The sequence below is a fragment of the Bactrocera dorsalis genome, chromosome 5, assembly GCF_023373825.1.
Source record: "Bactrocera dorsalis isolate Fly_Bdor chromosome 5, ASM2337382v1, whole genome shotgun sequence".
In the NCBI taxonomy this organism is placed as follows: Eukaryota; Metazoa; Arthropoda; class Insecta; order Diptera; family Tephritidae; genus Bactrocera; species Bactrocera dorsalis.
Window position 1 is genome coordinate 61,122,531 of NC_064307.1, and position 72,089 is coordinate 61,194,619.

At 34.2% G+C, this 72,089-nt stretch overlaps 2 protein-coding genes across 2 annotated transcripts; both read right to left on the minus strand.

Annotated features, from left to right (window-relative positions):
• Window positions 1-20,585: 20,585 nt before the first annotated feature.
• On the minus strand, window positions 20,586-22,306 carry LOC105222125 (gamma-glutamylcyclotransferase). The gene is made up of 4 exons (XM_049459396.1): window positions 21,944-22,306; window positions 21,314-21,481; window positions 21,117-21,250; window positions 20,586-21,060 (listed from the first exon to the last, which is right to left on the minus strand). The coding sequence occupies exons 2-4, from the start codon at window positions 21,416-21,418 to the stop codon at window positions 20,748-20,750; spliced, it is 552 nt and encodes a 183-aa protein (XP_049315353.1). The 5' UTR covers window positions 21,419-21,481; window positions 21,944-22,306; the 3' UTR covers window positions 20,586-20,747.
• Window positions 22,307-25,667: 3,361 nt separating this feature from the next.
• LOC115065834 (gamma-glutamylcyclotransferase) lies at window positions 25,668-26,915 on the minus strand. The gene is made up of 2 exons (XM_029548639.2): window positions 26,491-26,915; window positions 25,668-26,092 (listed from the first exon to the last, which is right to left on the minus strand). The coding sequence occupies exons 1-2, from the start codon at window positions 26,817-26,819 to the stop codon at window positions 25,774-25,776; spliced, it is 648 nt and encodes a 215-aa protein (XP_029404499.2). The 5' UTR covers window positions 26,820-26,915; the 3' UTR covers window positions 25,668-25,773.
• Between the last annotated feature and the right edge of the window lie 45,174 nt (window positions 26,916-72,089).

The following is a 72,089-nucleotide window of genomic DNA, read 5'->3' on the forward strand; positions in this document are numbered from 1 at the left end:
GAGAGCCAGTAGACACTTGTTGATTGGAAGCTACTTTTTGTTGTGGTTCTTATACACGCAGAAAATGTTTAACAGGATACTGCCAAGTTGACAATATATCTCATTCTGGGCTCACTCTTATATTTTCCGTTTAATGAGTAATGTTAAAGGTCGTTTCAAAAGCAAGTTTCCTCTCCGGATACAAAAAAGAGCAGTTATACGAAAATATGTAAGGAATATCTTCGAACTTACAAAAATAGGTTTGGAATTTATAAATGTCTCGGCTTTAACTAACTAAGCTATGAATTAGAACATATCATAATGATTAAAAAAAATATTACACAACATGTGTTAGCTGAAAGACAATCTTTCCTATTAGTGATTTGCTACCTCTACCTTTATAACTTACGACCGCTGTAATACTGCCTCCACCAATATCTCTAACTAAATAGTATCTTGCACCACTGTCACGCTATCATTACTTTTGGTTGCCGCTTGTAATTTGGCATAATCCCTAATAATAATCGTAAAATACTCAACTCAATGGCAGCTCTGCAGCACCATGAACTTACAAACCATACCTACACGTACATATATGAATCGGCTTTACCACAACATGCCACATGCCACATGTGACAGACAGGCCACAAGCGACAAGCATCGTTATGTTTACACTTTGTGCGCTAATTTCCGAAAGCAAACGAGTGAAATATTCGCCAATCTGTTATCATGACGATGAGAAGCAGTGGGCACGCGGAAAAATCTGGCTTTCACTTTGCTGGTCTGCCACTGCTACATGTACGCCACTGTTCGTCACCGCTATGATTGTCAATTTACTTTTGAGCATTTCCACGCCGTTGCCGTCGCCGGTGTCATCATAAAACTTTACGACTTTTAATACGCTTTCATCAAGCATTTCGTACTCACTCTTCTGTCTCTCACTTATTTCCTTTGCTTTTGCCACGTTGGTCGCTTCATTTAGTGGCCTCAGCTGCTTGTGCCGCATTTTGTGGCAAAAATTTAATTAAATGCGTGTTGCAACAGCAATCATTTCACTGCACTTTAGCAAATACCACACCCGCCCGCACTCTGCCTCAGCGCACTGCAGACCAGCAAATACTCTCACCCACATTATTAAGCTCTTACTCTGCTCTCCTTCGGTACTGTTATGCGCCTTGTGCCTTTTGCATACTTTTTCGGTAGCAGGCCGTTAGTTTCAATCAAAGTTTGCCCTTTCAACAGCAAATTGTATTGACAATAACAGCAACCAAAGCAATAAGTGTAGCTGTGCTGGCAGCAACAACAACTATGTAATTGAAACTCATTAGTGTGGCATGAACTGACTGCGTCTCTTTGCTGCCGACTGCCAACAACCCTTTTGCTGTCAGGAGCCTGCTTTGATACGAAAAAATACTTATGTTGTTGTTGCTATTCGCCGGATTCGCCAAGCATTGTGGCATGTTAACCCCTTCTTATCACTCGTGCTCTTCGCAACTCTCTAAGCGGTGATAAAATGTAAGATTTATGAGACAGCCGACAAACTCACGCACTCGGTGGACAGTCATTTTGGACGATACTGCTGTCAATCGCTGTGGCGTCATAAAAAGTATGAATTTTTTTTGGAAGACTGCAAGTTTTTGTTTCACTCATTCTTGGTTACAGTTATAGGATTTTAGTTGTCAGTCTATACATTTGTGCGTCTGCTCTGTTTAACTCAAGTGAAATTGATAATATTTCAAACGTCTTTGAAACATGTTCCCTGAATAATATGGCGTGAAACTTCTCTAGTTTACTTGTTAAGAGAGAAGATCTCGTAGTTGAAGTTGGCAGCAAAGCAATGTTATCTGCAATATAAGGCCATGTCATTGTCCGCTGACAGATAAAATGACGAACTATCTCTTAATCAGTTCGTCATTTATTCTATAACCTTGCTAGGTTATTGTTTGATGACCATTACAGAGGTCAGTGCTCCTTTTCCGATGTCAATAAGTCATAGTTAGCCAACAACTTTTTCCGAGTGAACTCACTCGAAGTCCCCTCAAGACTATTGACCACGGCAAGGACCAAAATTATCATATATACATTCAAATACTATCAGTTTTATTTCGGAGAACAAAAAACACCAAACAAGTTTTTGGCAAGCTTTTACTACGAGTATTGTGTTAATCATTTTAAAACTTAAAGCTTGTGCAATTTTGTTTGAATATTATAACTTCTAAATTCCGAGATTATCTTTTACGAATTCAGTGAACGTCGAAAAGTTAACAAACACCTTGCCTTATGCGGGTTTTTTATCTAACTCTGTTATTAACTAAAGGGCGATCAATTTCGAGGATCACAACTTTTTTATAGAAAAAAACACAGAAACTTAATGGAGAATGGTTATAATCATTGGAAAACCCATTTTTTGATATTCACTTTTATGGATTATTTCTTTCAAATGTCTCAGATAGTTTATCCGTTGAGTTCAATTTTCGTTGACTCGTTCGAGCATTTCGGCTGGTAACTGGCGAATGACATGAGTGATGTGTTGTTCCAACGTCTGAATCGAAGCGGAATTCTTCGCATAGACGTTAGGCTTTACATATCCCCACAGGGAAAAGTCTAACCAAAAGCGCAAACGACCGGCCCAAATCGTAAAATTATCTGCTCAACGAAGTGTTCTCTTAATAAATCGTTTGATTGATGCATAGTGTGGGAAGTGACGCCGTCTTATTGAAACCAAATGTAACAGAATTAAGAGCTTCAGGTTCAGGCATCAAATAGTCGATTATCATGGCGCGATAACGATCGCCATTGACGGTTACGTGCTCACCGGCATCATTTTTCAAGAAATATGGACCGATGTGCTCACCCGCTCACAAACCACACTAAACCGTTGGTGTTTCTGGATGAAATGAAAGGCCTTGAATATCTTCAAGTTGTTCGTCGTCACAAATGTGGTCATTTTGCAGGGTTGCACAGCCATTGAGCCAGAAACAGGCTTCATTGCTACAAAAATTTGGCGCGAAAACGTCGAAACTTCTTGGAACCTTTCAACAGCCCATAGATTTAAACGATGTCGCGTGTGCTGGGAACAGCGCCGAATTAACTTTCCGCGGTCTTCGTGTACACTGTCAGCTACGGCTGCTTTATTTTCTTCACTGCGTACTGGACGTTGGCTACTCGGTCGAATATTATCCAATAATATTGTAGATTAGAGGCTGGGTTTCGAGATGGACGATGGTGTTGGGAATAGTATTCTCAGTAGGCCGATTATGTTGACCATAAGTTTCGTAATAAAGTTGAACGATTTGTAAACATTGCTCAGGCGTAAGTAATTTCATGAGGCATTGATAATTTATAATACTAAACAAAAATGACATGACAGTTTGACAAGATTCACGAGTGGTCTGTAGAAAAACGGCTACTGAAAAATACCTCTAATTGGATCAACCGTTATATAACAAAAAATTAAAGAAACAGTACTTAAAATACATTTTACGATATCAGGGCGATAGCAGAATATCTTAACATCAAGTATGGACATTTTGTTTAATGTTTTGTATGGAATCAGACGTTGCTACACTCTGCCAAAAATTCCTGAATCTTTTGAAAAATGACTTCGAGTAGAGATCGCAAAAAATATGGTCGACAATGAATTCCCGAACTTACCATTACTGGAGACAAAAAGCTAGTTTTATGAATATAACTTTAAAACTGTTCAACAATCTACCGAATGGAAAATGAGCCAAAAGCGAAAGAACTGAAATTCGAGGCATAGTACAGAAAATCGGATTAAGCATTGGCAAGACTATTTTGAAGTCGACAACAAATATTTGTATTAAAATGCATGGAAATACTGAATCAAGAAGCCATTACGAAAATTAAGCTTAGAAAAATATAAATTGGTGTACAAAAATATAAATAAGACATATATGCTTTTTAGGAGTTCATGAAAATGAACAAATGTTAGGTTTTAAGTATTATAGTTGCCAATATTCAATAGAGACTTACACAAATTCTGAGTCAGATGATTAGTTCTCTGAACACTTATTGGGATCAAAAACTGCAGCGTATCAGCAAGTACTTTTGGATTAAATGCCAATTATTTTTTCTAGACAAGGTTTTTTAATATCTTCTTTAACTTATTTAGTTTATTGAGTTGTGATGTTAAATGACCAAAATGTTTATTTATTGTAAAATTAGTGATTTTATAATAAAATGAATATTGAAATATTTGCGATTTCAATATTTGGGATATTTGTTTACATTTTACTCAAAAACACTAATCTTATATCTTATCCAGAAATCGGAACTTTCCCAAAATGAAGTGAGATCTGCTTAGGTATTCAAATATCATTTGCAACGAGCCCCGAACCGACTTTAATTTATATATAGTCTAGATCAAAGCCTCTAATCATGTATAATTTTTTAATTGGAGTATTCTCGAATTATTCGTATGTATAAAAATTATAATTAAAATATAAATCAAATTCAATTAAAAACTAATTAAAAATCATGTGTTCGAATCTATGCCTAACACTACCAAAAACATTTGACGGTCGTGCAAATTAAATCTTTCTTCTTTCTTCTAGCCCACCTCGGCTCCACCTGACTGCTTTTGACAGCGCACTAAATAAATAAAATGCAAATTATGAATAATATTATTATTTTCCAACATTTTAACCTTAGGCTACAATTAATTTGGATTAAATAAAAAATGCAAAATTGCTAAAAATCCGATCTCAAAAATGCAAGTGGCATCCAAAGCATAAAAAATTAATGCGGCTGGCTTTAAAATAATAATTATGAATAAAAAAAACTAGTTACACAACATTTGTATGCAATTATAGAAATGTAAAAATGCATAAACGCCTTGGGCCAAATAAAATGGGGGCGGTGCTGTTGCAATGCCACATGTGCAGCATGCGGCATGCAATCGAATTATTATTACACGTTTGTGCCAATGAAAAAACCGCAAAGATAACCAAGGGCAAAAACAATGATTGTTTGCCTAAAAGTATACTACACACGCGTACATATATGAGTTATTAAGTAAACAGGAAATCGAACTGGCAGTAGCAAGCATCCGGTCGCACACATACACACATGCACACCAATCGCATTGCTAGCGGCATTAATTACACTTAAATGTTAACCACATGCCAGGATTTGAGTGCAACGCTGCAATGCTGCAGGAAAAAACTGGATAACTGACTGCGCCTGAAAGTATGCAGCGCAACAGGATGTGCGAAATTAAAATAAAATGCCCGCTGGGTGCAACGAAATGCTCAAGGATGAGAGACTTGCCGAATATATGCGTTGCATCAATGCAACAAATCAATAGCTTGTTGCCGCTATGCCTAGAGTATGGGCGTGGCACCCCTGAGGCATGCGACTGTCAACCCTTTGATTTCGCGGCTTTTGTCGCGAAAAATAAATATCTCATGAAAGTATGCGAATACATTGGGGAATTTTCTCAGTCGCATGCAACGTGCAACACGCAGCAAGCGTGAGTGCAATGTCAACACTTCAGCTGGTTGTTTTTGTAATTTCTGTGTATTTTTTCGGCTTACACACTTTTGTTGTTATTGTGCGACTGTCACCGCCTGCAATCGGCTTTTATCATTAAATCATTAAATTCATACGGCTGAGCGATTGCTCACTGCGCTGCAGCACAACTTCTCATCTGCCAACATTTGTTGGATATGTTGCAACATCAATGCTGCACATGCAATGTCAAGCCATTAACTGCGCACTGGTTGCTTTTTATCAAATTATTTTAAATATTTTCATTACTTTCTCTACTCTTTATTGTTGTCACACTGACCGCTTCGCTGGCCGCCGTCCATTTTGTACGCCTAACGGAGTTCGCGCTATTTTTAATTAAACCGGTCACGTGCAACATATTCTTGTATGCAAATTATCTGCATACACATAGCCGGTTGACAGTAAATATTTATTGTGTTGTTGGTTTTGTATTATGCCCAGCTGCATTTCATTTGGGCTGCTTCTAAAGTGAGAAGTCGCAAAAAAATCCGTTTATTAATAACGCAAATCCTCTAAAAACGCATCTACATATTCGCACTTAACTTAATTTGTATGCATGTTGCATAATTAATTTCATGCGCGCATGCCACATGCTCAGAAATGTGTGTATTGCCGCACCAGTTAGCCATTATGTCCTTTCAACTATAGCCAACATGCGAGCTGCATGCAACAAAGGCCCCGGAAATGTAATTTGCCACCACATAAAATTCAATAAAGCGGAGCCATTCAGCTTTGGCGTTATCGGTGTTGGATTTATGGTCAATCTATATACTCGCAAGTTGTTGCTGTAAGGTCGTATAAACGTTATACTCGATGAAATTGAAAATTATGCAATAATTTCAGTGTTCAAACAGCGCAAATAGAAATACTCAAAACACCTGCAAGTATGCAACCAAATTTTGGTGAAGATGGGTTTTAAGAGAGACCAAAATATCTCCTAAGTGCTTTTAAAATTAGGAAAAAAAATTCTTTTTGAGAATTGAATATTTTATTTGACTCATTTTATGAACTCTTCCATCTTATTCCAGCATAATAGGTATATTGAAAAGCCTTATATGACCGGGCACATAGATGGCGCTGCTAGAAGTAAATCCATATAAGTTTTAGCTAACCTAACCTTCAAAAGGAGTATATGTAAATTGATGAGCTTACGGATCATTAGTTTGTGAATTACTATATATCATTTAGAGAGAATCCACTTTTATTATTGTGAAAAAAAATTTATGAAAAGGAATTTCGCATGTTGATAAAATACTGCTTTTTGAAGGGAAGTCACACAAACTCTTGGCTAATAAAAAACGTTTTAAATTTGAATTATCTATATTTCGACATTGGAAACGTCAAATACCATTCGGAAAGTGACAGATATTCAGTAAAAAAAGACTAAAATTAACGAAATGGGTCGCTATTCACTATTCTACAGTTCGCAGATTGGGCAGAAGATCGTTTGACCGAGGATGGTCAATTTTACCGAAAAATCATCTTTTCGGACGAGGCTCATTTCCACCTCGATGGTTACGTTAACAAGCAGAATTGTCGCATTTGGGGCACAGAAAACCCGCACGTAATCGAAGCCAATGCACCCATCACGAATCACTGTATGGTGCCCACGGCAGTCGGGTCTACGTAACCGGAACGAACCCGAATTTTTTCATCGATATGTGACACTGAATGAAACATGGCTCCATCATTTCACTCCGAAATCCAATCGACAGTCGCCAAAGCATTGAGAAACACAATAGTCCATTAGCAAGATTATGACGTACTTCCGCATCCATAGTATTCTTCAGATCTGGTCACCAGCGGCTACTTCCTGTTCTCAAATCTTAAAAGAATGCTCTCTCCCGAAGCTACACAACTGCATAAAGAGCCATGATCTTAAAACAAAGGAAGGCATACAAACCAGTTTTATAATCATCAATCAATGAAAAGCACATTGAGGCAATTTGAGATCTGCTAGCTCAGTCTAAAACAGCAAACTTTTCTTCAATACATGTCAGTAGCAATCTAAAATTCTCAATTTACAAGCAATATAAAATTGAACTTTGGAAATTTGCTAGTTCCAAATAGATAAACTATATTTCCAAGGTGTCATTAACCTAAAATCTCTAGGCAAGTTACGTTCAATATAACATTTCGGGTGATCTAACTACATTTAGAAAATAACAAATCTCAATTTTATCAAATTATTAGCAACTTCAGCTTGACAGCTACTCAGAAGCAGAAGATGTTTCTCAGGCATATTTTTAACTTCACAGATAGCTAAGAAAATTTTATTTATATAGTGTGTTTTTTTTTCAAAGATTAAACAAATTTCTTCAAAATGAAGTAGGCCGCTAGTGCCTCGTTTATTCCATCTAAGACATATATTTCTTTGAGTTATGCAACTAAACTCAATATTCCTATTCATAAACACTCAAATAGTCCAACTTTGCACTCGCTCTTTTCTCTGGTCTCTCCCTACATCATAGTTTCTCGAAAGTTGGATATGAGAAAAATCTCAATCTATGCAATTCATTTACCGAAAATGAACAATATTGCCTAAGGAATGTAATAATGTGCATTAGGAGGAATTTCCTTGGGTCTCCGTATGCCGGAAGAGTATTTTATTAAAGATTAGGTCTGCTAGAAATCGATTTGTACTGATATAGTTACTAACAAGAGATAGCTAGCCACCAATTCAAACTACACTTTTGTAAAGATTAATATATGACAGGACATTTAGATAATTTCTGGTTATCTCATAATTATTTAGTTAATTTTTTTTTTTCTAAAACCGCTCGCTTTTTGAAAAGTAAATCTTCCTGCTATGAAAAATCTTTCGCTAAATGTTTTCCAATCGCTCAATATCTAAACTTAAAGGAAATTTTGTACTGCTCCAATTTGTGGCAAAACCTCGACCAAATATTTTACAATAACAATAATATAAATCAAAACTGCTACCTCCCTAAAGTTCACTTTTTCACCTTTTCCCCAATATTTATTAATAATCTATATCACTGTCAAACTGAAATGTTTGCTGGAAATTTATGCATAAGCAAATATTAAGTCAATTTTAATTAACCGCATTCGCCGTTCACATACACACACACATACGTGAATGGCAAAAGGACATGTAAACATGCAAATAACACAGCCTAAATGCATGCCAGAATGCATATACCATGAATACAGTTATGTGTGAGTATTTGCTTACTATTCTATAAGCGACTGATTGCAAATGCAGCAGGTTAATGCATTGATAAACATTATTGACCGCCATCCGCCGACCCAAGCAGCTACATATATATTTCGAGATAAACAGCAGCAATCTATAACCAACATCCTCGCACTTATGTACATATATGCGTTCACATACATACTTATACATATGCAATCATACAATAACGTTGCTCTCAAAAATGCGCTGCCATTTAGAACTGCTACTCACTATCAAACCCTTCAGCGCTGTTCGACTGATGTTATATGCTGCTGACTTTGTTGTTGTTGAGACTGTTGCACCTCATCAACGTTTAGTGATCTATAAACACGCAAAACAGTTTTTGTTGTATTCCTACAAAGGTGTGGTTGTTGCTGTTTCTATCGGTGTCGGCTAAATAACCTTGTTAGCGATTTTAATTAAAGGTGTAAATATTGATATGCACTGTGGCGGTGGCGCCATTGATGGCACTCAAACTAGTGATTTTGTATTACATATTAGGAGTGCTACTAAATTTTATACTACTGGTATAATTCAGGGTATTATCATGTTTTCAATTATCGATAATTTGTGGTGAAATAAAATTGTGAGAGTTTTGAAAAACTCAAAAAGTAGCCTTCAAATCTCTCAGAAGACTTAAATGAACTATAATTGTCTTACAACTTTTTCTATAGGACTCAAGAGTTTGACTAGGCAATCGACCACAGTGTTTGCCAGGTGCAATTGACATTTCCATCTGGAAAGCTTTGTCATTTTTTAGCATAACCCATCATGATTGTCAAATCGTGAATTGTTTTATTTACTAACTATGAGCCGTTTTCTGAAATTTTGGTTAGCCATAATCAATACCATACTAACTTCACCCATACTACTTCTTTCGGTAAATAACTTTTTTTTTAACCAAAACTTAACTGACAGATCTCTCTTATATTCTGAGGTAGTAGGATATTATTAGCTTTGGGATCACAATAGCGGCAAGAAATTCAGCACAAGCAATAAAAATCATTGCATACTTTTAGGTTTCTCACTAGGTGGTCTTATTATAATTTTACAACTTTTTCACCTTTACTGTAAGAAGTTAGATATAATACTGCAGTTTAGAAATTTTAGAAATGATCAACAGATTGAGCATACATTGTGCAAAAATCAATAAATTCCTCAGGTAAAGGATATTTCAAATATTTTTATAAATTGTTAGGACTGCCCTTAATTACTAAGCCAAATATGAGCGTGATTCGTAAATCAGTTTGTTTATAACAGCTGCTTAAGTCGGTACACCTCAGTAGAGCGTTGCGATTTTTACAATGGCTAAAAATATTTTACAAAGAATTTCGTCACAGGTGATTTCGAATCATGATCTATGCGTATGTGGAAAAAAACAGCAATTTCAACCGTGTCGCCAAGAGTTTACGATGATTCAAAAAAAAAACCCTACGAGTGGTACAAAGACTTCAAAGACGGTCAGGAGATCGGTGAAGACATGCCTCATTCTGGACGACCTTCAACTTCTTTAACTGGTGAAAATGATAACAAAAAGTGAAGGATATGGTGCTTGAAAGTCGTCAGGCAAGTGTTAGCGAAATGGAAAGAAAGCTCGACATTTCTCGCTAATCTGATCGAATAGTTTTGGGTATGAAACGTGTGCCCAACTCGTCCCGATAAAATTGAATTTTTTTCAGCAAGAGTGACATAAACAGGTCTCTTTGAAAATATATGATAGAGCGAATTCCGAACCCACATTTACGGAAAGCATTATAACTGCCGATGAGACATGTATTTATGAGTTATAATATGCGGTCCATAATGAGTTTTCTTTGGCCGTATTGAGACGATTGCGTGAGAACATTCGTGGAAAATGAACGGAATTGTGGAGGAAAAATTCATGGATTTTACACGATGATATGCACCATATGATTGAGACTGAATTTAAAGCCAAAAACGCAATGAGTACAATCGATCAACCACCCTATTCACCAGAATTGGTAAGTGGCAAATGTATTACATCTGTTAGGGACCACTGTGAGGGCGACTAAATAAATATTGATGAATAATGAATAACAGTGGTATTTTCAGGTCAATGCAAACATTCACGTTTTTTCGGTCGAGTCCAATAACGCTGTCTCGAATTTTTGTATCCTGGGCGTTATATTCATATGGGCGAGAATGTAAGAGAAGATCCATTCTTATCAAAAATTTTATCATCTCATCAATCCAAATTTTATAGCAGTTCAATATTCTCCTAACAATGATCGAATAAAAGAAATAAAAATATTTTAGACCACAATGTTTCCAACTTACGAGATTGAATGAAATTGAATCGGCAATTGATATGCAAAACTCGCAAAGATTGATTGATTGCTGGTGCAGAATTTTACAAAACTTTTAACATTAAAACGAACTTTTATTTAAAGCTCTCAACTACCATCAAAGCCAATATTTGTCCGATTACCAAGTGTTGTACAGGGATCTGAGATGTTGAATATTATTTTCATGTTAAATCTGGTAGCTGGGTTATACTCACTATTGATTCAAACAAATTTGCAATCACCTAGCCAGAGATAAAAGCAGTCTAAAGCCTGCCACTACAATCAATAAAGCGCACGCATACTTGAGTCTATAAATTAAATGTCCATTAGCGAGCGAAATAAAGTGTCGGCGGCTGACTGATGAACAATCAGCTGCGGGCAATACCTGCAACAACAACAGAATAAAATACTTGCAGTCAACAAATACAACAACAAAAGTAAATAGTACCAACCAAAACGCTATGTAAAACGTGTGCAACAACAAAGTTGCACTAACTGCCGCACAGCAAACCATTTGCAACACTGCGAAATTGAGTTAACTGCGCGTTCGGAGTGGCCATAAGTGGCTATCTAGTTTAGAGGCCATATATTATGCGTACACTACTACATATACACATGCATTTATGCACTTGTACCGCCAGTGTATGTGTGCTGTTGACTTAACTGTTGAATGAAATTTTGAAAATTTTAATTATGTTGGCTATCAGTTGCACTTACGGCTGCATGCAACATGGTGTGACAATACGGAGAGGCGGAGAGCCAGCTAATAACTGCAGGAAATATGAAAAGAAAAGGTATGTATGTGCATATCAATATTTTGTGGCATGCAACGACAGAGTGCATTTATGCTGCATTATACCGTATATCCTGCTGAATGTCGCTTGTTGCATGTGTGGCATGGCTCGTGCTTATTTGCACATTTTATGCTAACATACATACACATTTAAGTGTCTATTACAACAGCTCATTTTTGACTTTTGCTGTTGTTTTTGCATATTACATGATTGTTGTTGTTATACTTGTGTGGCGATTTTGCCGTTTTTATGCCATTCCCTTACTTTCTAATTGTTGTACATATAACGGAGCCATGCAAATCACGGTCTTCACAAGCGTTCGCCGCTGTTGCAAATTGTTGTGGCATGCAACAACAGTGTACGTATAGGATGGCAATAATATGCATATCACTTAACATTAACTGCATTATTACGATGAGGCTTGTATAAAATAGGCGCATTGTGTTGTTGTTGTTGTTGCCAAAAAAAAGTTGGCATGCAACGCCAGCATGTACATACAGCTATTATTACGCTTCCTGTCAACAAAACGTCACAAGAAAGCCTACAAAAGTGTGCGGCTTTATTGTGGCTCATGCAACATAGCTGGTGTTGTTATTTTTGTTTTTACGGCATGGCAATTTGTTGCATTCAACGCGTGCGTTAATTGTATTTACATTCTCACTTTTTATGTATGCGCTTTCAACGTTTCTATCAGTGCCACGAAAATGGCTTTTCGTGGGCTGTTGTTGTAATATGGACACACATAACATGTTGCATGCCACAACGTCACTACGAAACGCGTTAATGAACTGGCCAAAGTGGTGACAAGCATATTAAAATCTCATAAATTTTCGCCAACACCACAATGTGGTAAGCACATACATACTTACTAACGTGCACCATAAATATTTTCGCATTGACACCAGCATGTGGCAAGCAGGTGTTGACATTTTTTTCACACCATCACCACGCTTATCAGCGCATTTTCACTCGCTAATGAGTGTCCTTTGAGGGTTACTTAAAAATTTAAATTACAGCAAAGTGGAGTTGCCACATATTGTGGCACATTATATGTATATTTGTGTGTGCTTATGTACCTGTAGATATTCGCTTTTAATATTTAATGCACTGTGACACCAAGCTTTTCTGCGCTCGCCATTGCACATTTGCCATTCTGCTTCTCTTTATCCTTTCCGTTATTTGTGTATGCATGTTTGTCGATATTACTGTGTCCTGCCGCCAGTTTTGTTCGCCACATTTTATTGAAAAGCAATTAAAATCATGCGTGCTGTGCCTTATTGAATTATGCCAAGCGAAAGTGTGTTGCAAGCTCTTGTCCAATATGTGGCATGTGTTGTGGCATGCCACACATTTGAAAAGCATTCGTAGCATACTCCCAGCTTTTGGTTTCAACTCTACCTGCAACTGATTGCAGTATTTGTTGTTGCATCTCACAGATATGCGGCAATTTATTTTATATATTCGATTGTGATGGCAGAACTTCTCTGTTCCGTTGATGAGCTAATAAATATTTATTGTTTCTACATTTTTAAAGTTGTCGTAGCGGGTGAGAAATACTATATGTTTTATTTACATTTTTCATTAACGAAAAGCTATGAAAAATTTACTATGTAGACATACATCAGCGGCTATTTTCTTCTTTTCATAGAGGTTGGGGATGGATGTTTCATCTTTTCGCTTTAGCTCGCCTTTAAACAGAAATTGTTTGGCTGCCCAGAGGATAGTTGGTCTAATAATCGTTTCTGGCCACCCCCAAGTGAACGGCGCTCAACCTACCGTCAACAAGCTGATTGGACCTTATCAGTGTGGCCATAGGCATGGAAAATCAACAAAAGACCTGATATTCACCATGCGCCAAATCTTGGAAAAGACCTGTGAAAAGAAGATCGACACCACCTCTTCGTCGATTTCAAAGCTGCTTTTGACAGCTCAAAAAGGAACTGCACTTATGCCGCGATGTCTGAATTTGGTATCCCCGTAAAATTGATACGACTGTGACGTTGAGCAAAACCAAAACCTCCATCAAGATCGGAAAGGACCTCGCAGTTCGATACCAAATGAGGTTTCAGATGGGGCGATTTCCTATCGTGGGAAGTCTTCAATCTACTCTTGAAGAAAATAATTCGAGTTGCAGAGCTTAGTCGAGCAGGTACTATCTATACTTACTTCTTCTATAAGAGTGTACAGCTGCTGACGTACGCGGATGATATTGATATCATTGGCCTCAATAGCCGCGATTTCGACTATCTTAGAACCAGCATGAACACCAACAACCATGTCAGCCGCGAAACTCAACGCCGAATAACTATAGGCAACACGTGCTACTTCGGACTGAGTAGGTAAATGAGAAATAAAGTCCTCTATCGATGAATAAAGAAAGAACCCTATAAGTCTCTCCATATTCTTATGGTGCAGAGGCTGTGAGGATGACAACATCTGATAAGTCGACATTACAAATTTTCGAGACAGAGGTTCTGCAGAAGATTTGTGGTCCTTTGGGCATTGACAACTGCGAGTATCGCACTCGATAGAACGATGAGCTGTATGGAATATACGACGGCATTGGCATAGTTCAGCGAATTAACAAACAGTGGCTACGCTAGCCAAGTCATGTCCTCCGAATGGACGAAAAACTCCAGCTCTGAAAGTATTCAACGCAGTACCCTCCAGGTAAGCGATGCTTATGTTAATAAAGAAGAAGAAGAATCCTTCAATAATGCATAATATGCAGGTTTTACTTACAATATATTTGTATAACTTCCATAGAACTACTGCTTGCGACAATAGACTCTTTATAGCCTCACAAAGACACTTTTTAATGCAATGGCCGCAGTCAATGCAACACTATAACCTTTAAGTGCGCTACAAATAAGTATGTTGTTGTTGTGTTAAGCACTACAACATCAAACACTTTTTCGCCCACCACACGACAATCTAAACATCAACCACTAACTTTATAAATTATCACACTTTGAAACGCAACGTCAATTTCTCTAAATTTAATGTCTATAATTAACGTGTCTGTAAGTGGCAAGTTTGATGGAAATAGTGTTGCGTGCAACCCTTACGAAAACTATTACGGAAACTATCAAAAAGTGGTAAGAAATTTAATTGGCGTTAAGAAAACGGTAGTCATGCACAAACACTCATGCATAGCTATGTCTATGGCAGCTTATAGAAATACAAGTATGTGAATTATTAACCGTAAATTAGCTCGTAGTGGGTTTTTAAGCTACGCTAGTGTGTGAAGAAGAAGAGTGTGTTGTAAAACGTTCATTACTACATTTTTTGCTGAAAAAGAAATAAGAGGAATTCTTGAATAACTCCTCCATTTTAAGCTCTCAACTCAGCATTGCACCCATCATTTGGGAATTTAAATAAATTGTTATTTCGCATAGTTTCCTCCCACGTATGTCATATATAGATTTCCATTGAAGCTTATTTTCTCAACCCAAATCATTTGCATATTTCTGTTTGTTTGAATGTGAAATTCCCTCAATTACAAAAGATCAAAGCCAAACTTTGTGCGTCTTAACACTTTCTTATAGCGCTCGTCCATTTGCCGCGCAACGGTTTCCTTAAGTAAATTGAAATTTGTGGTCGACAAGTAATTAATAGTTTGTTCACAAAACTTTTGGTAAATGCCACACATTCTCGTTAGCAAATTGACATTTCCCATGCGATTTGAAGACTAAGCAATTTCGAAACTTTTGGCAAATTAGAAGAAATTCTGAATACATATTTATATATACAGATATATGTACATATAATATACATATATAAGTATTTATAATTCCTATAAAAAGAGAATAGCTTTGGAAGCGCTTAGAGATTAGTGTGGGATAAGAAATGATTTGAACCTTTCACCCTTCCGCACAAAATGTCAAAATTTCTCCAAAACCAATTTTTGAAAGGCGACTTAAAATTTTCACAATTTTAGAATATCCGTTTAGATAAATTTAGATAAAACTACCGATTTAGACGGTCTAAAAAACTAAGGAAGGACTCATATACATCTTCTGGTCAAATTGCCAACTGAGTCAATGCAATAGTTAAAAACTGCGTTTAAAATGTGAGTTAATATTCAGTTAACCACTCATTAAAAATTAAGGACTCACAATATTGGATACCATTCGATTTAAACAATATTTGCTTAACCGAAAAGTTTTTCGACCTCAAATTCCAAATTCAGTGAGATATAAAACGATTTTTAAATCTTTTAAGCTAGGCTGAGAGATATATTCGAAATTTGAAACGAAAGAGAAGATTGGGTCTGCATATTATATTAAACTCAGATTTTATCTGGCCAAGAACTATAGCGATTTACTTCTTTCTATTGTTTAGTATATATTACTTCGCTTCTTCCTATTTCAAAGTCTAAAGAAGTGGAATTGACTTCCTAGTTTAAACGAAGATTAGTCCGAAGTCCTTTTTATCCCCTGAAGGGTGTATATTAAGTTTGCCACGAAGTTTACAATACTTAGAAGGAAACGACGGAGACCCTATAAAATATATACATATATTATATATACATATGTATATACTATAAACGATCAAAGTGACGAGCTGAGTCGATTTAGCCATGTTCGTCAATATTTCCGTCCGTCTGTATATACGCGAACTAGCATCTCAGTTTTTGAGATATCGGCCTGAAATTTTGAATACATTCTTTTCTTCTCAAGAAATCGTTGGTCAAGAGGTCAAAATGTTCTAAAAATATTGTTTAATTGCTTTGGAAGAGATTATCAGGCAACTGTCTTTTCTTATTTTTCTGGTTTTTCCGAGATATTTCAAATATTTTTTAGATGCAGCAGGCGAAAATGGCGATAAGTAAAGCGTACTTTATCCGATAATATAGTACAGCATACTCGCGATGGCAGGGGCCATAATTATCACTAGAAGATATCTAAGATTTTAATTTTCATCTAAAAATCACACGAATTCCTTGCTTTACTAAATCTCAGGCTTGTTTTTAATATATTATTATAAACATCTGCTCCCCGCTGCATTTTTTATCATACGAAAATCTTCAATCAGCCGCTTTATGCAAATTTCAAATGTCCAGCGTTTTATGTCTGCTCTAAGCAACCTAACCATTCCCACAAAAATTCGACCCTCTTACTATCATTAGTCTCCCGACTCTTCTCCGTAACTTGATTATCAAAAATAGTTACTCAAGTCAAGTTTAATTATTTTTAATCACTTATTTATGATGATTACCAATTTAACAAAAGCAAAAAACCAATTTTTGCAAAATTGACGAAGAAACCGAAAACAAAATGCTTGGCATCTTGCCGACTAACAACATACCATTGACCATTTGCTGTGTTACTTCGCTTTTGTGTGGCAGACAAAACTTTGCGCCAAAGCGCTTTTGAAAAGTTTCTTAGCGCCCTTAAAGTACAATTAAAATGCAATTTACGGCGAACTTGAAAACAGGCGCTTGTTCTTTGAATGAGAATGGGAGAGAAACAAGGCAGATGAGCGCATCAACTGGTTCAAAATTTGCAGAAATTTTCATTAGCAACTGGGCGGCAAGTCTCATGCACAACACCAAACTGCTATTTACTTTTGCATTTGGATTTTTTTTCTCTTTTACATTTTTGCATTGCAATTTCGCCACTATGTCTCTCCAAGCACCCTTTACCTTTGCTAAACTTCATTCTTATTAATTTAAATTTCAGCCACTCTCTCTATATGTGTTTTAGCACTAATTTGCATAACCTAAAGTAAACCCTTTCACGTTGAGTGGCTGCTAGCCGCCTCTTAACTTGGCCAATTTCCATAATTTACCATTTTATGTATTAGCCATTGCGAGTCTTAACAGCTAATATCCGTTTGCTAACTTTTGTAAAAGAAAAATACAGTACAATAAAGTGAAGAAAAAAATACAATTTTCAGCATTTCATTAACACTCAGTATAGCTTAGAGTTCCAAGGCGCTCATTTGCAAAACGAAAACTCGCCACTTTGCATTTGCAATATTTGTTGTTGCTCGCCAGCGCACTTAAGTTGCAATTCCACATTTACAGTAACGTATGTGCGTATGTATGTGGGTGTTTAGTGAATATTTGAAAATTGTAAACTACACTGTAAACTTTGCTGGGGATTAAAGTGCAAATATTGCCCCTCAGCGTGCGACTACGCCATGGCGTATGCGTAACATAGCTAAAATACCAAATGCCAGTTACCGATTGCCAGCTGCACTCGATGGCCTCAAATAGCTGCCTTTACACCACATTTCTTGCATTGCAACCCACACTTGTTGCAAAGAAATGTTTACAATAGCCGCATTGTGTTTGAAATGAAAATTGTGTGACTTCCCCCTGGCCCCTAGTTTGTGGAAACTCGAGCTCTATGTATATTTGTTTGTTGCTAGTTGGCATTCTGTGTTGCATTGTATTTGTTTACCAGTTAGTTTGCAAAGGTACTTTTGGGTGTTTGAAAAGTTTCAGCTCGTATTTGCATAAATTTCTGTTTGGCACTTTTTATAATCACCTTTGGTCGCACACAGTAACTTGATATTGAAATGAACTTTTTGCACTCTGCACTTGGCAGTTAGCCACACTATGGCGGTTGGTGGAAGCTGGTTGGGCATACCTTCCTATATTGTTGAATATATTCAAAGAAAGTGTCTATTGGTCTTTATAGAAACTGAATATTGGTTAGAAGAACTCGTGGTGGAAACAGCTGCCATATAAGAAAGCAGAGATATTCCAAGGCTTGAATGAAATATGTAATTTTCAGTTTTCTTGTCTAATTTTCTGTCATTAGCTTACAATATACAGGCTGCTGATCATATATGGCGAAATTTCTAGATTAAAGGTTTCCATCTTCATTAAGGTCATTTACATCTGAAAAATATTTCAGAAATGCCTAATATATTTAACTTTGTCGCCACTGAGGGGTTATTATTTGAAATATTTTCCATATATTCTTTTTGGCGTCTTTTCATTTTTAGGTTGTTAACTTTACTCCAAATTTGACCTCCTTGCACCAATACTTTGTCTTCGCTTGACTAATACGACCCTTAACTTGACTCCTAACACAGTACTTCAATGATCAAATTTCTTCTTTTATGTAGTTTAGGACAAATTTTTTATGTTGCTAACGACCATTTAAATAATTGAAGTCAACCTTTACTCAGAATACTACCTCTCACCACTGATTTAAAAACTTTATTGAATATTTTGTTAAAACATTTTTGAATCTGAGTAGATTAATGAGATTCAAGTAATTTGGGAAACCTTTTCTTTTAAGCCTTTGGACATGGTTTTTTGGGCCTATTAGAGATGGGAAATTTTCGCGGAGCCAAGAATTGACGAGATAATTATGAAAGCGTCGGTTGTCTTATCCTATTTTAAAGAAACAACTGAGAAGAAGTGGAGTCTATCCCCATCAATTGTAACATCTGGTTACCAAAATACTACAGTAGCCTTCAAGTGAAGATGTACTGCCTCAAAATATAGCTTTCTTCAGACCAATAGTATACCGGCAATACAGGTCTAGAACTTACTGATTGTGCGCTTTACACTCTGACTTGTTGGGTCACGCGGGAACTGCAACATCGATGTGCTTGCTAGAGGAGGTATGTTTTCCCCAATTTCATCAGAGTAGGAACGAATGGGTACTCTGCTGATCTCTTAGGTATCAGATGTATGAATCTTTCGTGAACTTGACAAACGCTGATCAACAAGCAAAAGCTGTGCGGTAGCGAGATTCTTCTTAACCATAGTGGAATGCAAGAGGCCTTCTGAAGAACTTCCTCTTGGCAAAGTTATTCTACTCGTAATGGTAGGTGTTTAGACTGGACATTTTTGTAAGCAAATTGCTAAAGCTGTATGAAGGATAGCGATGTGAAATCATTTACGCACTCCCATCTTAAATGTACAGCTTTTGCTAGGCTTCGGTTTCAGCTTCTCGATAGCAAACCACGCGAAGTGGTTCGAAAAATATTAGCTACGTCAAAATTTTTTTTTCAGAAATATATTTTGGGAAATGTTCGAACTGTTATTCGAATTCAGGTCCAACATAATGCTAACCGATGACGATTCTATACCACCATCTTCTATTTTCCATGTAAACTTTATTCTAAAAATTCTAGAATTTTACCCATGAAATAAAAAAGGTGAGTGAACAATGAATAAAACTATGTTTCCCTTAGCAATGGCCTGTTTTGAAACATAATATTATTCTTAGAAAATGTTTTATTGTGTGCCTAAAATCAATCCACAGTATCACCGCGTATTGCTTCACTCTTGACACCATCCTCAGATTAATTGATTGTACAAATTGTAATATTCGATAATCTGAGCTTCAATAATACTTGAGTGTCATATAATTTTTCAAAAAAATTTAGTAGAAGATACACTCTTTAGGAGAGACTGTACATGATTGGAATACTAACTGGTCGCTGTCTGGTGTCGACACACGTCGGCAGAATATGGCTCATTGACTTACCAGATTAATATAACCTAACCTTAGTAGAAAATACGTGTCTTTTAACTTCAACTTCATGGTTTTATCAAATATTATATACATATACATATACAAGTATATATGGGATAACACACTTATAAATAATTGACAGTGAGACTATTTTCCTCATCTTTTAGGAACGTGAAGATAGAAGACTCTAACACAGAATCGCTAACAAAAGGATCCAATAATTCACACATAAGAGCACGAAGAGATAGAACAACCTTGCACATCCGCAAAAATATAGTTTTAACAAGCACTACAATAAATAAAAAAATCGAAAACATTTTATAATAAATACAAACAATGTTGTTATTAATCTTTTTTATTATACATTTCATAACTTTTTCCAATGCTACTGACTTGTAGAAACCGATCAATAAGAACTTCTAGGTTCCTATTTAAATGCTTTAAGTGTCTTTCTCCGTTTTATGATTTGGGAAAAATTTCTCAACCACGCTTACAAGTTCACATCTTGCAATTCCAATTTCTTCTCCAACGCATCGACCATCTTGCCGTTATGTTTGATGGTACGTAGCCACTGCACATACTCCGCTGGCAGACATGTCTCCAAAGCACCTTTCACAATAGTTTTCATATATGTTTTCGATGGCTGACGATCGTAGGGTATCTCTTCGGGTTTCAGGCATCGCACATCACCCGTTGGTTGGTTTGTTAAATGATAGGCGCGACACTCTATCAACTTGCCGCTGTTAAGCTCCAGTACCGGCACTGTGATCGGCACATAAATGCCATAGGAGACACCCTCTTGACTGAAACAGAGTTTGACTTAAATTCTTATGCTTAAAAAAATATATATTTTGCTTACTCATCTAAATCTTTTAAATTGCTGTTATCAATCTCCCAAATGGCGCCAAAAACACAGGAGTTCGCTTTGGGTACTATGGTCGCGGGCGCGCCATACCAAGTGCGGGAACTCGTATAGAAATCAAGTTGGTAATTCTGCAAAGTTAAGTATAAATATTTCTGTTACAGATGAGTTTCTTAAAGATGTTTATATATTACTTCCAGCTTCCCAGGTCCTATGCGCACCGCCGTTGGATTTTGTATATGTATTCTCTTGGCTAGAAGATTACTGCCAAAACCAAAGTAGTAAAACTTGGAAGACATCTGAAAAGCGAAAGATCATTATAAAATTTAAGTGTTATTATCAGGTAATTATTGAGTCGAAATCTGTAATAAAGTTAGTTTATTAAGTTCTTAAATTATTTCTAAAAACATATAGGGAATTGCAGAAATTCGTGTTTGAAGAGGAAATGTAAATAAAACAACTTGTCGAACATACTTATGTAAAACATTTATTGGTTAGTAATTGTTTAGCTACTTAGTCAAGTCTTGTTCAGGCATTAGAAATAAATTCTCTGAATCTTACATATGTAAAATTTTGCGAAGTTTTTTCTAAATATCATATAATAGTAATAGGTTCTTAGAAATTTTTATATGATTTCTGAGAGACGATGACGGAATAATAACCTATTGAAATTTTTTAATTGAAGAGTTTATTTAATTTCATCATCTAGCCACTTTGTAATTTTAAGCTTTCTGGATTGTAATAGCTTTCAAAAAGCTTTCATAACAAACAGCTGTTCACTAAAGTTTATTTAGTTGTCACTACTAACGCAGCTGTCAATTTACCTCCCCTTTAACATCATACAGAGAACGTATAATATAGAGAAGGTTCACGGGCAGCACTGTTCTACTACATTTCATTTTTTGGAGGGGTACTCGTTTCTATTAGTGGATTTCACCACAAAAGGAGGGGTACTCGTTTCTATAAGCGGATTTCACCAATATATAACAGGAGCGTCGAAAATAGCAGAATTGAGCATTTTCAGTGTTAAATGAGAAAAATTATGCTAATTTCAATGTACGCTTACAGATTCTCATATTTTCAACGCGCAAGCGACTATGGATATAATTTATGGATATTCTCCATATATTTGATAACAAAGCTCATATGTATATGTATATGTATATATGTATGTAAGTGCAATTTGACCCATTTAATGATGAATTCCATTAAATTTGCTGAAATGTATAATAAAGTCTTATTTGTATTATTACTTAAATATTTAATTAATATAATTATAATAATTATATGTATGTTTTTTAAGTTATATATTTATATACATACATACATATGTATTTATTTACTTTGGGTATTTGAAGTTTTGATAAAATCTTAAAAGTCATATGCATATAAATGTGTACATGTAAACAGATTTCAAAAAATCGTACGCATAAAGTTCACATATTCACATATGTATGTATGTAATTTTGTGTTCATGTAAACAAATTTGAAAGAATCATTCCCATTATGTTTGTAAATTTGTCTGTACACAATTTTGTATGGAAATATATACACCTATTGTTTCATACATAAGCTCCGTTGCCACGGACAACAAAATTTTGTCAAAAAGTCAATTGTAGAAAATCGGAGCTGTACCGATACCGCTTCCCTTGCCGCTGTACAGCTTCGCCCACAAACCAGCGTAAATATGTATGTTTGTGTATGAGCTTTCATACATATCAACGCAGCTGCGTAAAAATATTTCAGAATTACAAAACGTTTTTTACATTCGTAGACAAATACAGTCAATCCCGGTTATGTGCCGCAATCAAAGATACAGATTTTTGTAGTTTGTTAAAAATAAAAATATAATATGGTACATAAGCGACTGCGGATACTTAACCGAGTCGTACTTAAGACAATAATTTCTATGATATTTCAAAAAACAAATCGTGAGATGCGGCAAGATATAATATAGGCTGTTAAGAGTGATGAGGGAGAGATTTGATTTTCATTTAAGCGGAATACTACTTAGCCGGGATTGACTGTACACATGAATCAGAGGAATATTGAATATTTTCTTTGATATTTTCGCTGAAAAATATTTAAAATTGAAAACAAGAAATAAACTATGTTGTCATTTTTGTTATAATATATTTTAATATTTATTTTTGCGGGGTTGACACTTTTTCCTTCTCATACATTTCAGAAATATATTCAATTTATGATTTTTGGCTTTTGAAATCGTCGCGAAAAGACGCTTGTAGGCAAGGCATGCTCGGGGAGATGTAATGGCGTCTGCTTTTATGAATGAATCGAATATGCTTTTTGAAAGTACGTTTGCGTTCATGAATGAAAATTTTGTTGTTGTGTATTTTACTATAAAGTTTTACGTCGGCAATTGGCTGCCATATTGGTTTCTGATGCTATTTCAAATGATTGTTGTTTTTGTAGAATAATATTTGTAATTTTTGCGGGTGACATATCCACATGTGAACGCATGTAAGTATGTATGTTGTGTATGCATTGTTTGTGTGGGAATGTCAATTTTTGAAACTATTGTTGTTTTTCCAGAAGAATGTTTGTATTTTTTGATTTGCATGCGTACGCATATATTATTTGTGTGAGAATGTCATACGCACATACAAACATATGTGTGTACGTAAATATAGAGAAGCGCGCGCTTTTTATATTACTGATAAATGATAATATCTTGATTTGAAATGAAATTGATTTTTACTTGCATACATATCTGCAAGATAGATGCGTATGAAAGTTTTAACTGATAAGAGGTGTGATTTACATACATACTTACATACATCTGTATATGTATTATTATTGTAATATATTATGTTTTTAGGATATTACGATAATATTTCATATAAGTATGTACTTATGTATATAGCATATATACATACATGCATACAGAATTATATAATATTATCAAAGATAAGAAAGATTTAAAAAGTAGTTTTTATTTGGACATTAACTGCAAATATTACCTTGAAAATAGCATAATTTCATTACAATATTATCAATTTTGCATGAATTCACAAAAATTCGCAAAATGATATTCATATCAATTGATATGATAGCATGTAAACGTATAAAAATATAGGCAAAAGAGCAACATATGTCTGTAATAGCAATGTATATTTCCGAGCATAATTTTCATTGAATGCTCAGCTCTGTTCGCTCAGCACTGTTAACATTTCCCCTTCTCAGCCAAAAGTGGTGAAATCCACTAATAGGATTTTGTTAGCTCTTGACAGTTCACACGCTTGTCCGCAATTGAACCTTCTCTATATTATTGATGTGTCAAGTTCAATGTTTCATCGGCGAATGTCAAATGAACAGACGTGTAAAAGTTTTGTTTATCTCTTGATTTGAAGCAGAGAAATATTTGGAACTTTGTGACGGTTGTTGGAAGCTTTTTTCGTGTTAAATGTGCTTCTGCAAAAACAAAAGCGCTAAAAGCTTAGCTGTGTGTTGTGAATGAGGGTAAATAACAGAAAATTATAAAGAAGTTGCAATTATAAATGCAAATTGACTAAATTGCATGAAAACTTAATAAATTAGGTGCATACACTGTAAAAAAATGCATAAGAAGCAATTAAAATAATTATTTACACTGTAAAAAATTTGTGAATTTACTTTGAAATAATTGAAATGATTTTCCGGAATTATTAAATAATTTAATGTGAGAAATTTCGTTGGAGAAGTTAAATTGAATTCTTTATTCTATACATATTGATGCTTCCATTTTTTTATTTATCCTAAAAGAGAGTCTATTAAAATATAAACTTTTGAGTAAAATAAAAAAATAATTGTTAAAAATGTAGTCAAAAATTTATAATTTAAGTAAAACTTTAATTTTTAAAATTTATTTCAAAGAATTTATTATAAGAAAAATTCGTTTTTAACTATAAATTTTTATATTTTTATTAAAAAAATATTTACAAATATCTTATGTAATTAAAAATTGTATAAAAAAATTTCTAATAACTTTCCTTTAATAAAAGTAATATATTTTTTTCATTTTTTTAATATTTTATTTAATATTTTTTTATAATTTTATTAAACTCTACGGTATATACAAATCCTCCTTACAGTTTCTATTTTTTCATTGGTAAATATAAATTTTGAAATTTCTACATTTTTATAAACATCGCTATCCAACAGTTACTTCAATAATAATTAATGTGTTCGTTTTAAGAATTCAATTGCACGTCTTTCAAGTCCAAAATGGATCCAATTCATGGCCATTGTGCTTCACAGATTTCAGCCACTCAAAAAACAATGCCCGTCTCCTCTGCACCTTTCACCAAGCATTGCAAATAAGTTTTCGAAGGTTGACGGTTAAGGGGCACCTTATCGTCGTCGGAGAAACATTTAACGGTTTTTTCGGTTGATTAAAAAAATATTTACAAATATCTTATGTAATTAAAAATTGTATAAAAAAATTTCTAATAACTTTCCTTTAATAAAAAATAACATATTTTCAACAGTTTTTTAATATCTTTTTTAATATTTTTTTATAATTTTATTAAACTCTACGGTGTATATACAAATCACTTAAAATATAGTTTTTCATTGGTAAATATAAATTTTGAAATTTCTACATTTTTATAAACATTTATCACAGTTAATAACAACACTAATTAATGTGCTTGTTTTAAGAGTTCAGTTGCACATCTTTCAAGTCCAAAATTTGCTCCAAGTCCGGCGCTACATGGCCATTGTGCTTCACAGATTTCAGCCACTCAATATACCATGGCACAATGCCAGTCTCCTCTGCACCTTTCACCAAGCATTGCAAATAAGTTTTCGAAGGTTGCCGTTTAAGTGGCACCTTATCATCATCGGAGAAATCATTTAACGGTTTTTTCGGTTGATCGGCTAACAGATAAGCGCGTGCAGTGGCTACTGTATTATTCGACAGCAGCACAGGCAAGCTGGCTGCATAGTAAATGCCCTCGTGGACGCCTTCTTGGCTGCTCGGAAGAAGGGAAAATGTTAATTTTTTTTAATTCAGTATTGAATAAATAATTAGTTAAAATTTTTTTATCTAAATATTTAAAAAATTATTTTCTATAATTTAAATAAATAAAATAAATATAAAAAAATAGTTTTCATAGAATTTCAAAATTAAAATAAAAAATAAATGAAAATTTATTTTTTAAAAATCTATGAATATTTTTTTCAAAATATTTTTTTCCATAAAATATTAAAATTAATTTCTTAAAAATATAATTTTTTTTCAAAAATATATATTATTTTTTTCATAAAATATGAAAATTTATTTTTCAAAACATTTTTTTCTATAATAAATTTTTTTTTGAAAATTTTGTTCAAACATTTTTTTTTTTTGTAAAAAAAAATTTCAACTCACTCATCAATATCATCCAAATTGCTTAGAGATATCTCCCACAGTGTGCCATAAACGTACGCGCCAGGCATAGGCACAATAGTCGCTGGTGCACCACCCCAACGTTCCGTGTAGGTATTAAAATCCAATCGGTAATCCTTCAATATGCCCATACCGATTTTCACCGCAGTCGGATTTTGTATATGTATGCGTTTGGTCAACATATTGCTGCCGTAGCCGAAGTAGATGAAGTTATCTCCCACGCGCTCGGGTAAATCGCTTGGTATAACGTAAGCACTCAAGCAGGACCATAAGGATAATGGCAGTATTAACAGCAAACTATAGGAAAGCATTTCTCTAGATTTCAAGTTTTTAAATTTAGCACAATTTATTTACGAAATTTTTTGACTACTTTGTGTCTACACACTTGGTTTGTCTAATGTCGACTGCCAACACTTGAGTGGCTTACTGTTGTAGATAGCTTCGGTATGGCGTTTGAATTTGAATACTAAACTTGTATATATGTACGATTTCGCAATATATAATACATTTTTTCACTCACCTACTTTGTCATCTGTCGTTTTACATATATGTATACATTTTGTATTATTTTTTGACTTATTAGAATGAGCCTAGGTTGATATAATTGCTGATTTGCGCGCTACACTTTGTTCTACACATGAGAAGCATTTCTTGAGCTTTCTCAGTGTAATTTTGCTTCTGATAAATTTTCTCTCAGATATTACCTTTTTTAGTATTTATTTTCTTCTGAGTCTTTTTTATTGTGTTTTTCCAGTTTTTTTTTATCGAAATTATTCTAATGGTACTTTTTTTATGAAATACAGACAACCGATTACCGGTACAGAAAAAATAGTGCAGCGGTGTTTAATCACACAATCACGGAGGACTTGTTACAGGCCTGTGAAGCGAGGTAATACGCTCACCAAAAGTTTCCTTCAATAAATCGATTTTTTCGTTGACTATATGGAGGGTAGCGCCGTCTTGTTGAATCTAAAGGTCCAAGGTTGTTGGTTGTCCACATCAACATCTTCCACTTTAGGCTCGAAAAAGTCATTCATTATAGCTCTATAGGGTTCTTCAATGACTGTAACATTTTGAACAGCTTCATTTTTGAAGAAATATTGACTTATAATTCACCCCGCCTATAGAGCAAAACAAAGAGTGACATTTCGATAATGTAACGCCGTCTCAACAATGACTTGTGGATTATCATCATTCGAAATTTGACAATTTTATTTATTGCACAAAAAGTGAGAAAAAAGTGAGTTTCTTGTGATTATAGGGATCGGTGGTCAGCTCGTTTTGGATCCATTCCAGAACGTCCGACGTTATTGTAAGTATTTTCACTATGAAATGGCAAACCAAAGTGAGTATAAATCAAGTAGCAGCTCTCAAAAAGACCAACTCCAAAGAAAGCATTGCCTCATCAAAACCTCATATCTAAAAAACACCCGTTCGAAATATTATTAATATCACGGGAAGAAGCTCGTCTAGAAAAGCCCAAGCCAACTAATTATTCCAAGTCTTTATTGATATGATAGTCAAACAAATTATAAATGCAATAACATTTGCTAAAACTATATTTAAAACATGTTTTGAACTCATCAATATTGAAATGTAAATCACCTCTACATATTGTAATTGGATGGTGGTGTCAGTTAATACTTCCCCTTTTTTGTTTTTTTTTTGTGTTTGCCTCTCTTTTATTGCAAATCAATATGTTAGATAAGAAAGTTTGCGAAATAAGTAGTTCAGGGACAGGTTTAAGAAATAAATTTACATAAATTAATTTGGATTTGATTTCTTTTAAACAGCTTTATTAATCGGCATAATTAACAAGAAAAGGAGAATAAATGATTTCAAAACGAAAATAAATAAGATAAGAAGGTGAAAGCTGCGAAGTAAAATTATTTTTTTTTTTTAATTAAGTAATCATATAATTTTTTGTAATATTAATTAATTAGCAGATTTCGCACACTGAATCATTTCTTTAATATCAATGTACAAGTATATGAAATAATAAAAATATGCCAAAAACAATTCCAAGAAGAGTGCAGAGAGTCATTTTTTGTTATTATTTTTTTTTACTCTGAATGATTTGCATTAAACCTAAAATAATTATCGCTTTTTTGCTACTATTTCAGCAATTTAATAATATTATTATTTGTTATTGTTTAGATTGTGTACTTTGTTGTTTCGGTTATCTCGCGTCACTCGCGTAAGTGATGCTATTAATGAGTCTACAAACTGCGCGCTTACTTTAAATAGGAAATCTCCTTGATTTTTATTAAAGTTTGTGGGAAAGGTCGTCATCCATTCACGTCTAATAAAATCAAATTGGATTTAGTTTTATTTGGTTTGCGCGCAGCAGAAATATAAAGACTGATTTAATTTTGATAAGCTGGATTTTTTAGAGATAGAGATTCATATGTATGGTAAGCATGTGTGCATATACTTATGGTTGTCTATTCTTTTCAAACATACTACACAGGGTAAATATTTTGCATCAATTTAATTTTCTTGTTGAATCAAAATGTCATGCCAAGCCAAAAAATATAAGATAAGACTAATAAAACTAAGCAATATCAATTAAAATAAATTAAATTAAATATAGTAAAAGAAATTAAAATAAAATAAAATAAAATAAACCAAAATAGCAAATCCAGCCCCATTATGAGTTAAAAAATAAATAAAATAAATTTTATGGACTTTTAATTAAATACTCAAAACTGAATTTATAAATTTGAATATCGCAGATTGTAGATTTATTATTTTGGTCTTATAAAAATTGGTAAGAAAGTCATAAAAAAATATTTTTACCAACAATAATCGATAAATTTGAAACGCGACATGTTTCTGTAGACCTTACCTGCAAAAGCGAAATAGAATCGTAAATCGGTTGAAAATGTGTACCCATTTTATTACAATTATTCCTTGACACAGCATCCAGTATATGTACTATAGTATTTAATGATGTTTCACTTGTATTAGACGTGTTCGATGCCTCTGCCACGCGAATCACATTAAAACTGGGTTTTAATCGAGAATAAATAATGCGTAGTTTCTTAATTGCTAATTGGTGATAATATATAAAACGTAATATATTCATTAAAATTTTAATGTACGTATGTATATACTAATTACTTGCAGTTTTGAATTTTTTGAGAGATAAGAATTTCAGTGATTTACTGGATGGACTGGTATTCATTTGTTCAAAATATATTTGTGACATGTCTGTTTGTACACAATTATGTATAAATACTTTTCAAGACCCTAGATACCGAATATGTGGACCCCTATATCTATAGTTGACTTTTGTTCGAAAATATCGGCCAATGTGTGATAAATATAACTGAAAATAAGGGATAATCTTTCTTGTATAATGGCATGTCTGTATGTCAAATATAGGTTGTATAGGACAAATACTTCCGCTAGCCATCATATAAGAGGGGCCTAGCCCCTATATAACTAATATCAGAATTTGCGAACATACGGCTGACTTTACTCTATATGATTGGTTTTACGCCGTATAGTATTTCCCTGGCTTTGATTCTTGCTAGTTGCAAGAATATAAAATGTTAGGTTGCACCCGAATTTAGCCCTCCCCTACTTTTTTCAATATTATGCACTACTCACATCCTTCTTTTTAAGTTCTATTGTAAATATTTATAAAAGATTTGTTTTCAAACATGCATCTTTAGATACTTCAATTTCTCCATACAGGGTGCTGATGTAATTTTTGTATTTTGAATATCTTGCACAGGGTGCTAAAGTAATATGTTCTTGTTTTTAATAAAACGTACATATTTTTTGTTCGTACAGTACCTCAAACATCTCAATACATTAAAAAAACTGTGACAACTCTGTATGCATTGCACTGATACAGCCGGTTTTGGTATATGATAAGCGGTTTCCTGCACCATCCGCAATGCACAATAAATTAAAAATATATATATTTACCCAAGAATGAAAAAAGTAGCTTTCTGAAATATCTTGAACTGAGAACTGTTCAAATATTGTCTTGAAAAAAATTATTTACATATGTATATGTATTGTTCTGTAGAAATATATATTTTCTATTCCTCTGACACACTCTGTGTTTTAACAGCTGTTTTAACTTAGCAAAGACAAACTCCCTAACGGTTTGTTTAATTTCCCGTTATTTGTAGGTAGATGCCTATGCTAACCGCTCTTACTGTTAGATATTTGTGTATGTCCGAACTGTTAGATATTGTACTGTAAACGATACTTTCAAAATAACATGTGTAAAAATTAAAATTCACAGCCATCAGGGCGTATGAGTGATATTAATTTTAAGCCTCATAGTAGTTGGAAATTTATACGTTCAAGGGCATGAACACAAATACAATTTGTTTCGAAATAAAGCTATATGCGATTTTTAGAGATTAATAACATAATTTTTTGCCGTAATCGGATTTGTAGTAACTAATCTAAGTAGCAACAAAAAAGAAAGATATGAGGAGCATACTAGCAATATCAGTTTAGGTAGCTGATATGAGCTACTAAATGCATTTAATTGTAATAATATATCTGTATGTAGTCTTTATGGAACTTTATTTGAATGTTAACGTTTTTATTGAATTTCTAAATTATAAATAAAATTTCAAACACATTTTACGCCACTCAAGCCTACTGTGCATATTTATCAAATTGTATGAAACTCTAACTTATATGGGTTAAATACACCAGCAAATGTTTAAATGTGTACATACGTACACCATGTGTATTACACATATACCATATGTATTTCTATGTATTTATGTATTTTATGTAATACCCATATAGGCACATGCCTTCAACATATCCAAATAAATCACTAACCTCTTGTACACTTTAACTCACTTATCTTATTTTTTGCTGAGCTCTCGAAATGAAAAAATGACAAAATAATGATAAATGGATTCTTGCGGTGTCACCAACGAAATTTACACTGCCAACTTTTGTCACCAAATGTCATTGGCTGGTGTAAACAGTGCCCTCGTGCTATTGCGGTGAGGAACAATTCGAAGTCTGTTGACAAATATTTCCGATTATAAAATCACAGGCAACTGACAGATATGTACATCCTTATGTAGACTTATATTCTATCCTTATATGTATATGTTATACGTAAGCAGCATATGTGGAAGGCGCATGTTCATACTGATAAGTGTGTAGCTTGTGGCTGGCAGAAATAGGAAGTCGCTATGTTTAAGCCGTCATGATTTGGTTAAGACGAGGGTTCGCAAACGTATTTTGACTTCTCGGCACAAATTGGTTTCATATCACACATGTATAAATAAATATACAGATAATATTTATATGATTTTGTGCTAATATTTTTTTTTATTTTTTCTACAATTTAAATTTAAAGTGTTTTAGATTCCTTATTTGCATAAATACACGAGGAAAATAATATAAAGAGATAAAATAAATGGGAATTGAGGGAAATTGATATTTATATTTTTTTTTAATAAAAAAAAAACTTATTTTTAGCTTAAAAAAATACAAATACTTAAAATTATTATGCAATATTACTATATTAAAGTAATTTAATCGTCTTCTAAACCATATTGATTGATGTCAACGCCTTAAAATATACTTAAATAACGCACAAATGCGTGCTTAACTAAATTTCCCCAAAGGGAGTCATATTTCATAAAGTAAATTTACCAAACGGCATATAAATCATACTTTAAGGCACAATGTGGTGAGTAAAAGTTGATAGTGCCGTGAATTAGTTGCAAAAAGAGTTACGCTGTAATCAATCATCGCATGCGAGCGCGCTATTATACAAGTATGTACATATATATTTTTATATGTAAAGGAAGAACTCTTAAAGATATTCAGATATACATACATATCTATATTTGCAACGAAAGGTCATTGATTTCAATACAATAAATAAATTCAGACTTTTTGACACTAAAAGGTCGGTCGAGTAGGTTGCTACGAGAAAATATTTAAAGACAAAACTGTTTTTGAGCTAAGTGTAGTATAAATCAAATAGTCTTCAGATAAACACATACATTATCAAGTATATCGGAAAATAAGCGAAATGAATTAAGTTCAAAGAATGTGAGAAGTATTTTCAGTAGGATTTTTATAGCATAAACCAGCATAGATAAAAAATGATTGACTACCACTTTAGACTAACTATCATTAAGCTAAAATTGTAAGAACACCTTCAACATATTATTAGATATCGACCTTCACTAGTTTATAGTAAATCTTGAAAGATGTTCCTGAATTAAAAAAAAAAAAAAACTTAAAAAAAAACCAGAAAGTATAAAATTCTGTGGAAAATGCAATATATTTGTCTTCCTGGTGACATATGATATATAAATTCTTCCTATTTTAGAATCTATAGCTCACAAGAGTGGTGCCTAGACGATTCTAACAAAGTCTTAGTAAACGACAGTGTCTGAAATTTTCCTGGGACTGCTGATCATACAAGCTAACCGCCACATACTCAGAAGAATCTTGTGACGGTTTCAATATAAACGCACGGTTATAGGAAAATCCGACCTGACCTATAAATATGTGTGACCAAAAGAAGCAAACGTAAAAAGCCGAATATCTCGAGAAGTATTAATGATAGCGATTTTGACCTCAAACCTTTTTTGCAGCAAATAAAATTTCCTACAAGTTTGTCATGAACATTTTTTCCATAGCTCTTGTCATTTACGAGATATATACACAAAAAATGCGAATTTCGTGGAAAATTAAAGTTTAGAGCCCCGTACTACCTCGCCGGTGTGAGATTCGATTTTGTCGCAATGGGCATTTTTGTAGAGTTTTCAATTCTGAAGAATATGTGTCTAAAGTCAAAGCGATGCCATTAAATGCCTCTGAGCTATAGAAATTTAACGATAAAAAATCACGATTTTCGTGTATTTTCAATGGAAAATTTTTACATGCCTTGGTCCAGTGCTTAATGTTATTATTAAGCGCTCAAATTTTGAGAGATTTTTTTTAGGGCATTTCTAAGGAAATTTCATGAGGTAATTGAAAAAAATTAATAGTTAAAAAAAACACCCTAATACATATGCATATCTTTAATTTGTATTAAGTGGCAACACCTCGTATTTTTACTTTAAATAGATTTTATGTTAACACTTATTTAATTTTCAAATTGTACCCGAAAATAATTTTTCAAAATTATTGTAAGGTGGCAACTCTGTTTTCAATTCGTTTTGAAACAAGAGCATTGAAGAAATTTAGAGTATGGAACAATCAGTTTATTGGCTTAAAGTTAAATTAAATAAAAAATTTCAAATTTATATGTATTTCTGTAAAATTAGGTGGCAACACCATATTTTATATTTCTAACTTACACTAACTTTTAACAAACTTTTAGCATATGAAGTCTTAATTTTTAGCTTAATGTGTAAAAAAAATTATAGAGGGTGGCAGCACTGTTTCAAATATAGTTTTAAACAGAACCTTGAGAAAAAAATTTTAGCAATGAAAACTCAGTTTATTTCAATTAATATTGAATATAATTTTTTAAGTTGCGTTGGCAACACTTTTTTGTTTGTATGGTTTATTATTTGAATATTCCAGTTGGAATTTTTTGTACAATTGTAGTTATATCTATAATTTCCAACTGAGTACATGTTGCAAAGTTTTAATTATAATTTAAAAATTTCAGGAATTTTACATATGTAAAAAATATAAAATGTCGTTCGCGTCTAAAAAATTAAAAAAAAAATTCTAATAACACTCACAGCAAATACTCACAAATATATGTTATATATGTATGTACATACTTGTATATGCAACATTAAGGATATCCGCATGTGTGCTTGCTGGTAATTATCATGTTAGTTTCTCTTGTTATGTCAGATGTGAGCTCAACTGTCACATCAGGTCCGTGTAACATACGCTTGATCACATTCCAATAAGCCACAAAATTTCTATGTTCGTGCCTAAATACATATAAACACACACATATATAGAAAAGTGTCTACGTAAATATATGAAATGTTTCGATTCAAAACCACAATTGCCGTATTTATTCGCTTGCGGCCAAGCAACACTGGTGGTACATGCCGAATTTTATACTCACCGGCGAGTGATGCATGGCTGCGTGTGTGTGTGTGTGCCTGTCGTTTGCCTTCAATATGCTAGCACGTGATAAATGCGCATTTAAAATGCAAATTCGGTCACTTACACACATGTGCACACACGCAGGCGCACGTGATGGGCATACAAAATGCCGTTGATTAGTTGAAAGTGATAAGTGATGTGCAAACAATGTGGGTGTGAATCGACAGCGTAACTAAGTTAATATACGTATATAACTATGTATATGGTATATACAAGTACTTACACACAAGAGTATGTGTACACTTTTTCATTTTTCCATTTTATAAAATTTGTATTTTTTTTTTTGGTTTTCATTTTAGATTATCGTTGACCCTTGAAAATTGTCAATTGACAGCCGCATTTTAACTGGCTTTTGACAGTCAATGAAGTCAGCTAAACGACAGCAATAGTAGCTGATGAAATTGTGACAGATAAGGCAGCGCTGTATTGGGTTTTGTGCGCAAAATTGGCTGATAGTTTGATAAAGGCCATGTGACAGGCGAAATAACATGAATGTTGGGAAAAGTTAAATGTTTGTAAATAAGTTCTCTGGAAAGTAGATATTGGCGAGAACTTTTATTTAAAGGACAAAACTGGACTACCATAAATGGGAAATTTATAAATTAAACTATAAAGTAGGGTTTGCGATTTCTAAGTAGGTTGAATCATTTATTAGGTGGCTAAGCGGCTGGATTTTGGTATTTTGACTGAAGCTTCTTCGGCTGCGTTATACAATATCTAGGCGATCATATCGGTGCAGAGTAGTTGATTACTGGCGCTCCGATTGCTTAATTTTGTTGCCAACAACGTATCTTTGTCCTTTCCATAAGAGGTGCCGGGTATCAACTTAATGTTTTGTACTTTGACATTAATCGTGGTCGTAAGAGTTTCATCACCACAAGCTGACAAGTATAGCAACTCAATAAGGGTTGTTGACAGTCGGAATTAAAACACCATTGGCTGTAATATTAAGACCCAGTCAGTAATCTTTTTTCTAGTTAGTGAATATCCCTAGGGAGCGGATTTATTGGAGGAAAGTGTAATGAAGCGACAAAGATATGGGTGATAATTACTTTCGAACATATGTCATTGCTTGATGTCAATATGGTACAATGATATGCGTATGAAGTGATGAAAATACCCCCTGGTGGATTTTAAAACATAGAAGTTAACAGTAGTGGGGAGAAGACACAACCCTCTGTTTAATTCCTAGAGTTTTGTCCTTGAAACACTACTGATGAATTCTAACCACTCATATAGACCATGGTCCACCACCTCTTCTGCTGTGAAGGACGCTTACATTGTTCAATGCTCACTAGAAGTGTACTCTTTCGACAAGTTCAACACTACTGGAATCATAAGTCCCACTGAGAGCCATGCTGCCCATTTGAACTACTTGGAGTCATTGAGGTGCTTTATTGTTCACTAGATTGGAGTGGCGGGAATGTGTGCGAACTAGATGCAAATTGCACAGCCGTAGTGACAAGTGTCGCAATTGTGTATTGGCAACATTTGGTCAGATAGCAAGTGGACTGACTACCTATGAGTTTTAAGGCCTTAGTAGTTCTTAAGATGGCTCCATATATTACAAGAAGCTGAAGTGAAGTTTGAATAGAATCTTTTAACGTTGACGAATCTGGCTGCTTCCTACAGACTGTTCATTTATTGACTCATAGTCGATGATTCTCTGCAACCCCACCAAAAACATAACAAAATATTCGTGATCGTCAACTCAGGTTTAATGTTTTGCGGGCGTGAAAATGGACCATCGACGAACACGTTCTCCATTTTCGCCAAGAAACACCTGTGCTAAGATCTATCTAAATCATTCGCTTCCCAAAAGGCCGACAGACAGAGATGGTAGAGTCTGAGTTTCTGCTTTAGGCGCAACTTTTTTATTATAAATTCAGTATCATAATCTATTTCGTAAATTATTAGCAAATACAATTTTTCCCAAAAAATAAAAACACTCACAGACTTTATAATGATTACTTACTTATGGTAGAAAATATGTTAATCGCTGCAATGTGACATGAAAAAACTGACTTTAATGGCAATTAAAAAATTATTACCGTTTTTCAAGTACCTTTCGGTGAGAATTATGCCGTGTGAATGAACTAAATCATTTGTGTGTAAAACTGATTGAGCTCAACAGTAAAAAGTTTGTAGTTTACAAAATAATAACCACAAATGTTTGTTAAATAGGATTTTATTTATGCCGAAAAGGTTCAAACACACAAAAAATACAAGTAAAAGAAATAGAGAAAACTGAAAATTTGCGCTTCAATACCTTTTAACGCTTAATGCTTCTTCTTCTTGTATATAATGTGTTGCAAATTTACATATGTAGTGACAAATATTTCATTTTTTTAATTTTCATTAATTTTCACTTTTTCAATTACCAAACCACAACTCGAAATTTACATATATTTATCCATTTATCATTTCCATTGCTCTGCACTTTACTTTTTACTTTCGCTAGTTTAATTATAACTGTTTCTCGTAAAATGGTTTTCAATTGCTACATTATCGCGGTCTCGCTCATACGCTGAGTACACTCGATGATGCGGCTGATTGATTATTTGAGTACTTTAATTCATGCGAATCGAACAGGCAACCACTTGAAGTTGGATGCGCGAATCAAACAGTGAAGAGAGAATGGAGAGAATTAAAACTATTTTTTGAAAAATATTCGTTTAGCGGTAGGTGCTCTATAATATTTAGAGATGGCTCTAAACTCGTAGGACTCTATACTCACTGGATGACACCAGTAACTGTACTATATATAGAAGAGTTGACTCGACAAGTTTTCTCCTAAAATCAACTCTGATGATACCACTTCAATGTACTCTTCTTCTACATTATGAAAAGTATTCTATCGGTGCTTTTTCTGTAATTTAGAGTTCTCAAAACATAGTAGTTCGTAAAAAATGAAACTTTTTGCTCCGTAACATCTGAAAATCATATTTTTTTGTGCAGCAAAAAATTTGCTGCTTCATCTCAAATAAATTCTCAGTTTCCTTTCGCAACAGAATTTCGAAATCTTTACTCAATTTTTCCTTCCCTTCAAACTCGTTTCGCTTTTTCTCACACTTGCACCACTGTACCCTTCTTTTTGCCGGACTAATTAATTACCTTTCGCGTGCTGATTGCGCGACCATTAATAATTGTGCACACACATTATATATTTATTTATATTTATTTGCTTCATTCACAACTTTTATTGCGGCTTGAAACTGTATGCTTTCGTGGTTTTGGGTTTTACATTTACGTAGCTCTTTGCCTTTATTCATGTTACAGCATTACTCATGAGTCATGACTAATTGCAGTTGCTGCAAGAGTGGAAAATATTAATTTAATTTGCACCATGGAAGAATATCTTTGCCTGAAAAATGCAAATGCTGTAGAAACAAATTTAATTTTAGACAAATTGGAGAGTAGGTAAAATATCACTTTCTTGTACTCTCGACAGCCTTTTTAACTATTTTCGCGTATTCTGTGACGGTCTCCGAGGTCAAATTAACTGCAGTTTGCTGTTTAGAGTTGTCCACTAGACTTATAGCTAACTTCAGACAGACACAATCAGAGTCAACAGTGAAAGCTGAAACTTAACCTCAATGTTTATGAAAGATCCAAACAGAGCATCCAACAAATATTTATTCCTTCTTTCTGACTGAGAGACTTTAAAAACGATGCTTATTGTCTTTTTGACATCAAAGGCATCGCCCACCATGAATTTGTTCCTCCTGGACAAACCGTCAACGCCAAGTTTTACGTGGAAGTCCTCAAGAGACTCAAACGAAGGGTTAATCGGCTCCGACAAGACATCGCAGCCGATTGAAAGTTACACCACAACAACGCTCCGGTTCACGCCGCCTTTCTTTCGAACAGCTACCTAACTGAGGCTGTCATCCTAACGCTTCCGCAACCGCCCTACAGACCAGATGTAGGCTTCCTGGAACTTTTTTGGTTTCCTTGTTGAAAGGGAATCCAAGCAGCATGCAACTCGGCTCTCAAGGCTATTCCGGAGAATGTCTTCTGTGACGCCTTGAATGCTTGGAAATCGCGCTGGCAGCGCTGCATCGACTCAGTCCTATTACTTTCGGGAAAAAACTGTACATACAAATCTTTTGGTATTGTATTAACTTCAATCTCAATCTCAATCTCTATAATCTACAATCTTTATAAACAGTTAAGTATATAAAGGTCCGATTCCAAAATAGTCTGGTCTTCCTAATCGAAACTGATCTGGATTTATATCCGTTAAAGAATTGCTTGTTAGTTGTTACATGTTTACTCCACACATAGTACCAAAAATTCCAGTATTTTCAGTATTCTTCAGTATCATCAATATTTCTTAAGTACTTTCCCCCACTTCTTTAGCTATAAGTACCGACATGAAGTGGGGTTCTGTTTTTTAAGATATCGTTTTGAAATTTTGCAAACGTCATTTTCTCTTCAAGAAGCTGCTCATTTATCGAAACTGGCGATATCGGACCACTAAAGCATATAGCTGCCATACAAACCGAACGATCGGAATCAAGGGCTTGTATGGAAAACTTTCGCATTTGACGTGGTATCTTCACGAAATTTGACATGGAGTACTGCTTAAGGTAATAGTATAATCTCCGAAATAAATGTTCAGATCGGATTACTACAGCATATAGCTGCCATACAAACTGAACACATAGTTAGTAAAAGAAATGCACCTGTGAAAGGTATGTATATTAGCATCCGTGCAACCGAAGTTAACGTTTTTTCTTGTTGATGTATGATATTGTACTAGGGTCGGAAATTTCATTTCGTTGGCCAAAAGTCAAAATTTTTGCATGAAAATCCATATTAATATGTTGTCAATTTTCCCTAAATTTGGATACATTTTTGGATAATGAATTGTATTTAAATTAAAGAGTTTAATAAAATTTTAATATTTTCGTAAATACGTGTGTAAATTATATTTTCAATTTCCATTGGCAAGATAACTGTTTAGGCTTGCAGTATGTGAAGTTCATATTATTTCTTTCTAAGTTCAAAGCAACGGCACAAATTCCGAAAAAATGTTAAGTAAAACTATATACTATGGCATCTAACTGCCACGCAAACTGACCGATCCAAATCAAGTTCATATATAATAAGTTTTTCATTTGTGAAGTGCTTCGGTTATTCCGAATGTTTTTTATATTTCTTGTTTAAATTTTTATCCACAAAAGTATGTTAATATGAATTGAACTACTCAATTATTATAGATTCTGCATTCACAAGTACTTAACCAAGAATGACCTGTCAATATTAGTAAAATAATATTTAAGTTCAAATTTGCTATCCATCCTTCATGGTTGCTAAACAGCCAGCTCATTAAGTATGTATGTATGCGTGCACATGGCGACGAAGCTGATACACGGGTAGAATATAATTGACAACTGTCCAACAGGATGACCGTATGGGGCAAAGTGCTGCTGCTGCTATTGTGCTTATTATTTCCTTCTTATTTCCATGCATACAAATCTATACAAATTATATGTACATATGTTCATATACGTATATGTATGATTATATATACTATAATTGAATATGCAGATGGCTAGTTGTATTGCTGAGCATGTACTTATATGTAGATGTGTGTGTCTCCAGCAAAATCTATACAGGAAAGCTTAATGCATTGAGCCCTTGAAATAGCGGGATACCGTGACGTTGTGTGTTAGTTTTTCCTTGTTATTGTTGTTAGTGCATACATCCGACAGGCAAACAGGAAGCTATCCACGTCCAATACATACATAAGAGAAAGCGCCACTTTTCTAAGCACGAGCACATATACATATACACATATATATGAACACATGCACACATACTAATATTAGTGCTAAACTGCTGATGTATTATTTAGAGTGTCTATGCTGCTATCAGCAACTTAATTTACATAGCGGCACACATCCATATGTACATTAGGGTGCACCAAAACTAATCTAAACAGAGATCTTTGCTTAATTTTGAAAGGTTTAGATAAGCATTTCGAATTTCCCTTGTAAAGAACGCACAAAAAAACTTTTCTCATTAAAAATACGATAACTTTTGTAACGTAGGGAAAATATTTTTAACATTGCTCATTTTTATAGAGCACACAATTTCTAAAAAAATCTTTATTAGTCAGATTTTTTCATTAAAAAAGATCGCATATTTAAAAGCTGTGAAGAGTAAAAGCATTGTAAACACCACTGCTAGTCTCTGTCTTTCAGAAATATTTTTATCTCTGCATATATTAATTTCCCTTAAAGTCGTACGTTTAGTTTCTGGCTCACCCTAGTATACATGTTATAGATACGTACCCGTATTGCGTTTTCGTTTTGCGCTTCACTTCTTACTATGCTTGGCATTGAAAACGTTGTCTGCTTTCGCATACTTTATTGTTGCTAACCACCAGTACCAGCGTAAGGCAATTTGCTCTGAGCATATCACGGGCTTATGAGATTTGTCGGGTAAATGTTTTCAAAGGCAGCTGACCCAAAGCGGTAATCAGGAAAGGCGAGTTACAAATAAACAAAATCATAGCTAAATCATATTCACCTCTCTAACAATAGAGTTTGCGGAAAATCTTATATTTCGTCAGCTATGCAAATTATTTTAGATTTCACCAAAGAAGATAAGTTGACTTTAATGTGCAATTTAAAGCAGAATATTTTTTTTTTCATTAAAGGTAATTCTGAGGATCCCTAAGAGCAATTGAAGCTTAAATACTTAGGTATTTGGTCTCTAACTTTTCATAAAATCTTTCTACCGCAATCAATAGCTAAACGTTTGACAAGTTCATAGAGTCCATATCTTAAATTTATTCTACTAGTTGGCTATTCAACTTTAAAATATATTTTCGTGCATTTTTAAAGCAAATCATTTATTATAAAGCGAAATCACCTGTGGAAACTTCAAAGTTCTAGGAAACTCAGCACATTTTAAAAGGTTTCTATGCTCGTCCTCTAGATTCTACTTTGTAATACTTTTGCTGTTCTTATTCTCTTAATGCCTTGATTGTATTCCGTATAGAACAGGAATATCCATATCATGGTTGCTTAAGTTAAGTTATGAATATTTGTTAGAGCATTTGTGGCAAGACGATAGGTTCACTTTAGGTAAACGAGAAGTTTGCTACTTTCTATTGCAATAATATGAGCAAAGTGAGTCCCAGGCACAATAGACACACTAGAGAGCTTTAAAGGACTCGTAGTTAAAATTAAACATCTTAGGACCAGTTATACCGATTTCAAAAAAAAATTCGGCATACTCGTATAAGATTGTTCTAACATTCCTAGTGCAAAAAACACAGTGCAAAAAATTTCGAAATCGGACTGCTAAAAGCCGACTTCCCATATAACACAATTTAAAATTTAATATGATTATTTCCCCATCCGCTATAAAAATCAAGTATTAATATAATGGAACAAAATTTTGCAGAAATAACCCCTTTAGAACATTAAGCCCTATGACCACACATGTTTCTAATTCAACCAAACTGCTCAAAGCCCTAGATGCCGAATATTTGCACCCCAGTACTTATAGTTAACTGTATACCGCAACTATTGGTGAATGTGTGAGATATATAATTGAAATTTAGGGATAATCTTTTTCTGACAATGGTATGTCTGCATCTCAAAAATGAGTTGAATCGTGTTAATATTTCCCTTAGCTTCCATATACCTAATATCTACTACGATTTTCGAACTTCCAGGTGACTTTATACCGCATATATCGGCCAAGAAGTGAGTTATTCCATATAATTAGTGATGTTACCTTAATGAACCTTAGAGACCAGTTTGTTAGTATGCGGTATATTATAAGTATCTGGCATTGACAAAAATAGGCAAAATCGGATATGTATAATATATAGTTGAACTTCCACAACCTGAACTTCTGTAACCCGAAGTTCTCCATAACTCTTGAATTGGCAATAGAAGTCAAATTTCCTACAAGTTTCCCTTCATAACTCAAAGACTCTCGAACACGAAGTTTGTTTGTAGATCATGGTGATTCGAGTTAAGGAAGTTCAACTGTATATACTTGTATAATTGCTTGGATTCCTATCCTCTGGCTGACGGTTTGCCCGTTGAGGTATTTCTCTGGCTTTGATTCTTGCAAGTTGCAGGAGTATAGAATGTTCGGCCAACCGAATTTTGCCCTTTCTTATTTATTGCCTTTTAAGTCATACACTCCATGTAGAGATTTCACCTACAGAAGATGTTTCAAAAACTTGTTAAACATAGATCTTAAGAAGTCAACCGTGGACGTCTGAACATCCGCTAACGATTTCATTTTTGCGAATCCACCAATTATTGCGGCATATAGTTTTCAAAAAAATTGTATTCATCATTCTCAGAAGCAATTAGTGGCTGGATTTATCTCTGTCACGTTCTTGATATTGTGTAAAAGTAGCGTTGTTGTGTTAGAAAGTCCCGCAAAAGGGTTAAAGTTGTCTGCTTGGCTAGCGTGTCAAAGATATTTCAGAAGCCACGAAAACTACTCGCCGAATCCATAGAACCACTTAAATTTAGAAACCCATTTAAAGTATATACATTGAATTCCCATACTCAATTACAAAATAATAACTAGTTATGTAGTCTTAACAAAATCTTGAATACTATTTCGGCCCGAAAAAGATTAAGGTTCCAAAGAAAACATAACAGTTACTCTCTAAAGTTTATACAAGTACATGTAAATGATCAGTATGAAGAGCTGAATCGGTTCAGCCATGCCCGTCTATCCATCGGTATGTATAAAAGCAACTTAATTCCTTAGTTTATCGAATATTTTACGCACTACCTTCCTGCTCCAAGAAGCTGCTCATTTATCCTTGTGATGAAAACTGTCTTATTTGACAAAATATCTTCACTAAATTTGGCATAGTTTCGAGGAAACGCTACAATCTCTGGTCATATTGTTCAGATAGGACAGCTATCATACAAACAGACGGATCAAAATATAGTTTTTGTATAAAAAACTTTTTGAAAGATATCTTTATACTAAAGAGAAGTATATTAAATAATTATTACATTAATTATCATATTAATATTTATTAAATAAAAATATGTACATATATGTAAAAAAAATGGCTGTTGGCTTGATTAATTTGACAGATTAAACTGTCATGAAAGTTGCCATATAAACTGAATTGTTAAAATAAAAATAAAGATCTTCATAAGAGATATTTTTTCCTTAAGAAGTAACGATAAATTGACTTAAATATTGTTGATCTTGAATACTGAATCTACATGATTTACTTAAAATTATTCTTGCAAGTAATGGTATACTCAGGAAGATAGTAACTGCAATGAGTTGCCCCCTTCAGTTGTGGCAGCATCCATATGAGCTTTGCAAAAGTTGTTTATCTGAATTAATGAGCTAGAGATTGTACAATGAAGCACAAGTGAAGGTAAAAGGCATGTAAAACATTAAGCATAGATATTACTATACGAGTATACTATTTATATATATAAAAATTGCTGAAAATCACAGCTTCTGGTTGAATTGCAAACTTTGCTCGAACTTACCATTCACGATATACATATAACAGCACAAGAGGAAAATTGCAATTCCAAACTAGAAAAATACAAACAAGTTACATTGTAAAAAACGAAAAACAAAAATGTCGTAAAAAAAAATATCAAAGATATATGTATACAAAAAAAAAAGTTTCGCAATATAGAGCAAATGACAAATAGTGAGTGATATCTCAATTAACATCAACATCACTCAGTCTGGTTGAGTTGTCAATAGTAATTCCGCACAACTGACAAGTGCTGCCAATTGCGAAAAGCATAAGACAGGCAGCCGGCAAACACACTTACATACATTTAACTGTATAAATATATGGCGCATGTTAAGCAGCGTAATATTATAAGGCGCCGCACAGAAATCCATTCATGCGATAGACAAGCGCAAATTACTATGAAAAAATAAGAAAAGCAATTTTTTGATTATAGCGTCTAACACCAGTGATGAGTATTATTAGATTTGCTACGGCTTTGCACGAGCCGCTAAAATTGCAAAAATTGTGTCCATATGTAGGTGGTTACTGAAGATTTGTGGTAAGGCTATTTTTGTAATTGGAGATACGACTTTTTTGTGCAGACTTCTTAGCGTAGGCAACAACTCAGCCGCAGCGTTTTGTAGCCGAAAAGTTTGCTACACCTAAGAACTGAAAAAGTCCACGTGCCACTAACCGCTTCAATGTGCCGCATCTCGCGATTTTTTCAGCAATTTTCATTCTGATTTTGTTTTTTAGAGTTTGCAAAGTGTTTCATAAATGAAATCCGCGTAATCAGTTTTGTCGAAAGGCAAGTTTGCTAGTTTCGCTTTGTTTGCCATGTTTTCGATTTGAATATTTTCTCTGTGCTTAGCTTATCACTCTGAGGTGGTTGTATGAGCGAAAAGTTTTCTCGCGACCACCGAGAGTTGCGCTGAATATAAATTTCAAATGTTTTGCGGTTAACCGAGTTTGCCACAAAATAGCGAAAGTGAGTAAAATATTTTCAAAATATGATGGATTAAAAGTATGAAATTAAACAAGTTTTTAATTAGTACATTTAAAAAGTTGTTTAAATAAAAGTAAATATATGAAAAATTTTGAATTATGTGTCTGAATCAAATATACGATAGATTTAAAGCAGATTTATTACTCGTATAGCTTGAGACGGGTATATTAAGTTTGCTACAAAATTTGTAAAATCGAGAAGAAAATGTCGCATATCTTATAAAATATATATGTAAATCGAAAAATTAGTCAACTGAGCCGATTTGTCTGTCTATCTGTCTGAATATAAGCGAACTAGCCTCTCAGTTTTTAAGATATCGACCTGAAATTTTTCACATATTCCTTTCGCTTCAACAAGTTGTCGGAAGCAATAATATCGGATCACTATCGCATGTAACTACTATCAAAGCTGAACGATCGGAACCGAGCTCATTTATGGAACGTTTTTTTAGTTGACGAAATAATTCAAAAAATTTCACATGGATTATTGTCCCAAATGACAGTACAATCTTCGAACATATACATTTCGGATTACAACCGACCGGTCAAAGTCAGATTCTGCATGTATGGAAACCTTTTCTTTATGAAAAAAATTATGACAAAAAAGTACCCGCAAATTGTAATTAATTTCCCTAGGTAAATGTATCTCATCGGACATAAGTAGTTTCATCAAAACCTCAAAATGGTTTGAGAGAGAAGGTGAAACGTAATAGCAGATACAGAAGGTTCTACGAATAGTGTATCAAAATGGCACATCAGTGCTAATTGAGCCGGATAGGGCTGCACTCCTACCTACCTACCTACCTGTCCCAAACGACAGTACAATCTTCGAACATTTCCATATCGGATTACAACCGACCGGTCAAAGTCAGATTCTGCATGTATGGAAACCTTTTCTTTATGAAAAAAATTATGACAAAAAAGTACCCGCAAATTGTAATTAATTTCCCTAGGTAAATGTATCTCAAAAAAATGTATTTTGCTAAGTTGGTAGGACTGTTCTTAATTACCATGCCGAATATGAGCGCGATCTGTCAACCAGTTTGTTTATAGCAGCTGCTTAAGTCGGTATACCTCTGTAGTTAATTGCGATTTTGACAATTTTTCTAACCAAATTTTGTTGGTGGAATCATTTCTAATGTTGAAAAAGGCTGACGGCAATTCAGTTTTATCAAAAATAAAAGTTAACGCGTGGCACAAAGCCTTCAGAGAGATCGTTGAAGACCTGCCTCGTTTGGACGACCTTCGACGTCTTCATCTGACGAAAATATTAAAAAAGTGAAGGATATGGTTCTTGAAAATCATCAGGTGAGTGTAAGAGAGATGACAACAGAACTTGACATCTCTCACAATTCCGTTGGAATGATTTTGGTGGATAATTTGGGTATGAAACGCATTCTTGCTCGACTTACACGATAAAGCTGAATTTTTTTACAAAAAAGGTACCATAAACTCATTTCTGTGGACATGGAGAGCATTATAACTGTTGATGAGACTTATGAATTTGAAATGCAAACAAGTCAACAATCATCCGAATGGGGAGAAAAACACGAGCCGAAACCAAAATTATCACGCCAAAGCCATCAAAACTCAACTAATTTTTTTCGATGGTTTGGTGCATCATGAAAAATCAAGATCAGGTGTTCAATTTGGTCATATTGAGGCATTTTCGTGAGAACATCCATCGAAAATGGTGGAAGAACAATTCATGGATTTAACAGTATGATAATGCACCATCTCATCCAGCCACGATTGTGACCGAATTTAAAGCCAAAAACGCAAATAATAACATTGATAAATTACCGTTTTAATCATATTTGACTTCGCGTGATTTTTTCTTGCTCCCAAAACTAAAATTTCCTCTCCATGGAACCCGTTTTGAGGCGTTTAAGGAAATAAAACCAAATTCGCTGAAGGCAATTTCAAAAAGTGCTTATGAAAGGTGTTTCGAGAACCGGATACATGGTTGGAATAATTGTTTTAGATTCTGAGGGGATTACTATGAAGGCAAAAAAATAAATATTTATGAAGAATTACATATTTTGCGTTTTGTTTTTAATTTTCGGGTACTATTTTGCCACAAAGTAGCTATTTTTTTTATAAACACCTCTATAAATGGGTATGAACCAGAGATCTGCAATTGATACCAATAAAATTAGTGCACTGAAGTCATAAGCCAAAAAAATTGGAGCAAGTGAGTACCCATATTAATATAATATAAAAAATGACTAAGACTCATTCCCATCAAAACAAAAAAACTCAAAGTAATTCACACTTATGAGTGACAGCAAACTATGACTCTGTCAAGAGTAGGCAGGTGATTATACTCACATGTTCAAAGGAGAGAATGAATATAATTCGAACAAGTTCAGTTTTATTTTGGTCGCGCTGTGTGCTTAAATGTCGGTACATACAAAAGAAAGTACATACATGCAGCACCCATTATTTCGTTTAATTTACGCCAAACCGCTATTATACAATATATTATATAACGAACCATTTTTCTTAACTATTTACGTTTTAATCGCAATTTAATCTGCGAAAGATTGCAATTTTTATTGCCCGCAGACAAATGACAGTCACAGATTATAGTTTCACTAGCACTGGCAGCTTTCTGGGTATGTATGTATGTGAGAAATACTTATGAACAATATATAAACATAACACGAGATGATGTACTGATGCCTGCCCTGCAGGCATAAGGACTGGATAAACATTTCTTTTTATTTTAGTACATAATTTTTCAAAGGGATAAACAAATACTGTCTCCAATGTTTATTTTCGGTTTGTCTTTGCAATTTATCATGCAAAAGCTAACTACTATAAGCAAAAAATAATAATCTATGTCATTCCACTCAAAGCAGTCCCTTCGGTTCCAATACACTTCTTTCAACTTTTTTTCCAACCCTTGAAACAGTCGTTAAAGTAAGTCTCCGAAATAGCCTTCAGATCGCGTAGCGATTCACGTTTAATCTCTTCACTAGACTCAAAACAGTTTCCCTGGAGCGGTCGTTTGAGTTCGCTGAATAGCCAAAAGTCACAGGGAACTAAATCAGGCGAATACGGTGGTTACAACATGATCTTGGTTGAGAATTTGGCGAAGAGCTTACGCAGAATCAATGCAGTATGCGTCGGAGCATTTTCGTGTTGCAAAAACCAAGAATTTTCGGTCCATAATTATGGCGAACAGCTAAGCACAAATAACATATATCTTTCAAAAAGCATTCTTTGTTGACAGTTTTGTCGGTCGGAAGGAATTTGGAGTGTACCACACCTCGATAAACGAAGAAAACTGCCAACTTAGCCTTCATTTTTGAACTGCTTTGACATGGGTTTTTTGGCATCGGGTCACCTTTCTCACAATATTTGGGGGTTTGATCTGTCTGTTTCCGGATCGTACGCATAGATCTAAAACACGTCGCCAGTAATAATGCGTTTCACGACATTCTGTTGGGAAAGCAATGTTCACAGACCTTAACATGAGTTTTCGAAAAAATTTTTGTTATTTTTGGAAGTAATCGTGCGTTCACTTTTCTTAGGCCGCACCGATTTTTCAAAGTGGGTTTTAAACCTATGGTGCCGTTTTAGAGCTAAAAACGTAACTTAAATTCTTCTTAACGGGCTCTTGGCTATTAGTTTATTATAGCTTGTTTTGAGTTTGCAATATATTCTATAAAATTATTGATGCACATTATGCCATTCAATGTGACAATCGCTGGGATATTGATAAAGCATTTCTATATACATACATATATTACTACTGTAGTCCATAGTTTTGTATTATCCATCTATAATTTTTAATTCGAGCAGCAGAATGTCCACCATAAAAATTTGCACTTTTTCATTTCTTTTCAATGGCTGCTTCGGACAATTATTACTTGTGCATTTATTTATTCAACATATCTTCAATTAATTTTGCATTTATTTATTTTGATAGTTTTTGCCGGTGGTTGACAGTTATATGATTATATTGACGGGTATTTATTGAGCCGTGCGGCTGACAGTTCGAAAGTTGTACCAAGGACATGTTTATTTATTTGTATCCATATTTGTTTTTCAATATTTCAAGGGTATGTTTCAATCAGAAAATAATATCTTTATTACAGAAGTGGTAAACCTTGCAATGAAAAAATGGTGTAAATTAACAATTTTATACGTCGAAATTGCCGTTTAGGAAGCTTGGTAGTTGCTTGACTAAACAGCGGCAAGTTTTTGAGAATATATTTTTAATTTAGACTAAGATTTTCTTAAAAATCATTTGAGATTTGAAGTTAGTTAAATTTTTGTGTGATACTGTTTCTGAGTAAAATGTTGAGTACAAACAAAAAATAAAAAAATCTATCTATGCCACTCGTGTTTTTTTTTTGTTAATTTTGATCGTAATGCATATGCAGACCTAACTAAAAAGAGGCCGAAATGCCTGAGTACGAAGAGCTTGACAAGCTGACCGAAAAGGGTAATGCTCGAATACACTACGAAAAAATGCGGCCACTAACAGAAGGTTTCAAGACCGGAGCATACTTTTGTAGAACTCCTAGAGGTGATCTAGTGACCAATGCCCAGAGCATACTACAATTATGGAGGGAACACTTCTTCAGTCTGCTGAATGGCAGTGAAAGCACAACGCCAGGTGAAGGCGAACCCGATTCCACAATCCATGACGATGAAGCAGACTTTCTGTTGCCCAACCATGATAAAGTTCGAATAGCAATTAACTGAAGAACAATAAAGCGACGAGGGCCGATGGATTGTCATTAAAATACAACGGCGAAGACCTAATAAGCAACATTCATCAGTTTCTTTGTAGAATATCGACGTATAGGATTTTAAGTGTGCTCTGCCCAATCAACAAACAGGGAGACCCCACTCTGTGCCAACTACCGTGGGATAAGTTTCCTCAACATCGCATATAAAGCCCGTACAAACAACAACTGTCCAAAAGGTCTTGGAAAAGACCCGTGAAAAGAGAATCGACAGCCACCACCTCTTCGTCGATTTCAAAACTGCTTTCGACAGCACGAAAAGGAGCCGCCTTTTCCCAACAATGATAATGTTTCTCTTATATTGGTTTGTCTATGTATCAAAAATGGGTGGAATCGGATCACTACTTTTCTAAGCTCGCATATAACTAATATAAAGATTTTCGAGCTTCGGGGTGACTTCACTCTATATAACTCGTATTTCCCTGGCTTTGATTCTTGCAAGTTGGAAGATTATAAAATGTTCGGTTGCACTCGAACTTAGCCTTTCTTAACTTGTTTAATCATTAATTCTTCATTCTCTTGAAATTCCGACAATTTTAAGCCAAAAATGTCCTTTACAAGATCGACTAAAAAGACCAAATATAATCGTTAGAAGTTGTATTTATTTTCAAAATTTTGGCAAATGAAGTTTTTTCATTTTAACTAAACTGTAAGCATAAAATTCAGCTTTATCGTAATTAATTTCAATGTTCTGAAATAAATCTAATAAAAGCCACAATTTCATTTTCCTATGCCAGCTGTCAGAGTGGCCTACCTAACGTCAACAGGTAATAACCACAAATGCAAATATATTTAGAGAAGTTTATTGGTTTTAATAATATTTATACAGCTTAATAAACTCCGAGCTTGGATTTGCTTGTGTAAACTCATAACTACCAATAGACGGACAAGTGGATATTTATTAACATAAGTAAGTGCAAACAATCAGACAAGTGTGTACTCATTTATGATGGTATAATAATTCATTTGTAGGCATTTGCGATTTTCACTTACTCTCCTGTGGCTAGCAGACGAACAAATTATCATAACCTATATTATTTCCATTTGTATGACAACTTTTGATTTGCTAACGGACAAGGTCAAAGATATGTCAGAATATTATGACATTTAATAAGAAAATATGAGAGAAATATAATTCTATGTTTGTTTGAAAATCTGATTTTCAATTTGTCAATTTTTGACAAATTACGAACTTACACTTAAAACCACAAATTTCGTAAATTCCTAATCAAAAGGAACTTGAACATTGCCATATATTGGTTGCTTATACATGTGTATTGTATAATTTTAGGTGCTTATGCTTGCGGCGGGATGCTTGCAACAGCGTCCCAATTAAGCCGAAATTAATAAATAAACGTAAACAAAGATGCATATGTTTGCATAAACGAAGCCAAAAATTAATTAAATAAACGTTAATGAGTTTATATCAAAAACCATGCATTACTCAAGCAATCAGTGCAGCACTTAAAAGTATGCAGCATTTATGCAATTATTAAAATTAATTATTTAGGCGCCTAAAAGCATGATTTGATTAATATATGAGCGCAATTCGCTAAGAGTTATGCAAGCTGGTGGCTTGGAAGCTGAGTAGTATGCAACATAAAATATAAAAGTCGATGGGGTTTTCTTTTGGAGTATGTAGCATAAGTAATGCCTTACCACTTTCTTTCAAATTGCATTGGAGTCAATTTTTTCTGCTGCCAGTATAGTTTATTTTGATCCCTAAGATATGTCAACTCATTAAGCTGAATATTAAATTTTTTCGAATGTGACTTACTTTTCTAAACTCTGTTGAATTTTAAAGAGCCTAAGTGTAGGCAACATATAAAATATAATTGTTAAAGTATAAGAATACTTACGGGACTGCATCGAATCGAAAGCAAATGTAATCAAAATTTTAATGAAAATCAGATTTTATTATATACGCACACATACAAAATTAAACAGCTCATATTTTAGTAGGTATGCTTGTAGGCGTTTAACCGCAATACCTGAACTTCGCTAGTAAAACTAATTTTTAATGAAACTATTGAAAAGGCTACTATGCGGCTATAGTAAAAGGCAATAATCGAATAATTATAATTTTATCACCAGCCGTTGACAGAGGAAATGAGCAGGAAATAGTGCTGAGAGGAAGCCTAAATGTATGCAATAATATGCATTAATTGTATGATTGCTCAAACGAAGCATGGAATGTAGTGAAAATTCCCAAGAAAACTATATGTAATTAATTTAACGGTACAGCCATATTCCAGAAGGATGCTGGGGAAGCACTAGCACATGCCACATCTAAGCCCAGATCAGTTTGCTAATGACTTACAGCTTGCAGGCATGCTTAGCTCACTAAACTATATGCAACAGAGTCCAATTGTGCCGCACATTAATTAAACACACGGGCATTTGAAGCTACTCAGGCAATCAGACATGCCAATCAATTGCGCAATTACGCTTACCGGATGAGTGGGCGTTGAAGGTGGCACGGAGGCGGATGGTGTAGACAGATAGTTGAGTGCAAATGGCGCAAACGGATGCGTAACAATTTATTGAAATTACTCATCAGTCCAACACGTCTGCTTGGTCTACCACAGGTAAGCGTTGGCAGAACGGAAGACAAATGAAATGTGTATGGTGAATGCGTTAGCCCGTAGCATACATGCAGGCGCACAAGCATAACGTTATTATGTAAATTCAGTAATATTTTAATGATAGACGCAGTGAAGCGGAAACCAACAATTGAGTGCAAAAAATCAAAAATTCGATTCCATTTTGAACTAATCAAGCGTGGCTGTTAATCTTAGCTCGCATGTGTGAGTGTGTGCGCTGGACACAACGACTACTGGATCATCGCAATTTTTCACAAACCATGCAATGTGTTGCGTTAGCCTTCATTAGCCCACGTAATGTACGCAAATCTCGCAATCGAGCGCAAAATTCGCATTTGGGCCATCAATTATCTAAGCACTCGTCAGCGTAAGTGCTTTGGCTGATTAATGCAACTCGCGTGGCATTGAAAAATATATATGTTTGTACGCATATCGCTTGCGAATCATTAACAAGGTTTGGTCTCTGTGAGATAAATGTGATTATTTTTGAAATATAGCCTTTCGTTTGGCAACGCAGAACGTGCGAAAGTTGTTGCGCTTCCAAATGAATTTCACGTGGCATCCATTTTCGGTTTATGTGAATGTAGGTGTGTAGATATGAGAGTGTAGTTACTGCGCGATACGGCGGCCGTTTGGTTCCGAGAAGTATTTCACAGATTCGAAATGTTTGATGGCCAAAAATAGAATTATCCTGCTTCCGCTCTTATGTGTGTTTTTAAAACATTTGCCCATGGGTTTCTGTCTCTAAGGACCAATAAAAGAAGAAAATGTTTAATTTGGCAATCGTCAAATCAAATCAAATCAAATCAAATCAACTCAACTCAACTCAACTCAACTCAAATCAAATCAAATCAAATCAAATCAAATCAAATCAAATCAAATCAAATCAAATCAAATCAAATCAAATCAAATCAAATCAAATCAAATCAAATCAAATCAAATCAAATCAAATCAAATCAAATCAAATCAAATCAAATCAAATCAAATCAAATCAAATCAAATCAAATCAAATCAAATCAAATCAAATCAAATCAAATCAAATCAAATCAAATCAAATCAAATCAAATCAAATCAAATCAAATCAAATCAAATCAAATCAAATCAAATCAAATCAAATCAAATCAAATCAAATCAAATCAAATCAATCAAATCAAATCAAATCAAATCAAATCAAACGAATATCAAAATCAAATCAAATCAAATCAAATCAAAAAAAATCAAATCAAATCAAATCAAATCAAATCAAATCAGAGAACTTTCCTCACGTACACGTATAAATCTATATATGACTCTATCCTGCCCAAAGTAAGACAAATATGGTTGTTCTTTCATAACAAAACTTACTGCCGAGAAAAAATTTGATAGAGGCAGTCAAAATCGCCACGTATTTTTTACCGTTACTCCTTCAATGTCGTGAAATATCGCTAAATACCACAAACTAACGGCTGATACTAACCCTAAAAAAAAAAACATAAACACAAATTTTTGAAAATTTTATGCACTTCTTCCTCCATTTTTTCCTGCAACAGACTAATAATTCTCTCAAATAAAAAACCCTTCGCTACTCCTATCATGCACAAGTCCATATTTTCTCGCAGACTAAATTGCACCAACACAGTTAACTCGCTCTTATCGCTTTGTGATGATTCGCCCTCGTTAAATATTTGCCAAACGATGTTTTTGTTAAAAAATTCTGACTCATTTTTTGCCAGCGAATGCCAAAGATTTTTTCACAGCAATTTTTGCGCTTTTCGCATTTCACGCCAGCCGCGGCACACTTTGTGGCAAGTAATATCGAAAGCTAAGAGCCCATCAGACACATTTCATGCAGACTCACATATGTAAATCTGTATATGTATACGGACTTTTGTGAATTTTCGAGCACTTATAGCAGCAAATACCGCTCTGGTTACAAGTGTGTGCGTTTGAAGTATTTACTGTTACGCGTCTGCCACTTTGTAAGCGCATTGATGTGAATACTTGCAACTGAGAAATGCTACATGCTACACCGAAGACAGCAGCAGTGCTTACGAGCCCTAGGCGGTCTTGAATATTTGTATGTATTTGCTTCTTTCTATAATTACATATGCACATACGAGTGAATTGTACATATGTATAAGTGTTTGGCTGTAGCATGAATGCTGCCTTTACACACACATTTACATTTGTGATCTGTCAATATTTGGCTTGCCACATGCCACGGACATATCGAAGTGACACAACTGAATTTCGAAGTGAATGCGATAGATACGTTTATATATCTGAATATGCACAGATATGTATGTACTCTGTAAATACACGCTCACGACACATTCGAAATTTATTTGGCTTTGTATGTGTTAATCGTTTGACATACTTTGATAAAGCCAAATTCACTTAACCCCATTTTTGTATAGCTTTTAAATTTTTAAACGAATTGTATTGCCTCCGAAACTTCACCAATCCACCGCACTCACTTGCTTTGTAGCTGTTTGCCTCTCAGCCTCACGCTCAGCTCATCACAGTTGGACTATAGGCCTCTCTTCTCCATACGCCCACTCTTCGCTAACTTGTTGTGCACTTTCGGCACATTTAAATATTTAATGACGTGTTGATGTGTCGCTAAATGTTACATAATACCGTTATTGGCGATAAGCAGTAAGTTGGACGTTTAAACTCATTTAGTGATTAGCGGTAATTAATTTAGAGTGCTGATTGTCAATTAGCTAAAATTGTTATAATTTTGGTGAATAATAACAATAACAGTCAATGAGTTAAACTGCAAGGGCAATAGGCTATTCAAGTTATTTTGGTTTGTTATTCTTGTAGTATTACCAAAAGGAAAATTTAAGCTAACTTTTTACTTTTCTAGAGTCATCATTGCACTAAGAACAAAGAGCTAAGTTCCAATGCTTCCTAGACTCATCATTGCTATGAGAACCAAGGCTTCTGAAAAAATATTTTCCTTCTATAATAGTCTGACTAGAAGTATTTGAAGAGTTGCATTGAACAATAATAAAGGGCGATCAGTTTCGAGGTTCACCACATTTTTAAAAATACATAGAAAAAAACATAGAAACTTCATATTTAATGGGAAAAGAACATTATTTGGCTTTATTTTTTGAAGATTACTTCTTTTAAATGTTGGCCGCGGCTACGTCTCAGATAGTCTATCCCTTGAGTTCTATTTTCGATGACTCTTTCGACTGGTAACTGTCGAATGGCACTCCGGATGTTTTGCTCCAAGGCTTGAATCGAAGCGCGATTGTCCGCATAGACTTTAGACTTTACATATATGCACAGGAAAATGTCTAACGGTGTGATATCTCACGAACTTGGTCGCTAGTACATGCTATGTGAGGGAAGTGGCGCCGTCTAGTTGAAACGAAATGTCGCCGAGATCTCGAGCTTTAATTTCGGGCAACAAATAGTAGGTTTTCATAGCGCTGTAACGTTCGCCATTGACGGTTACTTTCTCACTGGCACCATGTTTGAAGAAATGTGGACCGATGATTTCACAAACCGCTGCCCATAAACCACACCAAACCGTTGTTTTTTCTGGATGAAATGGTAGATTTTGAAACTCTTCAGCTTGCTCTTCATCCCAAATGTGGTAAAGCTTTTTGGGTTGGTAATGGGTCTATCGCTGAAAAAAATGTGGTTTGAAAACGTCGGTTCTTCTTGGAACTTTTCAAGAGCCCGTAGTGTCGAAGCGCGCCGTATCGATCCTTCACAGTCTTCGTGTACACGCTCAGCTGCGTTTGGTATATTTTCTTCACTGCATGCTGGACGTCATCTATTCGGTCGAATATTATCCAGTAATGAATGATGGTTCTCAAGATAAGTGATGGTGTTGCGAATAGTGCTCTCAGGCCGATTATGTTGACCATAAATAGAGCGAAGCTAGTGAATTTTCGTTATAAAGTTTAACGATTTGTAAACAGATGTTCAGGCGTAAGTCTCTCCTTGATGATATGGCAAAAAATACAGAACAAATATATTTTGACAGCTTGGCACGACTCACGCATAAGCTGTCAAAATAGGCAATCAAAAAATATTTACTTGGATCACCCATTATATATATTTGTATACCCCATAAATAACTATCTTGACTAATTTCAGGTGATGATGTCTTTTGGTTGACGTATACAATTTTTAAGCGAAAAAAAATCTTTGAATCTTAAAATAATCAAATTTTGGCAGTCTTTTATTACGTTAAATTTAAAAAAATTACTTGTAGAGCTGTTTTCAAGAGTATTTAAGTCCCAACAATGAAAAAAAGGATTAGCTAATATTGCCAAGATAATGTAGAATGCCTGGAAATAAGGTTTTAAATGAATTAGACAAGAATAAATATTCATGCAACATATTTGTGTACTTAATAGTTCCTCTTTGAGCAAAACTTCTGCTGAAACACTCTCTGCATCCTGAGTACGGTATTAAGAAATCTACCTTTGCGTTGCACAATAATTATTTTTTAAGTCAGTATGATTCCATTCCTAAATCATAGGCAAACAATCACTTTTTGTATCTGTATACCAAGATCTTTCTAGGATCATATAAGTGGGAACCAGAAACTTCCAGCAGAAAGTGTTAACGTAAGATATATGGGTTCCATCCCTCTACTTGGCTTGAGGGGGTAGAACAGAATCAATCTGCATAGAGTTATAAGAGACTTCTACTTTGAAAACCATAGTTCTTTAGAATATCCCGAACTCATATTATATATTAGTTCTATTATCGAACTTTTAACCTGCCGGAAAGGTGCGTTAACAAAATCCACATTCCAAAGATATCAATAAGTAATGCCGACAAGAGCGGTCCGTTTCTTTTGTATCCCTTCTGGCTTTACAATAGATTGGTGGAATTATTAAAAAGTCATAAATATGAATCCCGACAGCAAATATGTAAAAAAAAGTTTGCGCGTGTGTTTATTAATGAAAAATCCATTGTTTAATAGATGTAACTGTAGCAATGCGCGTGGATCAGGCAACACGTGGCACTGCCCACAAGCAGATTTTATCGACGATGAATAGGAAAAGCGGAAAAGTATATACATATGTATATATTTTTGCTCGCTAGTACAACAAATGTTTACACTCACACTTTTGTTTTCATTTCTTGTTAACAAAATAATACAACTGCTCGAACGGGGCTGAATGCGATGAATAACTGTACATGCAGTGCTGATGAAAATCACGATATTTTAAAATTTTACAACATTAAACGGATGTTTGGGAGCTATAACGTAGAGTGATTTTTTGTCAATAAAAATATAAAATTTTGTATAAAAATATTTAGTTTTTGTCGGTGTTCTCGTACTCTAACCGATATGAGTGGTGCAAAACTAAGCGAAATGACAAAACCTTTATACATATATATGTATTAGGTACATAGGAAAGGTTTCAATTATGACAGTAAACTTAACTTAAAAAACTATCAGCCAGATCGATATATTCAGCACAAAGTAAACTGGAATATCGTTTTCACAATTACGGTATATGGGAAGTAGACATGGTTGTAGTGCCATTTCGCCTAAAAGTGAGCAACATAATGCTTTACAACGTGGTTCAAATACAATAAAAATGCTGGTAAATCTTAATGCCATAACAGACTTCCCACAAGTTTCAACTAAAAAAAAAGTAAAAATGAAGCAAAAAATTTAATTAAAACGAAGCCTAGAAGCGAAACGTGGAAGCAAACGCAGAGTGAGTGTAAATAAGTAACGCAAATATGCTTAAGAAGCAGAAAAACAGCAACTTTTTAGAGAAAAGATTTGCTATGAAAGTTGAAAAAGTCAAAAGCATAAGTAAACAAAATGGGCCAGATAGACTACGAGCAGAAAGTAAAATAAAAGAGCGAACTACAGTCACTTGCAACCGGCAGCTGACAATTTCTAATGAAGAGCAGCAAACAGCGTTTATTTAAAATAGAAAAAAAGCGAGTCGGAAGAACAGCGTGAATGCAGCAAGAGCAAAAGAAACTTTAAGACACTCATTTGTAGTGTAAACTCTAAAGCATAAAGCGTCTCATATATTTAAAAAGCCAGTGGGCTGCTGCGAATGCGCGAAAAGGCACGCCAGAAATAAGCTCGCAGCTTAAGCGAAGGTGGCGTAAACATTAATCAACACAAGGTGACATAATTTAGGGTTAAATAATTTACATAGTTTCAACATTTTTAAGCGGAGAATGTTAAAAATTGAATTATTAGGTTTGATAGAACTGTTGCAATGTTCGTAGAATGGTAAATTGATAACATGAAGTTTCTGCAGAAAACAAACATGAGGCCACAAAAGCAAAATATGCCGGAACTTTGCTTTTGATGGAAAAATTTTAATGAGATATTATGCAAAATCCAAAGTTTTTAATTAACATTTGTGGCCAATGTGCGTTGGGATCAATTTACGGCGAACCGTAGAGTGAAATGGTAAACTTTCGCTTTGAGGCCTAGTTATTAAAATGCAAAATAAGCTCTATTGGATTTTTTGTGAATTTTTGAAGTCATTGTGATTTTGTTGTTTAAAGCTAATGGAAGCAAGGTAAAATAGAAGAGCAGAAAAAGTAAGGAGTTGACCATGCGCCTAGTTTTTTTTTTTGCAATTACTAAAGTTCAAGATACATACTATATAATCCTTTATGTATATGAATATTAGGGTGATTCAAAAAAAAAAATATTTTTTTTCGTTTGGTACTCTGAAAAATAGGTTCTTAGAACCCTCTAAGAAAGCCTCTCCAAAAACCTATGAGTTTCATCATTCATAATGATTTTTTTTCATTGAGTTATAAAATTCATAAAAAATAAAACATTTTCCCAAAAATAACCAAACTTCAACCGTTAATATCTTTTAAACAGTTAGGTTTACGAAAAAATCGTAGCAGACTTTTTTTGTAGAGCATTCAATTTTCTGCAAAATCTAAGGAACAAGATATTTTTTTAAGTAGTTGGAAGTAAGATCTAAATTTTTCTATCTGATAATAAGAAAAAATAGAAAACTGTAAGAAGGAGGATCTTCCCGTTACAATTAAGAATCATGCTTGGAGAGGCTTTCTGAGAGGTGCCTGGAAACCTATTTTTCAGAGTACCAAACGAAAAAGTAAGTATTTTTTTCAATATTTGATTTATTTTTGGAGATACAGCCGATTTTGTGACGTGGCGTCCATGTTCACTAGAATTGTCTACTAAACTTTAAACGCGTTTTTCTTGAAACTACTTTTTTTGAGGTGGTTGACAAGATATCTTAAGTTCTATATATGGTATGGTATGGTATATATCTTCTTTATCCAGCGCTCTATCGTATCTGTCTTGGATTTCCAAAAAATTTAATTTGAGTTTTTTTTTTTTAAATTCGAAAAGATCGAAAAAATCAGGTCAAAAAACAATTTTTTTTTCAAGTCGACGCCAACTTGTTATTTTTTTTTTTGAAAATGGTCAACCCGATAACAAAATCCTTACTAATGAAGAATCTTCTTGTTTTTTGTGTTTTAGATCTCTACAAAGGTTGAAATCAGGTCCGGCCTGTATCTCGACGAATTTTGGTTTTTTTTCTTGCAATTTTTTTTTAATTATTAAAATGTAAATAAAAAACATATAAAAAATTGATAGTAAAAATGTTTTTCATTTTTTTTTATTTTAGTTTAAAAAATGCCTTAAATCCATGCGTCTAGACCAGAATAGCCCCTTAAGTAATAATCTTTTTGTTTTTGATGAGTTTTAAAAAAATTTGTAGAATTAACGATTTGAGTGCAACAGCTAATTACAAACGTAAATATTTTATAAGAAAACAATACTGTTACATTGCTTCTTTCAGTTCGTATTTTGTTATTTAACATTTTTACTTTAATACTGCTTCACATCGATTGCGAATTAACGTTATAAGACTCTGACAGCGAAACACTGGTGTTACTTACCATGCCGTCCTCATTTCATCAAAAAGAACATCCATATTTGGCATATTTTATGTGCCTACAGCTTTTGTGACATTAACAGAGATGTGTTCTTTTCAGGCCACTCCAAAATATTCATGGAATTTTTAACAAAATACTCTTATGTCAACTTTCCCGTATGCTTTGGATTGTTATTTTGTTGGAATTTGCATATGACAGGCAAATTCTTCCTTAGTTCATGGCAAAATGACATTTTTTAAAATGTCGGCGTATTTCTCCTTATTTTAAATTACAGCAATCGTATGAAGTAGACCTACAGCATTCCAGGGAAAAAATACCCACACCGAGATTAATCCTCCACCATGCTTCAGTACGCGTGTAACATTGCGAGGATCAAATTCTTGATAGATTGGTCGGCGAACACACCTTCGACCATCAGAATCTATGCGATTCATTTAGGTTACATCGTTCCAAACAACAAACTGCCATTGATTTGTTGTGCAAAAACATTTCTTCGAATTTTTGTCACAAGTGGTTTCCTGCGTGCTGTCCTACCGCGAATTCAAAATTCCACCAAACGCCGGGAAATTATTTTCTCGGATATTCGTCATGAGTTTTATGTGGAATGTGAGTGGAACTCTTTTTTTGGCATTTATTAGTAGTAAACAGCTGTACGTTATAAAAAAAGTTGCTCATACGCACCGTCTGTTAGTTCTTGTATACTTGTTAAGGATAAGAAAAGGTATGTCATACTATGTTTTAGTGATTTAAATTGAAAGAATGTGAGATGAATATCTGAATAGTTTAAAGAAGTCCGGGCATGTTCCTTATAATTTTAAATAAAAAATACTTTCGAGTCCAGAATGCGTTGGTCAGAGTAACTCATTATTATTGAGTCTCGGAAGCATTGGTCTGATTATCTAGCTACAAGCATAAGTTTAAGTTACAATAATCTATAATAAATAATTGAAACTCGAATGTGTTGTACAAAATTACTCAAGATTTTGCCATTAACAGAGAGTTTCGGAAACTTTAATTAAACTAATTAAAAATATGTCCATTTACGTCGACATAATACTTAATATTCTTTACAGTCGCGATTATGTTGGTCAGAATTACTCAGGGTGTGGATACTCTCAGAATAACTACAAAAACATATGTCCATTAACTTGCCTAAATATGGGTAAAAAATTAAAATGGTACTGACCTTTGTTGGGTGTAGAAAATAGAAGTGGATTTATTTTAGTTCAGACATAATGTTAACTCAATCTAAATACTTTTCTTCAATGTACTATAATCTAGTACGTTATAATCAAAATTAATCTTATATAATCGAATATAATCTAGTCGCATCTATTTATATTTGATTCTTAATATTTTGCAATATAATCTAGTATTCATGTCTAGTTCGTTTAATGAAGATCAATTATTTCTATTTATTCAGTGACTTCAGGCAGAATCCGGAAAACTAGACTGTATATTTTTGAATTTATGTAAAATATTCAGAAATAAGTTTAAATGCTCAACAGAGCAGAAAATGTACAAACACAGTGTGTGCACACATAAGTACGATAAACCGTTGCACCAATGTGCTCTAAACGCGAGTGTACGTTTCTCATTTTATTTTTTTTTGTACCACCAAACTATACACACAGTGAATTTGGGTCAATGTACAGTAAAAAGAAAAAAACCACGCAAAAGTAAATATAAAAGTACAAAAGTAAATAAAAGAGTAAAAAATTAAATAAAAAACCAACAAAAAAGTATTACCAAATTTTTCGAAACAAGGACAAAAAGTGCCGCAAATGAAAAATATAAGCTGCTGGGATTACAAAATTTGGTAGCGTGCAAAATTGAGTTGTGTAATAAAAGATTTAGCGGGAAAATTAGGGCACCGCTGAACTCACATATATTCAAAATATATACCGGTGTATGTGAGTAGATTTTTTTTGAGCACTTGCTAAATTCCTTGAATTTTTCTACTAGTACAAAAGATAACCAAGAATTTGCATATGTATAAATTTCGTGAGAAGAAGCTCTCATATATGAGCAGTTATGTTATGATAAAAGTACAGCAGGCAGTTGAATATTCATTTGAGATTAACATATACGCTCATTATGCAAACTATTCAGTCGTTAAGTTGTTGTTGTGATAAATTGAATATTTTTAATAATATACATGGACTGTGGCATGGATTATGAGATGAAAGATTTTCTAGAAAATCCCTTTACTTTTTTTGTAGAAAATATTTTTGCATTGCATAGTCTTTTTGCATAGTCAAACGAATAAATGTGTTCATATGTAGTTAAGTTTGGTGAGGCAAGATTCGATGGAGATCGCATTGGAACTACTAATACTTATGGAGTACTTTTGTCGAGCTATATACATAAATAGAACTCCTTTATTTGATCGTGTATGGTAGCGAATCGCCTTGTAGCCAACACAAATTTGCTCTGACTCGGTGAAATATCTGAAAGTGTGAGCTCCCAAGTGCTAAAGGAGTGATCCCGCAAACGCGGGGAAATCTAGAAGGAAGTGTTAAGGGGGGGAAGTAAGATTAATTAGAGCGAAAAAAAGTATATTTTCAATAATTTTTTTTTTAAGATAAAATCATTATTTTTTTCTGTATAATTATAGCATAATTATATAATATTTAAAGAATATTCTGTGAAAGTTTCATAGAAAAATATTAAAAAATGAGCCGGTAATCTTAAGATATTGTACATTAATATAAAATAAAAAAAATGCAAAAAAAATACCTTACTGCCACCTTAAGATGTTCTCGACCTGACGCATGGACGTCGATAGTGCAATGGCCTGTTAGAAGCCAGACTACTGGGGAAAAGCTAGCCTTACTGAGGGAAAAGAGCTCACTGATCTTAAAAATGCCAAAGCAGTAGCATTATCGACTAATATAATACTTGAGGAAAAGGGAGTTGGGGTGGATTTTCTTGCAAGATCGTCAGCTTTACAAGTTATGCCATTCAGAACGAGGTTACGCATTTCATAACCAGTCCTGAGTGCTTGGTTAGTGCGCTTATGTACAAGTATAGTGCATAGTCACATCTCTGAAGGACGTTGCACTTCGAAGCAGTTATCTATCGCTAACTTAGTAACAGCTCATACGACTTGAAGAGCACTACAATAGCTAGAAAGTCTGAAGTTAATTGAGGATTCCTGATAATATACCTGTCAATGGGCATTTTATGCAAAATGGCATTGGGTGTCACAGTTGATGGGGACCTTAGTGTATATCACATACTAATGAGCGCCGAATATGACACGCTCATGTTAAAGAATTGTTTGGACATCCTGATCAGAGCAAAGGGTCCCCATTTGGTGAATAGAAAAATTGACGCTATACTCTAGTTCTCGAAACTCCATATTCGCCAGTTTGTCCGAAACTTTACAATATTGAAACGAATTCGAAATGTTGGAGTACTGTTATAAAAACGCATTACCTTAGATAGAGATTATTTATAAGCGTAACTTGGTCAATGGCTTTTCAGCGCATTTAACCCATTAATTTGCCCTTTAGTTCTACCACTCTGCTCAACGAAATATTTATATAATCTATCGCCGTAACCGGTACATATTATAAATCTATGCTTATGCAGATCAAAAGATTCTACTTATAACCGCAGTGTTGTCTTTTCTCGTCTGTGCTTCGATATACGTATGAACGGTCACAGTATTGGGTATAAAATACTGCGTGGCTGATTCAAAGGTGGACTTTCATGCAGTCAACTCTCCCTTTAGTTAAGATTTAGGCAACTGTGCCACTATAGAGCTTATGCAGTCCAAATGCAGATACAATATTTAGAAAGCAATGGAAGGCTACTACCAATATGCCTAAGACTTCAAAGACTCTCACCAAAAATCGGGAAGCGGGATCACGAAATTTTTGCAATATTTCCTGACTTCTAATATTGGTTTTGTCTAGTCATATATACTATACATCTCTCATATATACTACAAATACCACAATTTACCTAAATGCCAACTAGTTACAAGTTACAAACTTACAAATGCCAACTAGTTACAAGAAACAAACTTTTTAAGTATGGTCAGCTCAATTAGCTGCTGAATGCACTTTCTACATAATATCGACACCAAAATCAGATTTCACTTGAAATGATTTTCTTTTGTCAGATATTAGCAACTTTCAGTGTTCTACTGTTGATTATTTCATTCGAAGCTAATAGATGCAAGGTGATTTCGGCGAACCCATACAAATTCGCATAATGCACCCAAATTAATGATTTTCTGAATAATACAGCAGCTTTTGCGAAGTTCCTTTGTACCGTACCCATACTTTTCATAGCCCAAGAAGCATAATTCTCTGTAAATACGCCGAAGTATTTACGGAGATAAGGATTATTAATTCAGAGAAATTTCTCGAAGAGTTATAGTCAATGTACTTGCAGTATTTATACTTTTCAGTGTGTCCAATATAATATTGAACACTGTTTTGATAATATACTATATTTAATAAGGCGCCAGTTAGCGGCAAATTAAATCGAAACAGATTGCACGGTATCTCAACGCCTATGCAATATACAAGTAAACAACATACACACTTTTAGATTACGTGGATTGAGCGCCTACAGTTTGCACACGCTCACCTAAATATTTTTTCAAATGCCGCAAGTTATGCAGTCCCACTTAATAGCTTTTATATTGAATAGTAGGCTGGCATTTTTAATTCATAAATATTCTTCGCGGCAACGCAAAGCTCAGGCTGAGCACTCAACAAACCACTGCAGCAACACGTGCAGATATTTAAGTATATGAAAAAGGGGCACAATATTTTTAATTTATGTGGGCGAACAGTGGTGTAGGAGTGCATCAAATTTAAAGCGTAAATTTAATAAGAAGAAAATTGTTATTTATGAAGGGTATAAAATTGAATTAGTATATTTAAATTATTAATATTGTAGGATACATTTTTTTTACATCTCCACCACACTAATTCACACAAAATTTTTTTTTTTTTTGCAAAGAAACGACGTTTTTGAAATCTGTCTCTGTAAAATTTTTCCATTCAAAAAATTTTCAATTCAAATTACAATTAAATGTAGTGTTCCATTTTTCAATTATATTTGATTTTCTAACCACTGTTTGCAGTAATTGAACCCACTGCGTCTATTGAAAACTATCGGCAAAGTGCGCCTGCAAGTAATTATGTGAAAAATGTTTATTAAATACCATTTGCTTGCATGAATGGATGAGAAATATTCCAAAATACATATTTATTAGAGGTGAGCATTTATATAAATGCTTACTATACATTTACATAGATATATGGTATACATAAGGAAAGCAATTTTCTAAATGAACGCATGTGCAAATTGCATGAAAATACTATAGTATTGGATTACATAATTCAGTATGTGAGCTTGTGTTTATTTATGCGCTGCATCTACCTATAATTATGCGGCTGAGAGTATATCAAGTTCACATATGGATGTGAGTATTTTCGAGAATTTGCATATATGCTTTTGAGTGCGTAGTTTGGAAGCGCTCTCAAATAGGGAGAAATATGCAATTAAAATGCACAAATATGATGATCGGAGTTCGAACAGAATTTGATCCATAGTAAAATAGTTTTAATAGTAGTAGTTATTAGAATGGAATGGAAAGAAAATAATTGATATGTAAGGGCACGTCATCGAAACTACTAAAACTGTTATTTGGAGAATCCCATCCAACGTCCTTTGCTTTCCGGCACTTTTGAGATAACTTTATTCCAATTTGTCGACTCACTGTAGAATATATCCAAATAGTTTGTGTCTAAAACGGCCATGATGTTCTTTCCTTAGCTTAAAATACAAATATTTTCTGCCTGGAGGAACAGAACATCAGAAATCTCTACCTGCTGGCTGTCATTGTGAGAACTTACTTTTAATTCAAAGATGATTTTATTTATATAATCCAATTCAGACCTAGTTCTAAATTGAATAAGAGATGGATGCAGTCTTCTTCTGCAGATGCAAAAAATATTCGGAAAATTCAACTGATATGTAGCACTATTGATATTTTAGCTAGAAGAACTGATCTGACGATGAAGTAGTAACAGGTGTAAGGTTGTTCTGCGAACATTGTGATATAATTCAGTCTTAAGTAAGAGGTTCTGTGCATATGTAACTAAGTTTTCAATAAGAAATCGTGACTTTTGGGCACAGGAGTTTTATTTTTTATATAGATAGACAATGAGATATTACGTAGATCTCTCGTCAGCGGGTTTATATACGGTAAAAAATAAGAAGATATACCAATTGGTAAGTAATGAAATCATATTTCCTTCTCTCCCTCTCATTATGATATAGTAAACTATTTCTATTTTTTTCTGTCTTTCCTTTCGTTTACTTCTCTCTCCGTTTACTTCTCTCTCTGTCGTTGTCACTCGATTTCAGTAAGCAATTTATTATTTCTTTATTATTATGTCACGGGTATTTAATATAATATTTTGATTTTGCAGGAGGTATAGAAGCTTCTGTTACTTATTTGAGTTCACTGACTCTCTTTTATTCTTCCCATATTTCAATCTCTCCCAAAAAGCAATTTACACAGCGGGATATTGTAGCTGAGTCTCTTTTCGTTTTTTTTTCCTAGCAACGAGACTTGAAGAAACGACCTTTGGCGAGTTTGATACTTTTTTGAATTTGGTGAATACACTTCGATTCGGTGAAGCTTTCAACTTTCCCACATTCTACAAAAAAGTTGAAAGAGTACATTTTAAATTTGAAGCTATGTCCTTCAATGTTAAAAACACGAAAAACTTACAAAAGAGTAACTAACTTTTTGCTTGATGATTTGACGAAATAATGAAAAAATTTACTTATAAATTTTATTCCATCAATTTGTATTTGTCATTTTCATGTACTTACTTGACTTGTAAATATGAACACAGTAGAATTTAGCCGCATAGCTTGCTATGCATTATGCATTACCTGGTATCGAAGAATTTTACATAGAATTTTCTTCGAAGCATTCTTCAAAGAAAAATGTAAGCGGGGAACCATTATCCCGCTGGGTTATATTTGCTTCTTTTTTGTCTTGTTTTCGTTTCCCTCTCCATCAGTAAACTATTTATTTTTCCCTTTCGTTTATTTCTTTCTCTCATTTTCCTTAGAAAAATCTTCAGAGAATATAGGTCATAATACACATTCTCTGGATTCTTCCTTTTGGATCCACATTATCTCATCATTATTGAATACGATCAAACGATTAGAATTTTTTGCTGTGCATAATTTGCTCCCACATTTACTTCATTTATGATTTTTTTCTTCGCAGTCGCATAAAATTCCCCATTTTTTGCTCAAAAATAGTTATGAAATAGTTAAATTAATTTCATCGCAAAACTTTAATAATTAGTTTTCTCTAACTTCCATAGCATATGAAATAGGAATGAAAGCACGCGTGAAACTTTCTTAAAGCGCACGTAATATAATTAATTATAAAGCAATTAACAGCGGGAGGTCACCTAATACAAAGGCCTTATGCGCAAGTGAGCCATGTAAATACTTAAACCACTTGATGAAGCAAATTTATTACACATATACACGTGAAACAGCATACACACTAACATATACATTTCAATATGTATAACTACATATCTAGAATCGCATATAACCGCTTAACGCTGTCCATGCGACGCCTTAATACCACGACACGCCACAACTCGAAAATGCAAATAGGCGGAAGTGCATGTAAAAGTCACGCACATCCGCATAGCTGCCTATGTAATAGTGTGTGTGGATGCATAAAATAGTTTAGCTTGCATGAATGTACGAATATACGTATATATATATATATAGTATATATATGAACATCTATACATATATATATATATATATATATATACACTGGAGTATACATTTATATGCCTCACACCTGTTTGCTGCATTTACAGATAATTAATTACGACGCTACTTGCATAACGGAAGCTCAGCACCTACGCCTGCTCATTTCCATATTTCAGCTGTCGCTTGCCAGCTCGTTCCGCTGCTTTCACAGCTTACATATGTAGTGGACTGCAAGTGAACTTACAACCTCTTTCCTTCGATACGCGCACAAGCAACACATTGCAAGTTTTTCTTCATAAGTATCCTCACATAAACACGTATGTGAGTATAAGTGTGTGCAGCTGTACTTACTTTCACTTTCACTTGCTAGAGCTTTCAATATTTCCGGTGCCTTTTAAGGTAGTCAGAGTTCATTTTCGCGCTCTTGCTTATTTCCATTTATAATTTTCTTAAATTTTTTGTGGGTCACAGCAAATATTTCATTTTTAAACACTTTTTCATGTTTTGACTACTTAAAATTTTTGTTGAAGAGCAAACAGAGTGACATGTATGGGGGAAAAATAAGTAAATTGGGATGTCATGTCTAATGTAGTCTTTTCTAGCACTGATACAGTTTTTCATTTGAATGTTTGTGGTACACAGGTGCATATATTATCTGCGGAGAGCATAGAAAGTAGTAGCCTGAAAACCAAAAAGAAGCTCTAACTCTTCATATGGCTGGGGTTTTTCTATTATTTTTTGCAAAAACTTTCATTTATACTTATCAGCATTTACTAAAATGTCTACTCAACTGTAAAAATGATTGCAGCGAATGGTGGATGCTTCAAAATTTCCTAGCCAAGCTCTCCCAGTTTTTGCCGAGTCATCAAAGATATGTGTGGTGTAGCGTTGTCCTGATGGAAGACGAAGCCCTTTCTGTTGATCAGTTCTGCCCGTTTTTTTCCGATTGCTTGCTTCGATCTCATTCACCAGGCTAGAGCAGTTGATAGTGGATGATTCCTTTCTAATCCCACCAAGCACTCAGCATAACCTTCCAAGGCGTCAATCCTGGCTTTGATACCTTTTAATTTACCTTATCAAAAACTTTACTGTATACTCTTATGGAAAAGTGGGCACAAGAACAGAGTACTGGTTCACCAATCGCAGTTATAATAAATATGAATTCAGTCTAGAAATCATTTTAATCATGATTCCTAAATAAATTCGCAAAAACCAAAAATGTTAAGAATTGAATGCAAACATGTCTTCAGGTTACCCTTCGCCAGCTAGAAATGAGCCTCATCACTGAACAAAACTTGACTCGGAAAAGTTGTATCTTCTTGGAACTTTTCCAGAGCCCTTAAATTGAAGCGATGTCCTTTGGGAAGGTCGAGTCGTCTCATACGACAGCCCTAGTTTCTGCGAACAGCGCCGAATTCGGTCGAATATTATACTGGGTTTCAAGATAGGCCGATTATGTTGACCATAAGATGAACGAAGCATTCGCATTATTTACAGAATTATTTCGTAATAAAGCTGAACAAGTTGTAAATGTCTGTCTATGGTGAAATGCCAAACAATAGTGAAAAAAAAATAACATGACAAATTGATAACATAAATATGCGTGATCTGTCGAAAAAAGGCTATTGAAAAATGCTTAAGACGGTTAAAAAATAATACCTTTGTAGTCGATTTCGTCCGTTAAATTTGGTGCTTGTTAATCAAGATAATGTCCGGCTTTACTAACCAAACCTTATCTAACTTTTTATTAATTTCTTTCAAAAGTTCTATTATCTATAGGGTTTGAATCCTATTTATGAATATTAACCAGAGGACCCTTGGATAACCTTTCTGGGAGCAACGTATGCACTTTCTGCAGAAATACTGTCGGTTGTATAGTCGTCAATTCACTATAAGTTGGCCAGTAATGTTACCGCAGCAGATGATATATCAAAACGCTACTTGTCTTCTGTTGCGTTGTTATTGCCGATACATTATTCGCCTTATATTTTTGCTTTTAAGATCCAATAAAGTTGTACAAGAACATAACCAATATAAATCCTAACTCAACATAACATCAGCTCATCTATTCGATCCCCACCTAACCTAACACGACATATCCTCATATAAATTAAACTTAGCCTCACACACCCTGAGCTATTCTAAATTGCTCCAAACTATTAGAAATCTCAAAAATCAAGACTGAATATTACGCGTGACTTGATTATTTGATTATCTTATTGTAATAATGATAGATAATCTGTTTTATTACTTGACCTTAACCTGTATTCTAGAGATATGCATTTAAACAAGTAAATAAAATTCAGTGAATTTTCCGCTCATTCGGTTAAGTGAAATTTGTCGAAAGGCACCGTCACTAATGAAACGTTATACGCCAACTGGGAAATATAAAATGAAATGACAAAACAAAACAAGTGAATGTGGGCAAATGAGAGAGAAAGGTAGAAGGTTTTCATGTGCATGTTGAGCTGTAAAGAAAGCAGCGTATAATCCTCCGCCAGCAAATTTGTGGGCTTGTTTTTGGGCAAATAAATAGACAGCAATCAGCAAAGCAAATTCTGTACGCTTTTTTACCCTAAAACCAAAAAGTACAACAACTCAAGTTAGATAATGCTTTGACTATACTTTACAGTTGGTAAGTGAATTTGATGAGAGCCGAAGCTAGTGAAATGATGTGCAAAAGACATGCTAGACACAAAAGTAGAAAAGAAGAACCATAAAAGTAAACGGACTACTGTTGAAAAGGTTCCTTTTACCAACCAACAATTATTGCTTGTACTTTTTTCGTCAATGAAAAAACAATTTTTGGTCTATGTTTTCTACTCTACTGACGGCTTAATTACCTTTTCAGCGTGTCGAGAGCTATAACGCACAGCAAGGGCAGTGAAATTTGAGTACTGTTTGGGTTAGGCTGAAGTAGGCAAATATTATGGCCGCAGGAAGTGGTCCACTGACACGAATGCCATTAATGAATGATCCAGCAAAAAGGTATGCGGCTGGATAACACCGCTTGAATGATGGCAATAAGAGTGGTGGAAGGTTTCGCTTTTGGTACGCAGGTTGGGGGGAATTGTTAAACTCAACCCAGTGCAAATGATATGTTGTCCATAGTCGGTGATCCTTTTCAACTGAGCTTATGGGTTGCCGCAATTGTTTTTTTATGGTTTCCTGCAACGAGTTTATGGCTGCACTGCGTAGTTAAAGCGCATAATTTTTGTTTTCTCCATTTCAAACTAAATTGTTTTTAGCGTGCGCGTAAAATTGCTTTAACGTGTTTAAATTTGTAATTTTTATTTTCTAAGCTTTTGCTTTAGAATATATTTGGTTAGCATTGAACTGGATGGCATCATTAGTGGGGAGGATTTATATAATTTTACTCGTAAATGAATTAAGCACATGCTGAAGGACTTTCTTAAACCTGACAATAGATTCAGAGTATAAAATTTAATTGGACCTCAACTGAACTAATACTTTTAAATAGTTTATGAAAAGCTTCAGTTCTTGGTTAATACTTTCAACCATAAGGAATTAATTGGAACTAAATTGGCGAGTTTATTGCCCAAAGCCTTAGGAATCTGATGAGTTCAATGGAAAGTACTTAGAAAGAGTAAGTTTGTCACTTAATCTAATCAAGAATGTTGTTTCAGATCATGTTGATTGATTTTCGAAGCCAACCGATATTTACTGCAATATACTGTCAACTATGTAAATCTGCTTATACTGACTCCTCTCAAAGTCAATAATTGAAAAAGTTTTCATAAGAGCTCAATTTACAAATTATCGTCCGTTAACTTTGGCGAAGAGCACAATCAAATGAGTAAGATAAATAAATCCTCATCATGCATACAAATAAATCCCAAAATAGCTAATGACACAAAATGATTAATGCGCTCAGCGGAAATTAACCACCCCTCACCTTTCATTCATTTCCATTATGACTTGCAGAAAGCTAAGAGA

Bases quoted from the DNA above. Each gene is read 5' to 3' on its own strand.
- LOC105222125 (XM_049459396.1), bottom strand. From the start codon at position 21,418: ATGTCTTCCAAGTTTTACTACTTTGGTTTTGGCAGTAATCTTCTAGCC. The intron at 21,251-21,313 runs GTAATATATAAA...TTAACTTTGCAG, and splicing joins TAGGACCTGGGAAGCTGGAA to AATTACCAACTTGATTTCTA. The intron at 21,061-21,116 runs GTAAGCAAAATA...ACTCTGTTTCAG, and splicing joins AATTTAAAAGATTTAGATGA to TCAAGAGGGTGTCTCCTATG.
- LOC115065834 (XM_029548639.2), bottom strand. From the start codon at position 26,819: ATGCTTTCCTATAGTTTGCTGTTAATACTGCCATTATCCTTATGGTCC. The intron at 26,093-26,490 runs GTGAGTTGAAAT...TCTTCCGAGCAG, and splicing joins AATTTGGATGATATTGATGA to CCAAGAAGGCGTCCACGAGG.